The sequence below is a fragment of the Rutidosis leptorrhynchoides genome, chromosome 8 (assembly GCF_046630445.1).
Source record: "Rutidosis leptorrhynchoides isolate AG116_Rl617_1_P2 chromosome 8, CSIRO_AGI_Rlap_v1, whole genome shotgun sequence".
Classification (NCBI taxonomy): Eukaryota; Viridiplantae; Streptophyta; class Magnoliopsida; order Asterales; family Asteraceae; genus Rutidosis; species Rutidosis leptorrhynchoides.
Genome location: NC_092340.1, coordinates 92,695,626 through 92,767,714, shown reverse-complemented (window position 1 = coordinate 92,767,714; position 72,089 = coordinate 92,695,626).

Here is a 72,089-nt window from a genome sequence, read left to right as displayed (position 1 = left end):
ACTTCCGGTAGGTTTATCCACAAAACCTAAGGTAGTAATGATGTTCATAACATCATTCGATTCATATATATAAAACTACCTTATTCGAACGTTTAAACTTGTAATCACTAGAACATAGTTTAGTTAATTCTAAACTTGTTCGCAAACAAAAGTTAATCCTTCTAACTTGGCTTTTAAAAACAACTAAACACATGTTATATATCTATAGGATATGCTAACTTAATGATTTAAAACCTGAAAACACGAAAACACCGTAAGACTGGATATACTCCGTCGTAGTAACACCGCGGGCTGTTTTGGGTTAGTTAATTAAAAACTATAATAACTTTGATTTAAAAGTTGTTCTTCTGGGAAAATTATTTTTCTTATGAACATGAAACTATATCCAAAAATCATGATTAAACTCAAAGTGGAAGTATGTTTTCCAAAATGGTCATCTAGACGTCGTTCTTTCGACTGAAATGACTACCTTTACAAAAATGACTTGTAACCTGTATTTCCGACTATAAACTTATACTTTTTCTGTATAGATTCATAAACTTAAGTTTAATATGAAACCATAGCAATTAGATTCACTCAAAACGGATTTAAAACGAATAAGTTATGGGTAAAACAAGATTGGATATTTTTACTTGTTGTAGCTACGTGAAAATTGGTAACAAATCTATACAAATCATATCCTAGCTAACTTATATTGTATTATACATGTATTCTAATATATTATGTAATCTTGAGATACCATAGACACGTATGCAAATGTTTTGACATATCATATCGACCCATATATATATATATATATATATATATATATATATATATATATATATATATATATATATATATATATATATATATATATATATATATATATATATATATATATATATATATATATTATTTGGAATAACCATAGACACTCTATATGCAGTAATGTTGGAGTTAGCTATACAGGGTTGAGGTTGATTCCAAAAAATATATATACTTTGAGTTGTGATCTAGCCTGAGACGTGTATACACTGGGTCGTGGATTGGGTCAAGATAATATATATCAGTTTGTTTCTGTACATCTAACTATGGACAACTAGTTGTAGGTTACTAACGAGGACAGCTAACTGAAAATATTTAAAACATTAAAACGTATTAAAAAAAAAAGTTGTAAATATATTTTGAACATACTTTGATATATATGTACATATTTGTTATAGGTTCATGAATCGACCAGTGGCCAAGTCTTACTTCCCGACGAAGTAAAAATCTGTGAAAGTGAGTTATAGTCCCACCTTTAAAGTCTAATATTTTGGGATGAGAATACATGCAGCTTTATAAATGTTTTACAAAATAGACACAAGTACGCAAAAAGTACATTCTATGGTTGGATTATTAAACCGAATATCGCCCTTCAAGTCTGGTAGCCTAAGAATTAGGGAAATGGCCCCTAATTGACGCGAATCCTAAAGATAGATCTATTGGGCTTAACAACCCCCATTCAGGTTATGGATGGTTTAGTACTTCGAGATTATTATACAGACGGGAGGTTCTGTTTTGGGGATATTCTATGCATTAAGTTAACGTCGGTTACCAGGTGTTCAACATATGAATGATTTTATCTCTATGCAGTTTGCGAAATGCCTGATAAGAGATGTGTTATAAAAATAAAATCTTGTGGTCTATTATTATGATTTAATAATATGTAAGTTAAACCTATAACTCACCAACAATTTTGTTGACGTTTTAAGCATGTTTATTCTCAGCTGATTATTAAGAGCTTCCGCTGTTGCATACTAAATTAAGGACAAGATTTGAAGTCCATGCTTGTATAATATTGTTTAAAAACTGCATTCGAAGACTTATGTTGAGGTGTAATATTATTGTAAACCATTATGTAATGATCGTGTGAAAAATGCTATATTTTAGATTATCATTATTTGATAATCGTCGTAATATTTTAAAGGTTATGGTTTGTTTTAAAATCGAATGCAGTCTTTGAAAAACGTCTCATATAGAGGTCAAAACCTTGCGATGAAATCAATTAATATGGAACGTTTATAATCAATATGAACGGGACATTTCAGTTGGTATCCGAGCGTTGGTCTTAGAGAACCAGAAATTTGCATTAGTGTATCTTTTCGAGTGTTTTAGGATACATTAGTAAGTCTGAACTTCGACCGTTTTTTCTTTAAAAACGATTGCTTAACACTTTTGTTAGAAACTATATATTATTAACATGTAAATATTATGTGATATATTAACCTCTTAATGTGTTTGATATTGTGTGATAGATGTCTACCACTTGTACAAATCCCATCGACTCACCTAATAATAATGAAGAGTCGAATATAATTTGGGAAGATTCACAAATTCCCGAAGAGGAACTGGAAGAACAGGAATCAGAAGAGGAGGAACCAGAAGAAGAAGAGGTTCCGGAAGAAGAAATATTGATACCTATAGTAAATCGATTAAATAAAAGAAAATTCTCAACCAACGGACCAAAGTTAATAATGGTCAATGGTGTTTCCGCCGAGGAAGCAAAATATTGGGAAGATTATCAATTTTCCGATGAATCGGATCTCGATGAGGATTCCGATGATGTTATAGAAATTACCTCGACCCAATTTAATAAAGTGAAAGAAAATAATAAGGGAAAAGGTATAAAAATAGAGAAACCCGATTCCAACCCCGATGAACTTTATATGTATCGGCAACATCTGTATTTCCTAAAATGTAACAATGACCTGAGAACCTCTAAACCACCAGGTTTTTCTAAACCATTTTGGAAAACAACAGCTCGTATTAGGGGAGCATCATATATCCCTAGGAAATTAGCAAAACGAACCAAGTCCGAAGAAGAAGAAACGAGTGAGTCGAATTAAAGAGTTGTAATCATGTTGTGTAATATATGTAATATAGTGTGCTTGTACTTTTATGTTCTATGTAAAAATTGCTTGTATTGATTTTTAATTATCTTTTACGAATCTAATCCTTGTCTATTTTAGAGTATAAAAACAAAATGGACGTTAAGGGTAGACAACCGAATATTTTAGAAGACCTACCAGAGGATATGATTGAGGAAATCTTGTCTAGAGTCGGTCAGAATTCATCAGCACATTTAGTTATGGTGAAATTAACTTGTCAAACATTTGAAAGACTTTCCAGAAATACCTTAGTTTATAAAAGGCTTTTCTTTGATAGGTGGGGTATATCACATTGGGGAGACCGTAAGTTACGCCGTGTTTTCTTTAAAGCGTTAAATGCGGGGAACCCAAATGCAATTTTACGCTACGGGTTAAGAACCTATTTTGACTCAACATATCCCAACATAGGATTTCGTGAGTTAGAAAGAGCTTCTAACATACAACATAAAGAAGCATGTTATGCTTACGGGTTAATAATGTTCGCTTCTCATCAAATTGAGAAAAAGAACATTTGGTTGCAACTTTTAAATAAAACATTCCCACAAGTGATGGACTCGATAGTTGAGATGAGAAACAAGGTTTTAAGATTATTACGGGGCTGTTGGACATTACGAAACCCTCGTCCTTTTGATGACATTACAACTTGCTGTCTTGTCAACGGTCACAACGGTTATGTTCCACAAGACCAAGGATGGGAAGTAGTCATAGTAAAACCAGAATGCATGACTTGTTTCTGGACGTATGAATTACGTGTCTTTATTGCCTTTGTTGAACGACTTGCGTATTAACTAGAATTGTCTTCGCAACTGTTTTGTATCAGAGTTTTTATGTGCTATATTTCATGCAATATATAAAATAGCGGTATTGTAAGTTTGCAAAATATTGTATAAAAGTTTGAATGTGAAATATTATTATAATTAGTTTTCATATAGAATTGTAGTAGTTAAATTGTATGTTAGCTACTAAGTATGAACTTAACGGGTAGGTATTACCCGAATTAAAATTTATAAAACGCTAATATGAATAAAAAGCTTTTATAAATGAGTTCATATTATGCTACAGAATACTATTGACTACTCTTAATATTCTATATGATTAACTTAATTCTTTTGGCTATTTTTGAAAGAAATGGCACCGACTACTCGTCAAAACTTGAACATGAGTGAGGAAGACTTCCGTGCTTTCCTTGCAGCAAATATAGCCGCAGTACAGGCTGCAATGCAAAACAACAATAACTCAGGGTCTAGCAGTGGAGTTAACTCCACAGGAAACCGTGTAAGATGCTCCTACAAGGCTTTCACTGCCTGTAAACCTCTGGAATTCGATGGAACTGAAGGACCAGTCGGACTGAAACGATGGACCGAAAAGGTCGAATCTGTGTTTACTATAAGCAAATGTGCTGAGGAAGATAAGGTAAAGTACGCCACGCATACCTTCACAGGTACTGCGTTAACATGGTGGAATACCTATCTCGAACAAGTGGGACAAGATGCTGCTTACGCACTACCGTGGTCAGCATTCAAACACTTAATGATCGAGCAGTACCGTCCCAGAAACGAGGTCAATAAGCTCAAGGTAGAGCTTAGAGGGTTACGAACACAAGGGTTTGATATTACCACGTACGAACGACGATTCACAGAGTTGTGCCTATTGTGTCCGGGAGCGTTCGAAGATGAAGAAGAGAAAATCGACGCATTTGTAAAAGGGTTACCGGAAATAATCCAAGAGGATATAAGTTCACACGAGCCCACCTCCATACAAAAGGCAAGTCGAATGGCTCATAAACTTATAAATCAAATTGAGGAAAGGATTAAAGAACAGGCGGCCGAAGAAGCCAATACGAAACAAGTCAAGAGGAAATGGGAAGAAACCAGTGACAAGGGTCACAATTTCAATAATCAACCCAACAATCATAACTACAATCGCACCAATTTTCGCAACAACAAACGCAACAACAACAACCACCCCAGCAACAACTACAACAACCGTTTCAACAACAATAACAACTGCAACAACAACAATCCCAACAATAACAACAAGAGGCAGAAATTCTGCCAGAGATGTGAAGGATACCATCCAACTGGGCTCTGTACAGCAGTGTGTACTAAGTGTAATAGAAAGGGCCATGGTGTGACAAAGTGCGAAATCTACGGATCAATAGCTAAGGGAATAAATAATGCCGGAACAAGTTATGCAGACATTACCTGTTTTGGATGCGGGAAGAAGGGCCATTACAAAAATATGTGTCCAAATCAGGGGGATAATAATGGGCAAGGCCGAGGAAGAGTCTTCAACATTAATGCAGTTGAAGCGCTGATAATGCTAAAAACGAACATATATTTCATAGCATTATTCCTCAAGAAAGACAAGCTTTTAGTTGCAATTGTTCTATTTACAAGTGATATTCGTTTAAATAATAAAAGGTGAAGACAAAAGACAGATTCGACGAATTGAAGACGCAAACGACCAAAAAGCTCAAAAGTACAAAAGACAATAAAAAAGGTTCCAATTATTGATAAGAAACGTCTCGAAATTACAAGAGTACAAGATTCAAAACGCAAAGTACAAGATATTAAATTGTACGCAAGGACGTTCGAAAATCCGGAACCGGGACCAGAGTCAACTCTTAACGCTCGACGCAACGGACTAAAAATTACAAGTTAACTATGTATATAAATATAATATAATATATAATTAATTATATTAATTATATATATATTATATTTATAAATAAAAACCGGCGGCAGAGAAAGACTCCAAGGACTGAGCTGTAAATTCATTCTCCGCGACTCGCGGAGTTTGAAGAGGATTTCACCGCGAGTCGCGGAGCCCCAAATTTCGACTTTTCCTATAAAAGCAACCGAATTCTGATCGCAATTCATATCTTTTTCTTCCTCATTCATACGTAAATTATATATATATATAATTTATATTTTAATTTTAATTATAATTCTAATAATAAGGGTATGTTAGCAAATGTTGTAAGGGTGTAAGTCGAAATTCTGTCCGTGTAACGCTACGCTATTTTTAATCATTGTAAGTTATGTTCAACCTTTTTATATTAATGTCTCGTAGCTAAGTTATTATTATGCTTATTTAAAACGAAGTAATCATGATGTTGGGCTAATTACTAAAATTGGGTAATTGGGCTTTGTACCATAATTGGGGTTTGGACAAAAGAACGACACTTGTGGAAATTAGACTATGGGCTATTAATGGGCTTTATATTTGTTTAACTAAATGATAGTTTGTTAATGTTAATATAAAAATTTACAATTGGGCGTCCCTATAAATTACCATATACACTCGATCGGACACGATGGGCGGGGTATTTATATGTACGAATAATCGTTCATTTAACCGGACACGGGAATGGATTAATAGCCACTAGAATAATTAAAACAGGGGTGAAATTACATTCAAGGGTAATTGGTGTAATTGCTAACAAAGTAGTAAAACCTTGGTTTACACGCAGTCGATAACCTGGTGTATTCATTAAACAAAGTATTAAAACCTTGTTACAATTCGAATCCCCAATTAGTTGGAATATTTAACTTCGGGTATAAGGATAATTTGACGAGGACACTCGCACTTTATATTTATGACTGATGGACTGTTATGGACAAAAACCAGACGGACATATTAAATAATCCAGTACAAAGGACAATTAACCCATGGGCATAAAACTAAAATCAACACGTCAAACATCATGATTACGGAAGTTTAAATAAGCATAATTCTTTTATTTCATATTTAATTTCCTTTATTTTATATTTAATTGCACTTCTAATTATCGCACTTTTATTTATTGTTATTTAATCGCACTTTTAATTATCGTACTTTTTAATTATCGCAATTCTATTTTATCGCACTTTTATTGCAATTTCATTATCGTTATTTATTTTACGCTTTAAATTAAGTCTTTTATTTATTTAATATTTTACATTAGGTTTTAACTGCGACTAAAGTTTTAAAATCGACAAACCGGTCATTAAACGGTAAAAATCCCCTTTTATAATAATAATATTACTTATATATATGTTTGTATTTTTATAAAAGTAAATTAATATAGCGTTGAGCTTTGTTTAAAAAAAAAGATTCCCTGTGGAACGAACCGGACTTACTAAAAACTACACTACTGTACGATTAGGTATACTGCCTATAAGTGTTGTAGCAAGGTTTAAGTATATCCATTCTATAAATAAATAAATATCTTGTGTAAAATTGTATCGTATTTAATAGTATTTCCTAGTAAAATATAAACTATTTCGTATACCTTAGCTTTGACATCAAGTATTTTTGGCGCCGCTGCCGGGGAACACTCTTAAACGCCGGAAGCGCAACGCTAATATAAAAAAAAAAAAGTATTTTTAACTTTTATTAAAATAAGTTTTTGTAAAAATACATTTTAATTATTCAAAAATATAAAAAGAAAAACAAAAATATAAGTATTTTTAAGATTTTGTTAAATATTTAAGTTTTATAAGTTTCTTTATTTTTATTTTAGTTTATAAAAATATAAGTTTTATTTAAATATCTTTTATTTATTTAAAAACAGAAAACAGAAAATAAAAAAAAATAAATAAAGAAAAACGAGTCGAATTTAATAAGCTGTCATCTGAATTTCTGAACCCCGCGACTCGCGGGGTTTTATGCATTAATTACCGCGACTCGCGGAGTTTCTCTGACACCGACAGAAACCCTAAACTGCATTTATTACGGATTATTATTAATTATTATTATTATTAACCCTAATTATTATTATTATTATAATTAATTTTATTTTAACACTTACTTTTTATTTAATTTATGTATTTATTATTAATTAGTTTTATTAAATTGTAAAATTAGTAGTTTTATTAAATAAATAATATAAAAATAATATTTTTATAAAAATTGTACTTTTTACAACTTTTTGTATATTTTTATATTTTGTCCCTTTTTAATCGTTTTAGCGTAATATTTGTATTTTTAGCTCATATTTAGTTTTAAACTTAGTTTTTGCTATAGTCATTTTTACTCCTAGATTTTTAGGCTTTGCCGTAGAATTTCTTAAGTGCTTTTTCTTTAGACTAAGATTTAGGTACTTTAGAATTTTGCGACGCCTTTTTAAGTTTTAGTTTCTTTTTAAGTTATTTCCATTTGGGATTTAGTTTTTCCTGTAAGCTTTAATATTTTTAGACACCTTTTAATATGTATCAATTATCATTCCAATTAGTAATTTCAATTTGCGATTATAATTTTAAGTTAGTTGTAGTAATAAGGTTAGGTTAGTCAAGTATTTTTAAGTTTTTATAAGTTTCTTTTATTTTTCCGTCACCTTTTATTTTTTTTCAACCATTTTTCTTTTTCGACGAACTCTTTTTCTCTCTTATTTCTCGCCATTCTAGTTTTTAGGACTTAGAATTTTTTCTACTTCTTATCTAAATTTTCTTAAAATTACGAAAATTTATTTTAAGTGGTTAAATTGATAGACATCAAAATTTTCTAGTTCGTAGTAATAGTTGGATTTGTACGTGGACCGGGTTATTGGAGCCAAACAGTCCTCAATTATATTGAGACCAAACGAATCCTGCCCCTCTGCTGCATCTTTTGGCTATTTGAAACGTGGGCAAAATCAGAAAAGTCTATTAATTGGATAACTTATTATAATTTTTCTTTCCTTTTTAAAACTAATAGGATATTCAGTGAATGCACCGAGCAAGACGTTCACCACCTTTTGTACATTCACCACCTGTAACTCGATCAAGACATTTAGCAAATATAACCGCCGTTGATTTTTCTTTAGAATCGTCATCCAGTCGACCAAGTACTTCAGTTCAAATTTTCGATAATCCATTTTTTGAACCCGACCTCACAATTGAGAATCCGGAAAATATTCCGGAACGGTTCGTAGATCCTGAACCACTAAACTTTCCTCCGGAACCACCAATCATTCAAACAGAGATTGTTGAGGAACGAACCATTAAATCAGAATCATCTAGTGATACCGATTCAACAAATTCAATTATGGAGAATCTGGAACCTTTAAGTATGGAAGACCGAATGAGAGCTAAACGCACTGGCCAAGGTCACGCAATTACTCATCCAGACATTAATGCGCCAGATTATGAAATCAAAGGACAAATTCTACACATGGTGACTAATCAATGCCAATTTAGTGGTGCGCCGAAGGAAGATCCAAATGAACATCTACGTACCTTTAATAGAATCTGCACACTATTTAAAATCCGAGAAGTGGAGGATGAACAGATATATCTCATGTTATTTCCCTGGACTTTAAAGGGAGAAGCCAAAGATTGGTTGGAATCGTTACCTGAAGGGGCGATCGATACATGGGATGTTTTAGTTGACAAATTTCTTAAACAATTCTTTCCTGCATCTAAAGCCGTAAGACATCAAGCAGAAATTGTTACGTTTACACAGAAGCCAAATGAAACTCTATATGAGGCGTGGACAAGATATGGAAAGTTATTAAGAGGATGTCCGCAACATGGTTTAGACACCTGTCAAATAGTACAAATATTCTACCAAGGATGCGACATCACTACAAGAAAAGACATAGATATAGCAGCTGGTGGTTCTATTATGAAGAAAACTGAAACTGATGCTTACAAAATTATTGATAACACTGCTTCCCACTCACATGAGTGGCACCAAGAAAAAGACATCATTAGATCATCTAAAGCAGCTAGAGCCGATTCTAGCCATGACTTAGATTCCATTTCCGCAAAGATAGATGCTGTGGAAAGACGAATGGAAAAGATGACCAAGGATATTCACTCAATACGAATTAGTTGTGAGCAGTGTGGAGGACCACATTTGACAAAAGATTGTCTCAATATTGAATTAACAATGGAACAAAGAGAGAATATTTCATACATAAACCAAAGGCCTGGAAATAATTATCAGAATAATTATCAACCACCAAGACCAATTTACAATCAAAACCAGAATTATAACCGAAATATTCCATACAACAACCAACAAGGTCCTACCAATCAACAAGTATCTAATAACAATTACAATCAGCAAAGACCGAATTTTCAAAACAAACCACCACAACAAACCGATGATAAAAAGCCGAATTTAGAAGATATGATGACGAAGCTAGTTGAAACTCAAACGCAGTTTTTCACCTCTCAGAAACAAACCAATGAACAAAATGCTCAAGCATTTAGAAATCAACAAGCTTCTATTCAAAATCTGGAACAAGAAGTAAGTAACCTAGCAAGGTTAATAGGTGAAAGAAAACCGGGAAGTCTACCTAGTGATACTAATGCTAACCCCCGAAATGAAACAGCTAAAGCTATTATCACAAGAAGTGGTACAACACTTAAACCACCTGAAATACCTGTAACTTCTGATGAAGCTATTCCTACTCCACAAGAACCACAACCTGATCAAGATAAGGAAAAAGAACCGGTAGTTGAAAAGGTTAATGAAGATAACACAGTTAAGGATAAACCTTATGTTAAACCATACCAACCACCACTTCCTTACCCGAGTAAAATGAAGAAAGAAAAACTTGAAGCCGAGCAATCTAAATTCTTGGATATGTTTAAACAGATAAATGTAAATCTTCCTTTCATTGATGTGATTTCAGGAATGCCTAGATATGCTAAATTCTTGAAAGATCTAATCTCAAATAGAAAGAAAATGGAAGAACTCTCGGCTGTTACTATGAATGCTAATTGTTCAGCAGTGCTGTTGAATAAAATACCAGAAAAACTATCTGATCCAGGAAGTTTCACAATTCCATGTTTTCTGGGTAGTCTTAGTTCAATAGAAGCATTGGCAGACTTAGGTGCTAGTATAAATCTAATGCCGTATTCACTATACACTAAACTAGACCTTGGAGAATTGAAACCAACCAGAATAAGCATACAACTAGCCGATAGATCAATAAAATATCCTAGAGGGATAATGGAGAACATGCTAGTTAAAGTTGGTACTTTAGTATTTCCAGTAGATTTTGTTGTTTTGGACATGGAAGAAGATTCTCAAGTTCCTCTCATATTAGGAAGACCATTCTTAAACACAGCTAAAGCAATGATAGACGTGTTCGGTAAGAAACTGACCCTAAGTATAGAGGATGAGAGTGTTACCTTTTCAGTTGATAGAGAAATGCAACAACCACAATCTGCAGATGATACATGTTATTATATTCAAACTATAGATGCACATGCAGAATTATTAGAAGAATTTCCAGAATTACAAGGAACAGGAGAATGTTCTTTAGGAGAAGGTAATGAACCAATTGATGAAGCTGAAATGTTAGCTACACTTATAGCTAATGGATATGAACCAACAACAGAAGAAATTCAAATGCTAAAAGAAGAAGACAGATATCGATACAAATCATCGATAGAAGAACCTCCGAAATTAGAGTTAAAGCCACTTCCAAACCATTTGGAATACGCTTATTTACATGGTGAATCTGAATTACCTGTAATAATATCGTCTTCTCTTACTGAAAATGAGAAATCACAACTCATTTCTGTGTTGAAAGCTCATAAACCAGTCATTGCATGGAAGATTCATGATATTAAAGGAATAAGTCCTTCGTATTGCACACATAAAATTCTTATGGAAGAAGGTCATAAAACGTATGTGCAACGCCAACGAAGACTAAATCCTAATATGCAAGATGTAGTTAAGAAAGAAATTATTAAACTGCTTGATGCAGGTTTAATTTATCCAATTTCTGATAGTCCATGGGTAAGCCCAGTTCAATGCGTACCTAAGAAGGGTGGCATGACTGTCATTACAAATGAGAAAAATGAGCTTATTCCTACTAGGACTGTAACAGGATGGCGTGTATGTATTGATTATAGAAAATTAAATGACGCCACCAGAAAAGATCACTTTCCCTTACCTTTCATTGATCAAATGTTGGAAAGATTAGCCGGAAATAGCTACTATTGTTTTCTAGATGGATTTTCCGGATATTTTCAAATGCCAATAGCACCCGAGGACCAAGAGAAAACCACATTCACGTGCCCTTATGGTACTTTTGCTTACAAACGCATGCCATTTGGACTTTGTAACGCCCCTGCAACCTTTCAAAGGTGTATGATGGCGATTTTTCACGACATGATAGAAGAATGCATGGAAGTATTCATGGATGACTTTTCAGTCTTCGGTGATACATTTAAATCATGTCTAGTTAATCTGGAACGAATGCTAATTAGATGCGAAAAATCAAATCTAGTACTTAATTGGGAGAAATGCCATTTCATGGTTAAAGAAGGCATCGTTCTTGGACATAAAATTTCAAAAGAAGGAATTGAAGTGGATAGAGCTAAAGTAGATGTAATTGCTAAACTTCCACATCCCACCAATGTTAGAGGAGTTAGGAGTTTTCTAGGGCATGCCGGTTTTTACCGACGTTTCATAAAAGATTTTTCTAAAATTGCCACTCCTATGAATAAACTCCTAGAAAAGGATGCTCCATTCATCTTTTCAGATGAGTGTATCAAATCTTTTAATATTCTTAAAGAAAAACTCACTAATGCGCCGATCATGATAACACCAAATTGGAATCTACCATTTGAACTAATGTGCGATGCAAGTGATTTTGCAATGGGAGCCGTTTTAGGACAAAGGATTGAAAAACGATTTCAACCTATATATTATGCTAGTAAGACGTTACAAGGAGCACAAACGAACTATACAACTACTGAAAAAGAACTCCTTGCTATTGTGTTTGCTTTTGACAAATTTCATTCATATCTCGTTCTATCCAAAATGATAGTCTATACCGACCATTCTGCTCTTAGATACCTATTTTCAAAACAAGATGCTAAACCAAGATTAATCCGTTGGATCTTACTCTTACAAGAGTTTGATATTGAAATCCGAGATAAAAGAGGAGCAGAAAATCTCGCCGCTGATCATCTTTCTCGTCTTGAAAATCCCGAATTAGAAGTTCTAAATGAATCGGCCATACAAGACAACTTTCCTGATGAATATCTATTGAAGATAGATTATAAAGAAATACCATGGTTTGCAGACTATGCAAACTACTTAGTTTGTGGATTCCTTGAAAAAGGATTATCGTACCAAAGACGAAAGAAATTCTTCAGTGATATAAAACACTATTTTTGGGAAGATCCACATCTCTTTAAAAGTTGTCCCGATGGAATAATACGCCGATGTGTATTTGGAGATGAAGCTAGTAAAATTTTAAACCATTGTCACACAGGACCAACAGGAGGGCATTATGGGCCTCAACTAACAGCAAGAAAAGTTTATGAAGCTGGATTCTATTGGCCTACAATTTACAAAGACGCACACCTTCTTTGCAAATCCTGTGATGCTTGTCAAAGGGCCGGAAAAATAAGTCAACGTGATGAAATGCCACAAAATGTCATCCAAGTATGTGAAGTATTTGACATTTGGGGTATTGACTTTATGGGTCCATTTCCAAAATCTCATAATAATCTATATATACTCGTAGCCATTGATTATGTATCTAAATGGGCGGAAGCACAAGCTCTCCCAACTAACGATGCACGAGTTGTAGTCAACTTTTTAAAACGTCTTTTTGCAAGGTTTGGAACACCGAAAGCTTTAATAAGTGATCGGGGTACTCATTTCTGTAATAATCAACTTGAGAAAGTTCTTAAAAGATATGGAGTAACTCATAAAATCTCCACCGCATATCATCCACAAACAAGTGGACAAGTTGAAAATACCAACCGAGCTTTAAAACGTATTCTAGAGAAAACCGTAGGATCAAATCCGAAGGAATGGTCCATTAAATTGGAGGATGCACTCTGGGCTTTTAGAACAGCCTACAAAACTCCAATTGGAACCACACCTTTTAGACTTGTTTATGGAAAAGCATGTCATCTTCCAGTAGAAATTGAACACAAAGCATTTTGGGCTTTGAAGACATGTAATCTTGATTTACATGAAGCCGGACGTCTACGATTAAGTCAACTAAACGAATTAGAAGAATTAAGACATGAAGCATACGAAAATTCGTTAATCTATAAAGAAAGAACGAAGAAATGGCATGATAAAAGAATCAGAAGTTCAAAAGAATTTAAAGAAGGAGACAGAGTTCTTCTTTTCAATTCACGATTCAAGCTATTTCCTGGAAAATTGAAATCAAGATGGTCTGGACCATTCATAGTCAAAAGAGTTTTCCCATACGGAATGATAGAATTGATAAATTCAAATGGGATTGAATTTAAAGTTAATGGTCACAGAGTTAAACATTACATACATGGTCCGATGGAAGTCGACAACGAAGTTAATCACAATTTCGACACCACAGCTAACTAAGTGTGGGGAGAATCAAGTCTTTAAAGGATAATATGTATTTCTGTTAGAGTTAGATTGTCTGTTTTCGTGTAGTTCTCGAAAATGGAACACGTATGGTCTTTCCCTAGCAGACCCTAAAGAACTAGTCTTCTCCTCCCATTCTGAATTTTTATTTTTTTAGGTTTTTACGAAATGAAGACTGCCTGTGAACTAAACCATGGTCTAATTCTACACGCTTTGATCATTAAAAGAAATAATGACATACTACCGAGTGAACTAGTATCAGTAATCAGAGAAAGAATGGACGGAGTTAGAAAAGAATCCAGATGCGAAGATAATAAGTTACAATTTGGTAAAGGAAAATCAAAATCCGCAGCGAAAAGAAGAGCACGACACCTAGAAAGATGTCACAAATGCGGAAAATGGTCACATGGAGGTAAATGTTCAAATAATCAAACCTATTCAAATACCGAATTTGTTACTTTATGCAGAGACGGACCGTTCATATGTTTAGAAGAAAAGACACTGAATGCTCGAGGTTACGCCTATGTAGCCATGGAAAACCAATTAAACCGACTATCTTATGAATGGGATAGATCATATAACTAAGAAATCTATTTCACAGGTATGTCTGTACAGTTTTTATTTTTATTTTTATTTTTAACCTTTTGATAATAAACGCTAATTTGTTCGCTAAAAAGTATTAAATTGGTATTGAATAAAATTAGGTTTGGCGACCGAAATTATTGATATCATTCAAAAATTTATTACATCACTGCGAAATTTAACGTTTATTCTTAAGGTATAAATATCTTTAATCAATCAACCCAAAATATTTCAAAAATTCGTCATGAGTTAAATTAGGTCTTGGAACCGAAATTACTTTACCGAAAAGAGAGGCGCATATTTTTGATAATATTTGATTGATTAAAGTGGGATAAAAAGACAAAAAGATTTTTAATTTTATTTTTACCATGTTTTTAAAATTAATATTTAAATCTTAAATTAATATTGTAAACTTTGTAAAAACAATATATTTAAAATTGTAAATATTTGAAAAATTAATATAAGTTTGATATGAATTTATAAATTTTTAAATTAAATTTGGTGTGAATTTTTAATTTTTAAAATATAAATTTTTAATTTTATGCATTTCAAATTTTAAGTTTGGTGTGAATTTTTAATATTAATTTTGAATTTTATATTTAAGTTGTGTGAATTTAAAAACAAAAATTTACTTTATCTCATTAAGTTAAGAATATGAAATTTTAAAATTCGTCGTAAGTTGAAGACTAGGTCTTTGAACCGAAATTGCTTTACCCAAGGGAGGGACGAGAACTTTTATTATCATTATTTTTAATCTTATTGATTTAAAGTATGCCAAAAACATTAAAAAACCCAAAAATCTTAGCTTTTAAAACAATCGCTACAAAAAGACAAATTTTAAAATTTTGTCGAGGGACGGACTAGGACATCGATCCGAAACGACCTCGTCCTAAATAACAAGGGAAACAAAATTTTAAAATTAATTACTTAGATTTTAATAATTTTTGAATGTGGGGTAATATACCAAACTTCAAAAATATGTATATATGTTTGCAGTTTATCTTATGTACACAACAGGGTAAAACAACGCATTTTCAAAGACTGTCATTAAGTTCAGCAAAAGCAACTAATTTTAACGACAAGATGCAAAATATATGTGAAATAACAACAAGACGGAATGAACAAATGATGTGCACCATTTATCATTCAGCAAACAAATGCCAATATATTTGGAAACTTTGGTAAAATTTAATCATTTTCACACAAATCACCCTCAATAATTTAAATTGTTACTGATTTCTTGCAAATGAGGGCATTGCAAGATCTTAAGTGTGGGAAGGGATTAAATTCTTTCGGATTTTAAAAATTTTTACTTTATAAACTTGGTTACCATTAAAAATACTAGTAAAGCAGTAGTTGTATTAGAATCTAGTGCTCTCTGATAATAAAGAACAGCCCTGGTCTTATATACTGACTACCCAATTCTAGTAAAATTTTTCAAAATTTTCAATTAAATGAACTAAAAATCATGTTTATACATATTTATGAACGATAAAACTAGGTTTTAACACCGAAATTATTGTTACCTCAAAAAGGACATAAATTGAGAAACAAACCAAAATGTTAAAATTCATTTAAAATGGAATAGAGGACGATAAAAAGAAAAATAAAAGCCAAGTGTGGGAAAATTTACCAAGTTATCTTAAACATATGTCACATATATCTGTAACAAATAACTGAAAATACTTTTGCTTTGGACTAAACTAAACTGTTTTTATCCGATGAAAGAAAAGAAGAGATGGATCTACACGATGAATCAATTCCATCATTAAAAGGAAGTAAAGTCTTCCGAAAAAGACACGCGCTTCTTGATTTAGGTCATGAAGTTGTCGTCCAGACCAGCTGTAGGTTGACGAAAAATCTAGAAAAGTCATCTCTAAAATCAGCAGGAAATCCACGGACCTCAGCATCAAACAGGGTCGCCAAGTGGTCAGATTTATCCTAACCATGAGAAGGATTTATCTTGTAAAATGGGGGGGGGCACCATGCAAATTAGCTGGATAAGACTAATGAATCAGATCCCCAGAAAGGATAATCTCCTTAAAGATTAAAAATCAGCTTTTAAGACTGATATTACTCAATCCTAGAGATTGACCTTAAAGATTGAGAATTCAAACTCATGGAATTCAATGATATCTAAACTCGAGCTTGAACAAGAAAATATTTTGATCAAAATTATAAACCGATTTGTTTTCTGAAAACCCATTTTCAATGCGTTCATTACCATTGAAGGTAAAATCCTAGGAATTCACCTGGAATTCATTAGGTCACCTGAACTAAATCGGGTGTCAACCGTAAGAACGGTGGTTGCATAGTGGTCAAAGACAGGACCTTGTGCCATACCGAAAAATCATAAGGGTGAGCTTTACTATTGCTCCTACCAAGGATAGTAATTGCGTCCGACACGTTACAAACCATAATTAAAAGCATGTCAGGGGACATTGCCTTAATAGTTGCTTGTTCAACGCTTTCCTTTACAACCGGACGGTAGTTTACCGAAAGGTAATATACGGGACAATTAAACTGGACGTGTTGCTTTCCAAATACAAGGTTAGCAAGTGGGTGACACAAAACCGCAAGTTTTGAGCTAAAATTTTCAAATCTGAAACCCACCAAACCCACAAAAATATTTTGCAAACACCGGTAAAGGGTTATCCCGGAAAACTTATCTAGGGTAAAAACTAGATTTAATTTTCAAAAGATCAAATGTTTTCATAAAGATCCAATTTCCTTAATGGATCTAAATTTTTATAGTCATGTGGGACTGTAAACCATATCGTTACTACCATTGTTTATACCGCCGTATAGAAATCACTGATGTACAAAGTGTGAAGAATAAAGAAGTGATTCTAGTATTTCAAGACGATATTGCTTGAGGACAAGCAACGTTCAAGTGTGGGAATATTTGATAATGCTAAAAACGAACATATATTTCATAGCATTATTCCTCAAGAAAGACAAGCTTTTAGTTGCAATTGTTCTATTTACAAGTGATATTCGTTTAAATAATAAAAGGTGAAGACAAAAGACAGATTCGACGAATTGAAGACGCAAACGACCAAAAAGCTCAAAAGTACAAAAGACAATCAAAAAGGTTCCAATTATTGAAAAGAAACGTCTCGAAATTACAAGAGTACAAGATTCAAAACGCAAAGTACAAGATATTAAATTGTACGCAAGGACGTTCGAAAATCCGGAACCGGGACCAGAGTCAACTCTTAACGCTCGACGCAACGGACTAAAAATTACAAGTTAACTATGTATATAAATATAATATAATATATAATTAATTATATTAATTATATATATATTATATTTATAAATAAAAACCGTCGGCAGAGAAAGACTCCAAGGACTGAGCTGTAAATTCATTCTCCGCGACTCGCGGAGTTTGAAGAGGATTTCACCGCGAGTCGCGGAGCCCCAAATTTCGACTTTTCCTATAAAAGCAACCGAATTCTGATCGCAATTCATATCTTTTTCTTCCTCATTCATACGTAAATTATATATATATATAATTTATATTTTAATTTTAATTATAATTCTAATAATAAGGGTATGTTAGCAAATGTTGTAAGGGTGTAAGTCGAAATTCTGTCCGTGTAACGCTACGCTATTTTTAATCATTGTAAGTTATGTTCAACCTTTTTATATTAATGTCTCGTAGCTAAGTTATTATTATGCTTATTTAAAACGAAGTAATCATGATGTTGGGCTAATTACTAAAATTGGGTAATTGGGCTTTGTACCATAATTGGGGTTTGGACAAAAGAACGACACTTGTGGAAATTAGACTATGGGCTATTAATGGGCTTTATATTTGTTTAACTAAATGATAGTTTGTTAATGTTAATATAAAGATTTACAATTGGGCTTCCCTATAAATTACCATATACACTCGATCGGACACGATGGGCGGGGTATTTATATGTACGAATAATCGTTCATTTAACCGGACACGGGAATGGATTAATAGCCACTAGAATAATTAAAACAGGGGTGAAATTACATTCAAGGGTAATTGGTGTAATTGCTAACAAAGTAGTAAAACCTTGGTTTACACGCAGTCGATAACCTGGTGTATTCATTAAACAAAGTATTAAAACCTTGTTACAATTCAAATCCCCAATTAGTTGGAATATTTAACTTTGGGTATAAGGATAATTTGACGAGGACACTCGCACTTTATATTTATGACTGATGGACTGTTATGGACAAAAACCAGACGGACATATTAAATAATCCAGGACAAAGGACAATTAACCCATGGGCATAAAACTAAAATCAACACGTCAAACATCATGATTACGGAAGTTTAAATAAGCATAATTCTTTTATTTCATATTTAATTTCCTTTATTTTATATTTAATTGCACTTCTAATTATCGCACTTTTATTTATTGTTATTTAATCGCACTTTTAATTATCGTACTTTTTAATTATCGTAATTCTATTTTATCGCACTTTTATTGCAATTTCATTATCGTTATTTATTTTACGCTTTAAATTAAGTCTTTTATTTATTTAATATTTTACATTAGGTTTTAACTGCGACTAAAGTTTTAAAATCGACAAACCGGTCATTAAACGGTAAAAACCCCCTTTTATAATAATAATAATATTACTTATATATATGTTTGTATTTTTATAAAAGTAAATTAATATAGCGTTGAGCTTTGTTTAAAAAAAAAAAGTTTCCCTGTGGAACGAACCGGACTTACTAAAAACTACACTACTGTACGATTAGGTACACTGCCTATAAGTGTTGTAGCAAGGTTTAAGTATATCCATTCTATAAATAAATAAATATCTTGTGTAAAATTGTATCGTATTTAATAGTATTTCCTAGTAAAATATAAACTATTTCGTATACCTTAGCTTTGACATCAAGCGCAGGAAGACCCGAAGCTTGTTACGGGTACGTTTCTTATTGACAATACATCTGCTTATGTTTTATTTGATTTGGGTGCGGATAGAAGCTATATGAGTAAAGATTTCTGTGCTAAATTAAGTTGTCCATTGACACCTTTGGATAATAAGTTTAAACTAGAATTAGCAAACGGTAAATTAATTGCAGCAGATAATATATGTCGGAATCGAGAAATTAAACTGGTTAGCGAAACATTTAAGATTGATTTGATACCAGTAGAGTTAGGGAGTTTTGATGTGATAATCGGCATGGACTGGTTAAAAGAGGTGAAAACAGAGATCGTATGTTACAAAAATGCAATTCGCATTGTACGAGAAGAAGGAAAACCCTTAATGGTGTACGGAGAAAAGAGCAACGCGAAGCTAAATCTTATTAGTAATTTGAAGGCGCAAAAGCTAATAAGAAAGGGTTGCTATGCTGTTCTAGCACACGTCGAGAAAGTACAAACTAAAGAAAAGAGCATCAATGATGTTCCCGTCGCAAAAGAATTTCCCGATGTATTTCCGAAAGAATTACTGGGATTACCTCCACACCGATCCGTTGAATTTCAAATAGATCTTGTACCAGGAGCTGCACCAATAGCTCGTGCTCCATACAGACTCGCATCCAGTGAAAAGAAGGAACTTCAAAGCCAATTACAAGAACTTCTAGAGCGTGGTTTCATACGACCAAGTACATCACCATGGGGAGCTCCTGTTTTGTTTGTCAAAAAGAAGGATGGTACATTCAGGTTGTGTATCGACTACCGAGAGTTGAAAAAACTTACCATCAAGAACCGTTACCCACTACCGAGAATCGGCGACTTATTTGATCAATTACAAAGCTCGTCAGTTTATTCGAAGATTGATTTTCGTTCTGGGTATCATCAAATGCGGGTGAAGGAGGACGATATTCCGAAGACTGCTTTCAGAACGCGTTACGGTCATTACGAGTTTATGGTTATGCCATTTGGATTGACTAAGGCACCAGCTGTGTTCATGAACCTCATGAACCGTGTGTGTGGGCCATATCTCGACAAGTTTGTCATTATTTTCATTGATGACATACTTATCTACTCAAAGAATGATCAAGAGCACGAAGAACATTTGAGAAAAGTGCTAGAGTTGTTGAGGAAAGAAAAACTGTACGCTAAGTTTTCAAAGTGTACATTTTGGTTGGAAGAAGTTCAATTCCTCGGTCACATATTGAACAAAGAAGGTATTCAGGTGGATCCGGCAAAGATTGAGACCATTGAAAAGTGGGAAACCCCTAAAACTCCAAAGCATATACGCTAATTTTTAGGACTGGCTGGTTACTACAAAAGATTCATCCAAGATTTTTCCAAAATAGAAAAACCCTTTACTGCATTAACGCATAAAGGGAAGAAATTTGAATGGAAGGATGAACAAGAAAAAGCGTTTCAATTGTTAAAGAAAAAGTTAACTACGGCATCTATATTGTCATTGCCTGAAGGGAATGATGATTTTGTGATATATTGTGACACCTCAAAGCAAGGCCTCGGTTGTGTATTAATGCAACGAATGAAGGTAATTGCTTATGCGTCTAGACAATTGAAGATTCACGAGCAAAATTATACGACACACGATTTGGAATTAGGCACTGTTGTTTTTGCATTAAAGACTTGGAGGCACTACTTATATGGGGTCAAAAGTATTATATATACCGACCACAAAAGTCTTCAACATATATTTAATTAGAAACAACTGAACATGAGGCAGCGCAGGTGGATTGAATTGTTGAATGATTACGACTTTGAGATTCGTTACCACCCGGGGAAGGCGAATGTGGTAGCCGACACTTTGAGTAGAAAGGACAGAGAACCCATTCGAGTAAAAGCTATGAATATAATGATTCACAATAACCTTACTACTCAAATAAAGGAGGCGCAACAAGGAGTTTTAAAAGAGGGAAAGTTAAAGGATGAAATACCCAAAGGATCGGAGAAGCATCTTAATATTCGGGAAGACGGAACCCGGGATAGGGCTGAAAGAATTTGGGTACCAAAATTTGGAGATATGAGAGAAATGGTACTTATAGAAGCTCATAAAACCAGATACTCGATACATCCTGGAACGGGGAAGATGTACAAAGATCTCAAGAAACATTTTTGGTGGCCAGGTATGAAAGCCGATGTTGCTAAGTACGTAGGGGAATGTTTGACGTGTTCTAAGGTCAAAGCTGAGCATCAGAAACCATCAGGTCTACTTCAATAACCCGAAATCCCAAAATGGAAATGGGAAAACATTACCATGGATTTCATCACTAAATTGCCAAGGACTGCAAGTGGTTTTGATACTATTTGGGTAATAGTTGATCGTCTCACCAAATCAGCACACTTCCTGCCAATAAGAGAAGATGACAAGATGGATAAGTTAGCACGACTGTATTTGAAGGAAGTCGTCTCCAGAAATGGAATACTAATCTCTATTATCTCTGATAGGGATTGCAGATTTGTTTCAAGGTTTTGGCAGACATTACAACAAGCATTGGGAACTCGTTTAGACATGAGTACTGCCTATCATCCACAAACCGATGGGCAGAGCAAAAGGACGATACAGACTCTTGAAGACATGCTACGAGCATGTGTTATTTATTTTGGAAACGGTTGGGATCGACATCTACCATTAGCAGAATTTTCCTACAACAACAGTTACCACTCGAGTATCGAAATGGCACCGTTCGAAGCACTTTATGGTAGAAAGTGCAGATCTCCAATTTTTTGAAATGAATTGGGGGATAGACAGATTACGGGTCCGGAGATAATCCAAGAAACTACAGAGAAAATCATCCAAATTCAACAACGGTTCAAAACCGCTTAGAGTCGACAAAAGAGCTACGCGGACCTTAAAAGGAAAGATATAGAATTTGAAATTGGGGAGATGGTCATGCTTAAGGTTTCGCCTTGGAAAGGCGTTGTTCGATTTGGTAAACGGGGGAAACTAAATCCAAGATACATTGGACCATTCAAGATTTTAGATCGTGTCGGACCAGTAGCCTACCGACTTGAATTACCTTAACAACTCGCCAATGTACATAATACCTTTCACGTCTCGAATATGAAGAAGTTCTTAGCTAAATAAGATCTCACTATTCCTTTAGACGAAATTAAAATCAATGAAAAACTACAATTCATTGAAGAACCTGTCGAGATAATGGATCATGAGGTTAAAAGGCTCAAGTAAAATAAGATACCAATTGTTAAGGTTTGATGGAATGCTAGTAGAGGACCCGAGTTCACCTGGGAACGAGAAGATCTAATGAAGAAGAAATACCCGCACTTATTTCCAGAGGATACGTCAACACCTCCAACTGCTTAAAATTTCGGGACAAAATTTATTTAACGGGTAGGTACTGTAGTGACCTGAACTTTTACATGTTTATATATATTAAATAAAATTAATATTTATATGATTAAGTGTTTCCAACATGTTAAGCAATCAAACTTATTAAGACTTAATTAATTGAAATAGGTTTTATATAGACAATTGACCACCCAAGTTGACCGGTGATTCACGAACGTTAAAACTTGTAAAAACTATATGATGTCACATATATGGATATATATATATATATATATATATATATATATATATATATATATATATATATATATATATATATATATATATATATATATATAGTTAACATGGTATTATGATTAGTAAACATATCATTAAATATATTAACAATGAACTACATATGTAAAAACAAGACTACTAACTTAATGATTTCGAAACGAGACATATATGTAACGATTATCGTTGTAACGACATTTAATTGTATATATATCATATTAAGATATATTAATATATCATAATATCACGATAATGTAATAATTTAACAACTCATTTGATATAATAAACAATGGGTTAACAACACTTAACAGGATCATTAACCTAAAGGCTTCAAAACAACATTTACATGTAACGACTAACGATGACTTAACGACTCAGTTAAAGTGTATATACATGTAGTGTTTTAATATGTATTTATACACTTTTGAAAGACTTCAAGACACTTATCAAAATACTTCTACTTAACAAAAATGCTTACAATTACATCCTCGTTCAGTTTCATCAACAATTCTACTCGTATGCACCCGTATTCGTACTCGTACAATACACAACTTTTAGATGTATGTACTATTGGTATATACACTCCAATGATTAGCTCTTAGCAGCCCATGTGAGTCACCTAACATATGTGGGAACCATCATTTGGCAACTAGCATGAAATATCTCATAAAATTACAAAAATATTAGTAATCATTCATGACTTATTTACATGTAAACAAAATTACAAATCCTTTATATGTAATCCATATACCATTGACCAAAAACACCTACAAACACTTTCATTCATCAATTTTCTTCATCAAATTGATCTCTCTCAAGTTCTATATTCAAGTTCTAAGTGTTCTTCATAAATTCTATAAGTTCTAGTTTCATAAAATCAAGAATACTTCCAAGTTTGCTAGCTTACTTTCAATCTTGTAAAGTGATCATCCAACCTCAAGAAATCTTTCTTATTTACTGTAAGATATCTTTCTAATACAAGGTAATACTCATATTCAAACTTTAATTCAATTTCTATAACTATAACAATCTTATTTCGAGTGGAAATCTTACTTGAACTTGTTTTCGTGTCATGATTCTGCTTCAAGAACTTTCAAGCCATCCAAGGATCCTTTGAAGCTAGATATATTTTTCTCATTTCCAGTAGGTTTATCCTCAAAACCTAAGGTAGTAATGATGTTCATAACATCATTCGATTCATATATATAAAACTACCTTATTCGAAGGTTTAAACTTGTAATCACTAGAACATAGTTTAGTTAATTCTAAACTTGTTCGCAAACAAAAGTTAATCCTTCTAACTTGACTTTTAAAATCAACTAAACACATGTTATATATCTATATGATATGCTAACTTAATGATTTAAAACCTGAAAACACAAAAAACACCGTAAGACTGGATATACTCCGTCGTAGTAACACAGCGGGCTGTTTTGGGTTAGTTAATTAAAAACTATAATAAACTTTGATTTAAAAGTTTTTCTTCTGGAAAAATGATTTTTCTTATGAACATGAAACTATATCCAAAAATCATGATTAAACTCAAAGTGGAAGTATGTTTTCCAAAATGGTCATCTAAACGGCGTTCTTTCGACTGAAATGACTACCTTTACAAAAACGACTTGTAACCTATATTTCTGACTATAAACTTATACTTTTTCTGTATATATTCATAAACTTAAGTTCAATATGAAACCATAGCAATTGGATTCACTCAAAACGGATTTAAAACGAAGAAGTTATGGGTAAAACAAGATTGGATATTTTTACTTGTTGTAGCTACGTGAAAATTGGTAACAAATCTATACAAATCATATCCTAGCTAACTTATATTATATTATACATGTATTCTAATATATTATGTAATCTTGAGATACCATAGACACGTATGTAAATGATTTGACATATCATATCGACCCATCTATATATATTATTTGGAACAACCATAGACACTCTATATGCAGTAATGTTGGAGTTAGCTATACAGGGTTGAGGTTGATTCCAAAAAATATATATACTTTGAGTTATGATCTAGCCTGAGACGTGTATACACAGGGTCGTGGATTGGGTCAAGATAATATATATCAGTTTATTTCTGTACATCTAACTATGGACAACTAGTTGTAGGTTACTAACGAGGACAGCTGACTGAAAATATTTAAAACATTAAAACGTATTAAAAAAAAGTTGTAAATATATTTTGAACATACTTTCATATATATGTACATATTTGTTATAGGTTCGTGAATCGACCAGTGGCCAAGTCTTACTTCCCGACGAAGTAAAAATCTGTGAAAGTGAGTTATAGTCCCACCTTTAAAATCTAATATTTTGGGATGAGAATACATGCAGCTTTATAAATGTTTTACAAAATAGACACAAGTACGCAAAAAGTACATTCTATGGTTAGATTATTAAACCGAATATCGCCCTTCAAGTCTGGTAGCCTAAGAATTAGGGAAATGGCCCCTAATTGACGTGAATCCTAAAGATAGATCTATTGGGCTTAACAACCCCCATTCAGGTTATGGATGGTTTAGTACTTCGAGATTATTATACTGACGAGAGGTTCTGTTTTGGGGATATTCTATGCATTAAGTTAACGTCGGTTACCAGGTGTTCAACATATGAATGATTTTTATCTCTATGCAGTTTGCGAAATGCCTGATAACAGATGTGTTATAAAAATAAAATCTTGTGGTCTATTATTATGATTTAATAATATGTAGGTTAAACCTATAACTCACCAACAATTTTGTTGACGTTTTAAGCATGTTTATTCTCAGCTGATTATTAAGAGCTTCCGCTGTTGCATACTAAATTAAGGACAAGATTTGAAGTCCATGCTTGTATAATATTGTTTAAAAACTGTATTCGAAGACTTATGTTGATGTGTAATATTATTGTAAACCATTATGTAATGGTCGTGTGAAAAACGCTATATTTTAGATTATCATTATTTGATAATCGTCGTAATATTTTAAAGGTTATGGTTTGTTTTAAAATCGAATGCAGTCTTTGAAAAACGTCTCATATAGAGGTCAAAACCTCGCGACAAAATCAATTAATATGGAACGTTTATAATCAATATGAACAGGACATTTCAGTATCAATATTTCTTCCTCCGGAACCTCTTCTTCTTCCGGTTCTTCCTTTTCTGATTCCTCCTCTTCTGGTTCCTCTTCTTCCGGTTCCTCTTCTTCTGGTTCCTCCTCTTCCGGTTCCTCTTCGGGAATTTGTGAATCTTCCCAATATATATTCGACTCTTCATTAATATTAGGTGAGTCAATGGGATTCGTGCTAGAGGTAGACATCTATCACACAATATCAAACACGTTAAGAGATTAATATATCACATAATATTTACATGTTAATAATATATAGTTTCCAACAAAAATGTTAAGCAATCATTTTTAAAGAAAACACGGTCGAAGTCCAGACTCACTAATGCATCCTAACAAACTCGATAAGACACACTAATGCAAATTTTCTGGTTCTCTAAGACCAACGCTCGGATACCAACTGAAATGTCCCGTTCATATTTATTATAAACGTTCCATATTAATTGATTTCGTTGTAAGGTTTTGACCTCTATATGAGACGTTTTCAAAGACTGCATTCGATTTTAGAACAAACCATAACCTTTAAAATATTACGACGATTATCAAATAATGATAATCTAAAATATAGCGTTTTTCACACGACCATTACATAATGGTTTACGATAATATTACACATCAACATAAGTCTTCGAATGCAGTTTTTAAACAATATTATACAAGTATGGACTCCAAATCTTGTCCTTAATTTAGTATGCAACAGCGGAAGCTCTTAATAATCACCTGAGAATAAACATGCTTAAAACGTCAACAAAATTGTTGGTGAGTTATAGGTTTAACCTACATATTATCAAATCATAATAATAGACCACAAGATTTCATTTTTATAACACATCTCATATCAGGCATTTCGCAAACTGCATAGAGATAAAAATAATTCATATGTTGAACACCTGGTAACCGACGTTAACTTAATGCATAGAATATCCCCAAAACAGAACCTTTCGTCTGTATAATAATCTCGAAGTACTAAACCATTCATAACCTGAATGGGGGTTGTTAAGCCCAATAGATCTATCTTTAGGATTCACGTCAATTAGGGGCCATTTTCCTAATTCTTAGGCTACCAGACTTGGAGGGCGATATTCGGTTTAATAATCCAACCATAGAATATAGTTTCACATACTTGTGTCTATTTTGTAAAACATCTATAAAACTGCATGTATTCTCATCCCAAAAATATTAGATTTTAAAAATGGGACTATAACTCACTTTCACAGATTTTTACTTCGTCGGGAAGTAAGACTTGGCCACTGGTCGATTCACGAACCTATAACAAATATGTACGTATATATCAAAGTATGATCGAAATATATTCACAACACTTTTTATTACGTTTTAATGATTTAAGTGTATTAAGTCAGCTGTCCTCGTTAGTAACCTACAACTAGTTATCCATAGTTTGATGTACAGAAATAAATTGATATATATTATCTTGAATCAATCTACGACCCAGTGTATACACATCTCAGGCTAGATCACAACTCAAAGTATATATATTTTTGGAATCAAACTCAACCATGTATAGCTAACTCCAACATTACTGCATATAGAGTATCTATGATTGTTCCAAATAATATATATACATGGGTCGATATGATATATCAAAACATTTGCATACGTGTCTATTGTATCCCAAGATTACATAATATATTAGAATACATGTAATACAATATGAGTTAGCTAGGATATGATTAATATAGATTTGTTACCAATTTTCACGTAGCTACAACAAGAAAATTTATCCAATCTTGTTTTACCCATAACTTCTTCGTTTTAAATCCATTTTGAGTGAATCAAATTGCTATGGTTTAATATTGAACTCTATTTTATGAATATAAACAGAAAAAGTATAGGTTTATAGTCCGAAATATAAGTTACAAGTCATTTTAGTAAGAGGTAGTCATTTCAGTCGAAAGAACGACGTCTAGATGACCATTTTGGAAAAATACTTCCACTTTGAGTTTAACCATGATTTTTGGATATAGTTTCATGTTCATAAGAAAAATCATTTTCCCAGAAGAAAAACTTTTAAATCAAAGTTTATCATAGTTTTTAATTAACTAATCCAAAACAGCCCGCGGTGTTACTAAGACGGCGTATATCCGGTTTTACGGTGTTTTTCGTGTTTTCTGGTTTTAAATCATTAAGTTAGCATATCATTTAGATATAGAACATGTGTTTAGTTGATTTTAAAAGTTAAGTTAGAAGGATTAACTTTTGTTTGCGAACAAGTTTAGAATTAACTAAACTATGTTCTAGTGATTTCAAGTTTAAACCTTCGAATAAGGTAGTTTTATATATATGAATCGAATGATGTTATGAACCTCATTACTACCTCAAGTTTAGTAGGTAAACCTACTGGAAGTGACAAGAAATGATCTAGCTTCAAAGGATCTTGGATGGCTTGAAAGTTCTTGAAGTAGAATCATGACACGAAAACAAGTTCAAGTAAGATTATCACTCGAATTAAGATAGTTATAGTTATAGGAATTGAATCAAAGTTTGTATATGAGTATTACCTTGATTTAGAATGATATCTTGCTGTAAACAAAAAGGATTTCTTGAGATTGGATGATCACTTTACAAGATTGGAAGTGAGCTAGTAAACTTGGAAGTATTCTTGATTTTACGAAACTAGAACTTGTAGAATTTATGAAGAACACTTAGAACTTGAAGATAGAAATTGAGAGAGATCAATTAGATGAAAAAAATTGAAGAATGAAAGTGTTTGTAGGTATTTTTGGTCGTTGGTATATGGATTAGATATAAAGGATGTGTAATTTTGTTTACATGTAAATAAGTCATGAATGATTACTAATATTTTTGTAATTTTATGAGATATTTCATGTTAGTTGCCAAATGATGGTTCCCACATGTGTTAGGTGACTCAAATGGTCTGCTAAGAGCTAATCATTGGAGTGTATATACCAATAGTACATACATCTAAAAGCTGTGTATTGTACGAGTACGAATGCGGGTGCATACGAGTAGAATTGTTGATGAAACTGAACGAGGATGTAATTGTAAGCATTTTTGTTAAGTATAAGTATTTTGATAAGTGTCTTGAAGTCTTTCAAAAGTGTATGAATACATATTAAAACACTACATGTATATACATTTTAACTGAGTCTTTAAATCATCGTTAGTCGTTACACGTAAATGTTGTTTTGAAACCTTTAGGTTAACGATCTTGTTAAATGTTGTTAACCCATTGTTTATCATATCTAAAGAGATGTTAAATTATTACATTATCATGATATTATGATATATTAATATATCTTAGTATGATATATATAAAGTTAAATGTTGTTACAACGATAATCGTTACATATATGTCTCATTTCGAAATCATTAAGTTAGTAGTCTTGTTTTTACATATGTAGTTCATTGTTAATACACTTAATGACATGTTTACTTATCATTTATCATGATTAAACATAGTGTATCTATATCTGAATATGATTCATATGTATTTAGTAAGACGTTGTTATAACGATAATCGTTATATATATCGTTTCGAGTTTCTTAATTCAATAAACTCAATTTTATGTATATAACTCATTGTTAAAATACCTAATGAGATACTTACTTATCATAATATCATGTTAACTATATATATAATCATATATATGTCATCATATAGTTTTTACAAGTTTTAACGTTCGTGAATCATCAGTCAACTTGGGTGGTCAATTGTCTATATGAAACCTATTTCAATTAATCAAGTCTTAACAAGTTTGATTACTTAACATGTTGGAAACACTTAATCATGTAAATAACAATTTTATTTAATATATATAAACATGGAAAAGTTCGGGTCACTACAGGGTTGTCCTCGGATTCACGAACCTATATCAAGTATATATATTAACACATATACTCGTAATCGAATAAGTTTACATATATATTTCGATTGTTATATATTTCTATATATATACTTTTATATATATATTCTATATATAAGTATTTATTTGATAAAATAATATTAATAATGATAATGAATAAAGAGTTGTATTATTTTGTACTAACAATAATAATACTATTAATTAGATTTAATAATGAAGTTGAAAATAATTATCATTAGTCACTTTGTTAGTAAAACTGATAATAGTAATATTAATAATAATAATAATAAAAATGTTAATTTTAATAAAATGAAAATTTTAAGATTTATAGATTTTTAATAAAACTGCTAATGGTAATTTCTAGTAATAATGATACTTCTTATAAAAATACTAATTATTAATGAAAATTTTGATAACAACAATAATCTTTATAATAATACCAAAATAATAATTTTTCTGCTAGTGATAATTATGAACATAATATTAGTAATAACAATAACAATAACAATAACAATAACAATAACAATAATAATCTTACTTGTAATTATAATCATGATAATAATAATAATTCTAATCATAATCATAATAATGATAATAATATTTAAAATGATAATAATAATAATGATAGTTTTAATAATAATATTAATAATTATAATGATAATACTAATGATTATAATAATAATACTAGTGATAAGAATAATACTTTTAATACTAGTAACAATAATAATTAATAACAATAATAATATTAATGATTAACAATAATAATAATAGTAATAATAATAATAATTAAAAATTGAAAACTACCTCAAAAGTCCTTCTAAAAAGAAAATGCCCCGAACCGGGCTCGAACCCGAGACCTCTCGGTTAACACAAATAAACTTAACCATTCCTCCATATCAGCTTTCTTGTTTTAAAACACAACAGAAATATATATAAACTGTTTTAAATCTATTTTAGTTTCATCTTCATCATCAATTTGGCCAAAACACGATCGACTAGTCTTTTAATTATTCATAACCGATCCTTGTAGTTTTTATTTAAAACATATAATTGAACATCTTTTCATTAATAAACATAAAACAAACAAAAAGAAAAAAGAATAATAGAAACAAAATAGCTGGTACTCGACAAAAATATATGAACTCAATAATTGCTTTTGATTTTTGGACAGTTTTATACAAAGATTACAACACGAATTGTGTTGCAAATGATCCACGGAATCTTTATGAACCATTAATTGAACCGGAAACAATAACAAGACTTCGAATTTGATCAAAGAAAAATGTTTGACTTTTTGAATTCGAAACTTTGACTCACGAATTCACACTCGTTTTAAAGAATTGGAAGCTCAAACTTTTCAGATAGTTTGAGTAAATGATTTCTAACAAGACTGCAATTAAGGATTTTGAAATGGGATTCGTTTTTGAGCTTTTGAATAATGATAGCAGGAACAGAGGTATATCGAGCATATAAAAAAATTATTAATTGATAATTGATACTGTGTGATCGACTGGTTTTACATGATACTGAATTTATAATGAAATTGTGGGTATTGATATGAATATCACGATCAATAAAAAAACAAAACAGATACAATCAATTAAAAAAATAAAAAGCAGAAAAAATGTCGATGGGAATAAAATTTAGGCCAGTAGGAGATTAAAGAAATATATCACTGATAAAAATAATAATAAGCTGGAGGATCTCGATCAAACAGACAGATATATAAAAATATATAAACAAATCACGATGAAATAAAGAATAAAACAGATACCTAAAAAATATAAAGCAGATATCTCGTTCTTAATAAAGAAATAAAAGCAGATCAAAAGGAAAATAAAAAAGTTGAAAAGTGGATTACCTAATTTAGGTATTAATCTGTTTTAATTTATTTTTATTATTTTTTTATTTTTTTATTTTTTTATTATTAATTAATAAATACATTAATAATAATACTAATAATAATTATATTAAAAATAATATTAATAATAATAATAATACTCTTAATATTATTGATAAAAATAATAATAATGTGAATAGCAAGAATAATGATATTTTATAATATTATTATTAATAATAATATCATTAACAATAATAATAATAGATAAAAATAATAATAATGATAATTATAATTATAATTATAAAAATGATAATAATATTAATAATAATAATAATAATAATATTGTTTAAAAATGATATTAATAATAATAATGTTAACATATCAAATCAATGCGTAATAATTTTCAAATAATTGTTCGTGAATCGTTGAAATTACATAAAAGTTAGGTTTAAATTTTGTCGGAAATTTCCGGGTTGTTATAGTACCTACCCGTTAAAAGAAATTCCGTCCCGAAATTTTAGTTGTTGCCATCAATTGGCGTTGTTCGTACGTAGACGAGGATATTTATATTTTATTTGGTCTTCACGTTCTCAGGTATGCTCGGGGCCTTTCGTGAATTCCAACGGACATAATATTGTTCTGTTTCAAGCGTTTGAACCATGATTTCTACAGGTTCTTCTATAAAGTGCACTTTATTATTAATGCAGAGGTAATTCAAAGGAATTACAAGAGTGTCATTTGACTAGGTTATCCTCAAAGGGATGATGGTGCTATACAAGCATTTCAGTAAACTGAACACATGAAATGTGTTATGAATAATATTGAGCTCAATTAAAACCTTGAGCGTTTATGTCACAATATTAGGGCAGACAAATAGATAGGAGTTCGTTAAAATCACAATCATGAAATTTGATAGAGATCGTCGTTGTTTACAACAAGAATATTGTAATGATGAATATAAGTTGAAAAATAAAGTTTTATCACTATTGAATAATATGGATAAAACGATTCGATTATAGGAAGCGTATAAACGAAGCTATCGTAAAGGAGTGAATGAGAAAATTAAATGTTCGCCTTAACTTTTGACGTAGTCACGATTGATTTTCGGAATTCAAGGGATTAAAGGAAATCTTCGTAATCTATAAGATTTGATTCTCCGGTAATTAAGGAATTTTGAGATTTCTTTGATTAAATGCGGTGAATTACCTCGATTGTTGTGTTTGGAATTTTGCTATAAATTAGCTTCTTCTGTTTCATTATCTTTATCACTTCTATACTTTCTTCCTCAATTCAAACTTCCAAAAGATTAAGGAAATGCTTAATCCAGTTCTGATCCTTGTTATTATATTGACCATATATACAGTCATTCTTCTTTTTCATTTACCACCAGAGGAATCTGTTTACTTCTACTATGCTCTTGGTTTTATAGTGTTTTTAGTTCTCCCGTGTCTTTATATTGCTATACGCATTGATATACACGGTTTGTAATTTCAGTATCGTTATCGGGCTTTATATTTTCCCTTATATGTCGAAGCTTCATGCTTTTGTAAAGTAAGTAATGGTCCAGAATTCGTAGGTATGGAGTTTCGAATGATCATAATATACAAAGCAGAAGGAAAGCTAATAGCACGATTTGATTTGTCAAATTACCAGAATATCCGAAAAAGACCGAATCATCAAGAAAAATATTTTCTTGATATGTTTAGAGGTTAAATAGAATGTAAGAGTCGTGTAACATGGCAAATGATGATTATAAAGTCTATGAATCATCATCTTCCATTAAAAATTTAGCATGACTTACTGTAATATAATCACGTTGGCCTGACGTCATTATATTATACTAACTCATGCTTCAATTCCCAACACTTCTTCAAAACATTTATAATTTAAACTTGTACGTTACAGAATATAGAAACTAAGCAGTTTCCTTTATGATATCGCAAATAGATAATTAACTGCTGACAAGAATAGTTATGAAGATATCTTCAGAAATATAGAGGATATTTATAACGAAAGATACAATGATATCTTAGAATTTCTAAGATCGAATGATAATGAGAAAAATTCTTCCGTAAAGATTTAGAATGCGTAAAAAGATCTTCTGTGGTTTTCATTAGAAATCGAATCATCTAGATTCTTTGATTATAAGTTTAGTCCTTGTGATTTGTCCACAACTTCCTTCATGGCTTGCTCAATCCGTTTTCCAGTTCCAAATATGAGCTTTTTCAATGCGTCATTCTTTATCATCAAACTTTTGATCATTAAGACCATCTACAATTTTGCTGTTTCCTCTGCATTTAATGCAGCCATATTTGAATCATCGGTTATCAATCCGAGATGGTTTCAAGAAATTTCATTTTTAGATGATTAAACGCTGGTTGTAATTGTCAACGGATCTAATGGTTGATGAATAGGCGTTGTTGATTTCAAAAGTAATGAATGATAATTTCAGTGGTTTAATGTGATAATTCATCATAGAATACGAATGAATATAATTCATGAATGTAGTGATCTTTAGGAAGATAACATCTCCTAAAGCTTTACTTGAATTCTGATATGTCAAAATCAGAATATGTAATTGAATTTGTATGAAAATGATTGTTCTTTGGTGAACGGATACATATATCTTGTGAATGTAAGTAGGATAGTTACTGATTATTGAATCAGAATTGAAGAATGTATAATGTAACATATTAAAAATATTTCTCGGGTATTACCTACCCGTTAAAATATTTTCACAATTAACAGTTTGTACAATAGAATTACAATCTTTATGAAGATATACGTTCATATATGTATTCTTCAGATATAATATAGATTTTAATGAGTTAATATAATATTAAGCTCATTTGATTCGCGGTGAAACGAGAATAAATAATCTCCAAAACCTTAGAGATTTCATAATTGTCGCGAAATATTTCGCTAATGAAGTTATAAATCAATGCTTCATTGTTCATTATTATTGATATACCTTGGTATATGATGTTGGTGCTCGTGAAATCCTTGTGAAATTCACAAGACAAGAATAATGTTTTCTAGAAAGTTTCAAGTACATCGAAAATAGAAGTGTAAAATCAAACATGTATTTGAATAATACACTTAGTTTATTATGAAATGGAGTTTATTGTGTTGAAGCAGTGATTAATGACTGTTAAGTCATTAACGAAGGATGTACATCATAGCATATTAGTGATATAAATTAACCAAGTAGTACATACTAGTTAAGATTCACACGTAATAGCTTAGTACAAAAAGATTTATTATTTTTTCAATCCATATATATAAAGTATACATTTATAATTCTTCAGGAAGAATGAGTCAATACATCTTAACTCATTATTACTAATATTCCTTGGTATCTATGGGGCGTATGATGTTGATATCCAAGGTACTGAGTGTGATGTTGAGGCGGATGTTGTTGTTGGTGATGCTGATGCTGTTGGTGGTACTGCTGGTGCTGCTGATGCTTGTAGAATTCGCATCATATTCTCTAGAGCCACCACTCGAGCGCGAAGCTCGTTGACTTCTTCTATTATTCCGGGATGATTGGTGGTTCAGACAAGTGGATGAATAAGATCTAGAATTTTAGATATTATATATTCGTGACTGAATATCCTGGAAATGAGGGTGAAAATAGTGTTCCGAACGGGTTCGCCGGTAAGTGCTTCAGGTTCTTCACCAAGAGGTGAATTCGGTTGGTGGACGGGATCACCTTCTTCTTGTCTCCATTGATTAAGTTTACTACGAACCCATCCCCAATTCATCTAAAATAGATGATGGCTGATTGGTTCGTTTGTTTCGATTACGCTGTCTGTGGAGCTCGAGGAATCAAGTGAGAAATCCATGTTATGTGTTTGGAATTAGGGTTTTTGATACGAGTGGGTGTTGAATACTGAATGATATATTCGTTTCCTCGAATAGTATATATGGCAAAAGGATTTCCGTAATTTACGGAGGAAATTTAGGAAAAGTGTTAGACAAAATCTATTGAGATAGATATGATAAGATATAATAAGATATGATGTGTCTATACTCCAATAATGGCAGTATGACGTGTCGAGATCATAAAATAATAAATATGTAATCTGATAATCTTTCGATTAAAGACTTTCAATTTGTATACTGTGATAACCCAATGACATTTTCTGGTTCGCAAACCGATGCATAAGGGCATAAGGCATATAGGTACGTGATATAACAAGGAGTTATATACGTTTGAGTATGAATAGTAACAAATATAAGAGTTTCAAAATTCATGGATAATATTTCATGTAATACATATGTAATTCACAAACCATGATAGATGACTTAAGAATGTCAAGAATTTCAGAAATCATAGTGTCACATTTAGATGCGGTGGCGTAATTGGATAATACTAAGTGAAATTAGCAGAGTTCTTAGATTGGCTCGACATTCTAAGATAAGTAAAGTTTATAAAGTATAGTGTAGCATTTAACAATTAAAAGCAACAATTAAAGGCACTATAGTCAAGGAAAGTTGTAGTCCTACATTGCTAAGGTACCTAATTGTATAAGGCACACTTAAAATGCAATCCTGGTTCTCTACAACAGTACTGCTCTGAAACCAATCTGTCACACCCCCAAATAGGGCCTGGGGTATTTGTGACTAATTATATCAAAACACAGTTGTATAAACGAGAACGACTCTATATGGGACGTTTTATTGAGTTTTGTAGCGAAAGATAAATAGATTACATTGTATTTAATAAACAATGCATTAAATGTCTTTAATTGATATGATATGTAATGAAGACTCCAAGCATAGCAAGCAATCATCATCAAATTAGCAAATGCATGTTCTTCAAATTATCCATGAATGACTCGTTGAAATGTTGCTTTCAATTAGCAAATACATAGCGGAAGCATTATGTAGAACCTGAGAATAAACATGCTAAATAGTGTCAACCAAAAGGTTAGTGAGTTCATAGGTTTATCATAAATAATGATTTTAATAATAGTGTTAGACCACAAGATTTAATAAAGTTGATATAGAAATATCAATATAAAGTGTTGATTGATATAGAAATACCAATCTAAAAGTAATGCTGAGTTTGTAATATCGCGACTAAACAAAAGTTACCCCTAGACATTTGTTATTCGTGTCGTTGAATCATTATTATGTAGTCAAAGACCAACGATCAACTGACTAGAGACGTCACTCTCAGTAGCGCTACTCACAATAACTAAGCTTGCATCTTATACCTCAGCAATTAACGATATTACGGCAGGGATTTAGCATGACAAAGCATGTATATAGCATAAAAGTTTGAGTACTTGTGTCTAAACGTAAAAAAGTTATAAAAGTTGTGCATGTATTCTCAGCCAAAAAATATATATAAAAAGGGAGCTATGAAAACTCACGATACGATACAACAAGTTGTAGTAATTATGCATATGATGGCACTGAACAAGTGTAGGGTTGTCCTCGAATTCACGAACCTATATCAAGTATATATATTAACACATATACTCGTAATCGAATAAGTTTACATATATATTTCGATTGTTATATATTTCTATATATATACTTTTATATATATATTCTATATATAAGTATTTATTTGATAAAATAATATTAATAATGATAATGAATAAAGAGTTGTATTATTTTGTACTAACAATAATAATACTATTAATTAGATTTAATAATGAAGTTGAAAATAATTATCATTAGTCACTTTGTTAGTAAAACTGATAATAGTAATGTTGATAATAATAATAAAAATGTTAATTTTAATAAAATGAAAATTTTAAGATTTATAGATTTTTAATAAAACTGCTAATGGTAATTTCTGGTAATAATGATACTTCCCATAATAATACTAATTATTAATGAAAATTTTGATAACAACAATAATCTTGATAATAATACCAAAATAATAATTTTTCTGCTAGTGATAATTATGAACATAATATTAGTAATAATAATAACAATAACAATAATAATCTTACTTGTAATTATAATCATGATAATAATAATAATTCTAATCATAATCATAATAATGATAATAATATTTAAAATGATAATAATAATGATAGTTTTAATAATAATATTAATAATTATAATGATAATACTAATGATTATAATAATAATACTAGTAATAAGAATAATACTTTTAATACTAGTAATAATAATAATAATAATAATTAATAACAATAATAATATTAACAATTAACAATAATAATAATAATAATAATAATAGTAGTAATAATAATAATAATTAAAAATTGAAAACTACCTCAAAAGTCCTTCTAAAAAGAAAATGCCCCGAACCGGGCTCGAACCCGAGACCTCTCGGTTAACACAAACAAACTTAACCATTCCTCCATATCAGCTTTCTTGTTTTAAAACACAACAGAAATATATATAAACTGTTTTAAATCTATTTTAGTTTCATCTTCATCATCAATTTGGCCAAAACACGATCGACTGGTCTTTTAATTATTCATAACCGATCCTTGTAGGTTTTATTTAAAACATATAATTGAACATCTTTTCATTAACAAACATAAAACAAATGAAAAGAAAAAAAATAATAGAAACAGAATAGCTGGTACTCGACAAAAATATATGAACTCAATAATTGCTTTTGATTTTTGGACGGTTTTATACAAAGATTACAACACGAATTCTGTTGCAAATGATCCACGAAATCTTTATGAACCATTAATTGAATCGGAAACAATAACAAGACTTCGAATTTGATCAAAGAAAAATGTTTGACTTTTTGAATTCGAAACTTTGACTCACGAATTCACACTCGTTTTAAAGAATTGGAAGCTCAAACTTTTCAAATAGTTTGAGTAAAAGATTTCTAACAAGACTGCAATTAAGGATTTTGAAATGGGATTCGTTTTTGAGCTTTTGAATAATGATAGCAGGAACAGAGGTATATCGAGCATATAAAAAAAAATTATTAATTGATAATTGATACTGTGTAATCGACTGGTTTTACATGATACTGAATTTATAATGAAATTGTGGGTATTGATATGAATATCACGATCAAGAAAAAAAAACAAACAAAATAGATACAATCAATTAAAAAAATAAAAAGCAGAAAAAATGTCGATGGGAACAAAATTTGGGCCAGTAGGAGATTAAAGAAATATATCACTAGATAAAAATATTAATAAGCTGGAGGATCTCGATCAAACAGACAGATATATAAAAATATATAAACAGAACACAATGAAATAAAGAATAAAATAGATACCTAAAAAATATAAAGCAGATATCTCGTTCTTAATGAAGAAATAAAAGCAGATCAAAAGAACAATAAAAAAAATTGAAAAGTGGATTACCTAATTTAGGTATTAATCTGTTTTACTTTATTTTTATTTATTTATTATTAATTAATAAATACATTAATAATAATAATACTAATAATAATTATATTAATAATAATATTAATAATAATAATAATACTCTTAATATTATTGATAAAAATAATAAAAATGTGAATAGCAAGAATAATGATATTTTATAATATTATTATTAATAATAATATCATTAACAATAATAATAGATAAAAATAATAATAATGATAATGATAATTATAAAAATGATAATAATATTAATAATAATAATAATAATAATATTGTTTAAAAAGGATATTAATAATAATAATGTTAACATATCAAATCAATGCGTAATTATTTTCAAATAATTGTTCGTGAATCGTTGAAATTACATAATAAAAGTTAGGTTTAAATTTTGTCGGAAATTTCCGGGTTGTTATACAAGTGCGGGATGGTTGGTCACATCAAGAAATATTGTCGTTCTAAAGTCACAAAAGCAAACGTGGCTTGTTCAAATAACGATGATGATGAAGTCAAATGGGAGCAATGTTTTACCGTTGATACGGTTGTTAAGAAGAATCAATGGATTATTGATTCGGGTTTCTCTCATCATGTAACCGGTGATGGAACTCTTCTTCATGACGTTAGAGATCACAATCAAAATCGAGTTGTAATCACGGCCAACAACTCAACTCATCCGGTTAAAAAGAAAGGTAATGTTATTATTGATGTTAATAATAATACTTTTACTTTGAAGGATGTTTATCTTGTTCCTAAATTGACCAAGAATCTAGTTTCGGTACCTCAAATTACCGAATCTGGGAAATATGTTCTTTTTGGTCCAATAGATATGAAAGTCCTTGAGAATGTCAAGGAGATTGTGGGTGATGTTCTTTTCACGGAAGAAAAGAAAGGTTCTTTGTTTGTGTTGTCCGCGGGTGAGGCTTATGTGAAGAAAACAAGTCAAACCGACAACGGGGCTATTTGGCATGCTAGACTAGGCCATGTCGGATATCAGATGTTGCAAAAGATATTCTCACATAAACTAGTTGATGGAATTCCTCAATTAAAGAATGTTCGTGAGGAAGTAATATGCCAAGGATGTCAATATGAAAAGTCACACCGACTTCCATATAAGAAGTCAACAAATTGAAAACAAGGTTTGCTTGACTTGATTCATACGGACTTGATGGGGCCAACAAAAACACCAAGTTATAGCGGTCATTGCTATGTCATGGTGTTAATTGATGACTATTCTCGGTTTACTTGGGTGAAATTCCTAAAGGAGAAAAGCGACGCCTTATCAAAGTTCATAGAATTCAAAGAAGCGGTAGAATCAGAATTTGGGAGAAAGGTAAAAGCTCTTAGGAGTGATAATGGTGGAGAATTCATGTCAAATGATTTCTTTACTTATTGTAAAACAAATGGTATTTCTTGCCAAATGACTTGCCGGATACTCCACAACAAAATGGGGTTTCAGAAAGAAAGATTGCTTACCTTGTTTCAATATGCTTATCTTGGTTACATGACAAGGGGTTGCCTAGGGAGCTATGGGCGGAAGCACTTCAATGTGCTTGTTGTAACACCCGATAATTGGGCCTAGATGAAATGACCATTTTGCTCTTGTGTGCGTTTATATTGTTATTTTATTAGTTGAATGTTTATAGTCATTTGACTATTTGGTTGAGACCAGTTCGTGAAAAGGGTCACAAAACAGGTTTGTTTATTTAATTTGAACTTCGTTTGGATTACCAAATGATGTACGAAAGATATGAGATAACTGATAAATACCCGTATGTTGCACAGTGTGGAAATTATCCACAATTAAGTGTCTAGAGCTGGCCATTTCTCTCACTTTCTAGATTATTCCCAAACACACACCCGTACCTTCATCTTCATCTAATCAAAACCCTAAAATCTAATCTTTGATCTAGAGCTTAAATTATTCATATCTTCTTGTTCTGTGTGATTTTGTGATCATTTTAAGGTAAGCATCTCTTAGATTCATGTAGTGATTCTTGCTCAAATTGGGTTTTTTGTGTTCTTGAGTAAAAGTTAGGTTTTGATGCTTGATTCTTGATCTAAAGTGTTTGATATGTTCTATTGTTGTTAGAAATATGTTTTATATAGTTTATATGATGTTTTGGGAGTGGTTTTGGTGTTAGATCTTGCAAAAATTGAGTTTTTGGGCCAAAATGGCAAAAATCAGCGAGCTGGAATGTTCTAACAGCTCCCACACTTCTGACAGGTCACCCGTCCGCGCGAGTGAGCACTGGTCAGTTTTTGGTAAACTTGAAAAGGCTGTAACTTTCTAACCGTAACTCCATTTTTGATGAATAAACTATCGTTGGACTTGTATTGAAATATACTATCCAATGATAAGGTTTTAAGAAACTAAATCAAACTTTATTTTGGTCAGAAAAAGAGATTTTATTGTGTATGTCTTGTTCTGTACTCGTTTGGTGTCGTTATTGACTGAATTTATGTTGTAGACTTATAATATGATGAATATATGATAATATGACCTAGTTTATAGTATTTATCAATTATATTATTGATTAGAACACTATACTGACTTTGTTTCTGATGTTTCCAGGTGATCAGGAGAAGCGAACACTCAGAAATATAAGACCTCTGAGTACTTCTTGTACTGGTTTTCGGTGAGTGGGTTAATCTAGCCGTTAAGGCATATAGTGACATGACCTAGACCGTTGACCTAGTTGCTATACTTAAAACCATTGTTGTTGTGTGATGTGGACTATGACCTTGCACGTTTATTGAACTGACCTTGCTTCTGATCAGGTCGGGAGAGATCAACCTTGCTTCTGATCAGGTTGGGCTCATTGATGTTGTATGATTAATATAAGTCGAAATCACGCGTCTGTTGCGTGTGGAATACTTATACTAGTGATACAAAGTTATGAGTTTTCGGTAGACTCTAGACTGATCAACTGGGGTCGTTGGCCCGGCCAGGCCGCCGAGTCTCTCAATGGGTTACTTCGGATTACCCAGATGGTTACTTCTAATTGACCATTGCTTGTAGTTATCACGGTTGCTTTGGATTGACCGTTGCTGAAGATGTGTTTATGCCTTAGTGGTCTTTGGATTTAATTGATTGTTAGATATTGTATTTGTATTGCTTTTATGTTGTATGTTAATGGTAGATTGCTATGTTTCTGCATGTTCTAGTAGTTATGTGATTAACTGTCTGATTAATTTGTTGCTGCATGTTCTAGTGATTGTTGATAATGCTAAAAACGAGCATATATTTCATAGCATTATCCCTCAAGAAAGACAAGCTTTTGGTTGCAATTATTCTATTTACAAGTGATATTCGTTTAAATAATAAAAGGTGAAGACAAAAGACAGATTCGACGAATTGAAGACGCAAACGACCAAAAAGCTCAAAAGTACAAAGTACAATTAAAGTGGTTCAATTTATTGATGAGAAATGTCTAAAAATTACAAGAGTACGAGCCGCAAAACGCAAAGTACAAGATATTAAATAGTACGAAAGGATGTTCGAAAATCCGGAACCGGGACCAGAGTCAACTCTCAACGCGCGACGCAACGGACTAAAAATTACAAGTTAACTATGCACATAAATATAATATAATATATAAATAATTCTTAAAATTATATATATATTATATTTATTTATTAAAACCGTCGGCAAATAAAAAACAAAAGCATGTGAGCTGTAAAAGAAGGCCATGCGATCGCATGGCCAGGAAGACCAAAAACCATGCGATCGTATGGTGAACAGTATCAGCTCAGGTCCTATAAAGTTCGCGTGTTTTGGCCGAAAAATTCACATCTTTTTCTATCCTCTCTATCTCTCACGTAATATATATATATATATATATATATATATATATATATATATATATATATATATATATATATATATATATATATATATATATATATATATATATATATATATATATATATATATATATATATATATATATATATATATATATATATATATATATATATATATATATATATATATATATTATAATTTTAATTTTAATTTTAATTTAATAATAATAAGGGTATGTTAGCAAATGTTGTAAGTGTGTAAGTCGAAATTCTGTCCGTGTAACGCTACGCTATTATTAATCATTGTAAGTTATGTTCAACCTTTTTAAATTAATGTCTCGTAGCTAAGTTATTATTATTCTTATTTAAGCCGAAGTAATCGTGATGTTGGGCTAAATATTAAAATTGAGTAATTGGGCTTTGTACCATAATTGGGGTTTGGACAAAAGAACGACACTTGTAGAAATTAGACTATGGGCTATTAATGGGCTTTATATTTGTTTAATTGAATGATAGTTCGTTAATTTAATATAAAGATTTACAATTGGACGTAATTATAAATAACCACATACACTCGATCGGACACGATGGGCGGGATATTTATAAGTACTAATAATCGTTCATTTAACCGGACACGGGAATGGATTAATAGTCAATGGACTTATTAAAACAGGGGTGAATTACATACAAGGAAAATTTGTGTAATTATAGTTTAAGTCCCCAATTAGTTGGAATATTTGACTTCGGATATAAGGATAATTTGATGAGGACACTCGCATTTTATATTTATGACTGATGGACTGTTATGGACAAAAATCAGATGGATATATTGAATAATCCAGGACAAAGGACAATTAACCCATGGTAATAAACTAAAATCAACCCGTCAAACATCATGATTATGGAAGTTTAAATAAGCATAATTCCTTTATTTCATATTTCATCGCACTTTTATTTACTGTCATTTTATTTAATTGCACTTTTAATTATCGTACTTTTTAATTTTATTTATTGTCATTTTATTTATCGCACTTTAATTTATCGCACTTTAATTATTGTCATTTACTTTATGCTTTAAATTAAGTTATTTTTTATTTTTAATATTTTACATTAGGTTTTAACTGCGACTAAAGTTTTAAAATCGACAAACCGGTCATTAAACGGTAAAATCCCCCTTTTATAATAATAATACTACTTATATTTATATACAAATTTAGTTTTAAATATAGCGTTAAACTTGGCTAGATCCATGTGGAACGAATCGGACTTACTAAAAACTACACTATTGTACGATTAGGTACACTGCCTATAAGTGCTGTAGCAAGGTTTAGGTATATCCACTTTATAAATAAATAAATAATTTGTGTAAAATTGTATCGTATTTAATAATATTTCCTAGTAAAAATATAGCTATTTCGTATACACATCTGCACACATCAAGTATTTTTGGCGCCGCTGCTGAGGAAAAACAACGCCGAAAGCGAAACGCTATATAAAAAAAAGGTTCATTTATTAAGTTTTAATTTATTTTTATAAAAATACGTTTTAAGTATTAAAAATACAAAAATATAAAAAAGAAAAACAAAATATATATATTTTTAAGAGTTTGTTTAAAATATATAAAATTATAAAGTTTTTCTATTTTTATTTTTTAGAAAAATTAAGTTTTTATTTATATATAAATAGATTAGTAAAAAAACATTTTCTATAAATTAAAAACAGTAAAAGTAAATTAAAACATAAAAAAAAATTAATAAATAGAATTCGGGCCTGGTACTGTAGCAGCCCATAATCTGGTCTGGAACCCTACTTCATGCGATCGCATGGCCTGGTAACGTATATCTCATGCGGTCGCATGACCTAAAAAGACAGGTCTGGTACCTAGTACGTACGAAATTAGGGTTAAGTTAATTATAATTATTATTATTATAAACCCTAATTAGGGTTAATTATAATATTAATTAGTTTAGTTTTTAGTTTTAATTTGTAATTTAAGTTATAATTAGTTTTAATAATTAATAAATTAATACTTTTATAAAATAAATAATATAAAAATAATATTTTTATAAAAAATTGTATTTTTTTATAACTTTAGTTTTATTTTTATATTTTCGTATCTTTTTATTAGTTTTTATTCGTACTATTTGTATTTTTATCGCTCGTAACTAGTTTTAAGATATAGTTTTTGCCGTAGTAATTTTTATTTCTAGATTTTTAGACTTTGCCGTAAAATCCCTTAAGTGCTTTTTTCTTTAGATTAAGATTTAGATGCTTTAGAATTTTGCGACGCCGTTTTTAAGATTTTAGTACTTTTTAAGTTATTGCCGTTTTGGATATAGAATTCCTTTTAAGCTTTAATACCTTTAGACGTAACTTTTAATTCTTAGTTTTTAGACTTTTAAGTTTCGACGCGCTACGTTCTTTTTATTATTTTTCGAACTTTTTTTTCGACGTTTGTCGACGCACTCTTTTTCTTTCTTATTTCTCGACGCTCTAGTTTTTAGGACATAGAATTTTCTATTTCTTCTCTAAAATTTCTTTAAAATTTCGACGAAAAATTATTTTAAGTGGTTAAATTGATAGACATCTAAAATTTTCTAGTTCGTAGTAATAGTTGGATTTGTTAGTGGCGAGTTGTGGGCTTCCGATTTAAAGGGTCCGGGCTACCTGCTGCATCTATTGGCTATTCAAAACGTGGGCAAAATCAGAAAAGTCTATTAATTTGATAGCTTATATAATTTTTATCTTTTATAACTAATAGGATATTCAGTGAATGCACCGAGCAAAACGTTCACCACCTTTTATACGTTCACCACCTGTAACTCGATCAAGACATCTAGCCAACATTGTCGCCGTTGATTTTTCTTTAGAATCGTCATCCAGTCGACCAAGTACTCCAATTCAAATTTCCGATAATCCATTTTTTGAACCCGACCTCACAATTGAGAATCCGGAGGATATTCAGGGACAATTCAGAGATCCTGAACCATTAATCTTTCCTCCGGAACCACCAATCATTCAAACAGAGATTGTCGAGGAACAAACCATTAAATCAGAATCCTCTATTGATTCAGATTCAACAAATTCAATCATGGAAAATTTGGAACCTCTAAGTATGAAAGACCGAATGAGAGCTAAACGCACTGGCCAAGGTCATGCAATTACTCAACCAGACATTAATGCGCCGGATTATGAAATCAAAGGACAAATCCTACACATGGTGACTAATCAATGCCAATTTAGTGGTGCGCCGAAGAAAGATCCAAACGAACATCTTCGAACTTTTAATAGGATCTGTACTCTATTTAAAATAAGAGAAGTGGAGGATGAACAGATCTATCTCATGTTATTTCCCTGGACTTTAAAGGGAGAAGCCAAAGATTGGTTAGAATCGTTACCTGAAGGGGCGATTGATACATGGGATGTTTTAGTTGAAAATTTTCTTAAACAATTCTTTCCGGCATCTAAAGCCGTGAGACTTCAAGGAGAAATAGTTACATTCACACAAAAGCCAAATGAAACTCTATATGAAGCATGGACAAGATTTGAAAAGTTATTGAGAGGATGTCTGCAACATGGTTTAGACACTTATCAAATAGTACAAATATTCTACCAAGGATGCGACATCACTACAAGAAAAGACATCGATATAGCACCTGGTGGTTCCATTATGAAGAAAACCGCAACTGAAGCTTACAAAATTATTGATAACACTGCTTTTCACTCACATGAGTGGCATCAAGAAAAAGATATCGTTAGATCATCTAAAGCAGCTAGAGCCGATTCTAGCCATGACTTTGATTCCATTTCCGCAAAGATAGATGCTGTCGAGAGACGAATGGAAAAGATGACTAAAGATATTCACTCAATACGAATTAGTTGTGAGCAGTGTGGAGGACCACATTTGAAAAATGATTGTCTCAGTATTGAACAAACAATGGAACAAAGAGAGAATGTTTCATACATGAACCAAAGGCCTGGAAATAATTATCAGAATAATTATCAACCGCCAAGACCAATCTACAATCAAAACCAGAATTATAACCAAAATGTTCCATACAACAACCAACAAGGTCCTAGTAATCAACAAGTATCCAATAATACTTACAATCAGTAATGACCTATTTTTCAAAACAAACCACCACAAACCGATGATAACAAGCCAAATCTAGAAGACATGATGTCAAAGCTAGTTGAATCTCAAACTCAATTTTTCACATCTCAGAAACAAACGAATGAACAAAATGCTCAAGCATTTAGAAATCAACAAGCTTCAATCCAAAATCTGGAACAAGAAGTAAGCAACCTAGCAAGGTTAATAGGTGAAAGAAAACCAGGTAGTCTACCTAGTGATACAAATGTTAACCCCCGGAATGAAACAGCTAAAGCCATTACCACAAGAAGTGGTATTACACTTAAACCACCTGAAATACCTGTAATTTCTGAGGACTCTATTCCTACTCCACAAGAACCACAACCTGAGAAAGATAAAGAAACAGAACCGGTAGTTGAAAAGGTTAATGAAGATAACACAGTTAAGGCTAAACCTTATGTTAAACCATACCAACCACCACTTCCTTACCCGAGTAAAATGAGAAAAGAAAGACTTGAAGCCGAGCAATCCAAATTCTTAGATATGTTTAAACAAATAAATGTTAATCTTCCTTTCAGTGATGTGATCTCAGGAATGCCTAGATATGCTAAATTTCTGAAAGATCTAATCACAAATAGAAAGAAAATGGAAGAACTCTCGGCTGTTACAATGAATGCTAATTATTCTGCAGTGCTGTTGAATAAGATACCAGAAAAATTATCTGATCTAGGAAGTTTCACAATTCCATATTTTCTGGGTAGTCTTAGTTCAATAGAAGTATTGGCAGATTTAGGTGCTAGTATAAATTTAATGCCGTATTCACTATACGCTAAACTAGACCTTGGAGAATTGAAACCAACACGAATAAGTATACAACTAGTCGATCGATCAGTAAAATATCCTAGAGGGATAATGGAGAACATGCTAGTGAAAGTTGGTACTTTAGTATTTCCAGTAGATTTTGTTATTCTGGATACGGAAGAAGATTCTCGAGTTCCTCTCATATTAGGAAGACCATTCTTAAACACGGCTAAAGCAATAATAGATGTGTTTGGTAAGAAATTAACCTTAAGTATAGAGGACGAGAGTGTTACTTTTTCTATTGATAGAGCCATGCAACAACCGCAATTTGCAGATGATACATGTTATTATATTCAAACTATAGATTCACATGCAGAATTGTTAGAAGAATTTCCAGAATTACAAGGAACAGGAGAATGTTCTTTAGGAGAAGGAACTGAACCAATTAATGAAGCTGAAATGTTAGCTACACTCATGGCTAATGGATATGAACCAACAACAGAAGAAATTCAAATGCTAAAAGAAGAAGACAGATATTGATACAAATCATCGATAGAAGAACCACCGACATTAGAGTTAAAGCCACTTCCAAACCATTTGGAATATGCTTATTTACATGGTGAATCTGAATTACCTGTAATAATATCGTCTTCTCTTACTGAAAATGAAAAATCTCAACTCATTTCTGTGCTAAAAGCTCATAAACCAGCTATTGCATGGAAGATTCATGATATTAAAGGAATAAGTCCTTCGTATTGCACACATAAAATCCTTATGGAAGAAGGTCATAAAATGTATATGCAACGCCAACGAAGACTAAATCCTAATATGCAAGATGTTGTTAAGAAAGAAATTATTAAACTGATTGATGCAGGTTTAATTTATCCAATCTCTGATAGTCCATGGGTAAGCCCAGTTCAATGCGTACCTAAGAAGGGTGGCATGACTGTCATCACAAATGAAAAAAATGATCTTATTCCTACTAGGACTGTAACACGATGGCGTGTTTGTATTGATTATAGAAAATTAAATGACGCCACTAGAAAAGATCACTTTCCCTTACCTTTCATTGATCAAATGTTGGAAAGATTAGCCGGAAATAGTTACTATTGTTTTCTTAACGGTTTTTCCGGATATTTTCAAATTCCAATAGCACCCGAGGACCAAGAGAAAACCACATTCACGTGCCCTTATGGTACTTTTGATTATAAACGCATGCCATTTGGACTTTGCAACGCCCATGCAACCTTTCAAAGATGCATGATGGCGATTTTTCACGACATGATAGAAGAATGCATGTAAGTTTTCATGGATGACTTTTCAGTCTTGGGTGATACTTTTGAAACATGTCTAGTTAATCTTGAACGAATGCTTATTAGATGCGAACAATCAAATCTATTACTTAATTGGGAGAAATGTCATTTCATGGTTAAAGAAGGTATCGTTCTTGGTCATAAAATTTCAAAGGAAGGAATTGAAGTGGATAGAGCTAAAGTAGATGTAATTGCTAAACTTTAACATCCCACCAATGTTAGAGGAGTTAGGAGTTTTCTAGGGCATGCCGGTTTTTACCGACGTTTCATAAAAGATTTTTCTAAAATTGCCACTCCTATGAATAAACTCCTAGAAAAGGATGCTACATTCATCTTTTCAGATGAATGCATCAAATCTTTTAATATTCTTAAAGAAAAACTCACGAATGCGCCGATCATGATCACTCCAAATTGGAATCTACCGTTTGAACTTATGTGCGATGCAAGTGATTTTGCAATGGGAGCCATTTTAGGACAAAGGATTGAAAAACGATTTCAACCTATTTATTATGCTAGTAAGACGTTACAAGGAGCACAAACGAATTACACAACTACTAAAAAAGAACTCCTTGCTATTGTATTTGCTTTTGACAAATTTCGTTCATATCTCGTTCCAGCAAAAACGGTGGTCTATACTGACCATTCTGCTCTTAGATACCTATTTTCAAAACAAGATGCTAAACCACGATTAATCCATTGGATCTTACTCTTTTAAGAGTTCGATATTGAAATTCGATACAAAAAGGGAGCAGAAAATCTCGCCGCTGATCATCTTTCTCGTCTTGAAAATCCCGAATTAGAAGTTCTAAATGAATCGGCCATACAAGATAACTTTCCTGATGAATATCTATTGAAGATAGATTACAATGAAATTCCATGGTTTGCAGACTATGCAAACTACTTAGTATGTGGATTCCTTGAAAAAGGGTTGTCGTACCAAAAACGAAAGAAATTCTTTAGTGATATAAAACACTATTTCTGGGAAGATCCACATTTGTTTAAAAGTTATCCCGATGGAATAATACACCGATGTGTATTCGGAGATGAAGCTAGTCAAATCTTAAACCATTGTCACACAGGACCAACACGAGGGCATTATGGGCCTCAACTCACAGCAAGAAAAGTCTACGACACTGGATTCTATTGGCCTACAATTTTCAAAGACGCACACCTTCTTTGCAAATCCTGTGATGCATGTCAAAGGGCCGGAAAAATAAGTCAACGTGATGAAATGCCACAAAATGTCATTCAAGTATGTGAAGTATTTGACGTTTGGGGTATTGACTTTATGGGTCCATTTTCAAAATCTCATAATAATCTCTACATTCTCGTTGCTATTGATTATGTATCGAAATGGGCGGAAGCACAAGCTCTCCCAACTAACGATGCACGAGTTGTAGTTAACTTCTTAAAACATCTTTTTGCAAGGTTCGGAACACCGAAAGCTTTAATAAGTGATCGGGGTACTCATTTCTGTAATAATCAACGTGAGAAAGTTTTCAAAAGATATGGAGTAACTCATAAAATCTCAACCGCTTATCATCCACAAACAAGTGGACAAGTTGAAAATACCAATCGAGCATTGAAACGTATTCTAGAGAAAACCATAGGATCAAATCTGAAAGAATGGTCCATGAAATTGGAGGATGCACTATGGGCTTTTAGAACAGCCTACAAAACTCCAATTGGAACCACACCTTTTAGACTCGTTTACGGAAAAGCATGTTACCTTCCAGTAGAAATTGAACACAAAGCATTTTGGGCTTTGAAGACATGTAATCTTGATTTACATGAAGTCGAACGTCTACGGTTAAGTCAATTAAACGAATTAGAAGAATTAAGACATGAAGCATATGAAAATTCGTTAATCTATAAGGAAAGAACGAAGAAATGGCATGATAAAAGAATCAGAAGTTCAAAAGAATTTAAAGAAGGAGACAGAGTTCTTCTTTTCAATTCACGATTTACGCTATTTCCTGGAAAATTGAAATCAAGATGGTCTGGACCATTCATAGTCAAAAGAGTTTTTCCCATACGGAACAATAGAGTTAATAAATTCAAATGGGATTGAATTTAAAGTAAATGGTCACAGAGTTAAACATTACATAGATAATCCAATGGAAGTTGAAGATGAAGTTAATCACAATTTCGACACCACAGCTAACTAAGTGTGGGAAGAATCAAGTCTTTTAAGGATAATAGTTATTTCTGTTAGAGTTAGATATTCTGTTTTCGAGTAGTTTCCAAGAAGGGAATCCGAATGGTCTTTCCCTAGCAGACCCTAAAGAACTAGTCTTCTCCCTCCATTCTGAATTTTGATTTTTTTTAGGTTTTACGAGATGAAGAATTCCTTTGATCTGAACCATGGTCTAATGCTACACGCTATGATTACTAAACGTAATAATGACACCCTTCCGAGTGAATTGGTATCATTCATAAGAGGAAAAATGGACGGAGTAAGAAAAGAACTCAGGAAAGATCATCATAAGATACATTTTGGTAAAGGAAAATCAAAATCTGCAACAAAAAGAAGACCACGACACCTTGAAAGGTGTTATAAATGCGAAAAATGGTCACACAAAGGTAAATGTTCAAATAATCAAACATATTCAAATACCGAATTTGTTACTCTATGCAGAGAAGGACCGTTCATATGTTTAGAAGAAAAGATATTGAAGAATCGAGGTTACGCTTACGTAGCTATGGAGAACCAAATCACACGACTCTCCTATGAGTCAGCTAAAGCAGGTCTCTGAGAATTCTTTCTCATAGGTAAGTATGTACAGTTTTTATTTTTATTTTTATTTTTATTGCTTTTAACCTTTTGATAATAAACGCTGAATTGTTCGCTATAAAGTATTAAATTGGTATTCAATAAAATTAGGTATGCGTAACCGAAATTATTGATATCATACAAAAAATTTATTACATCACTGCGAAATTTACCGTTTATTCTTAAGGTATAAATATCTTTAATCAATCAACCCAAAATATTTCAAAAATTCGTCAGGAGTAAAACTAGGTTATGGAACTGAAATTACTTTACCGAAAAGAGGGGCGTATATTTTTGATAATATTTGATTGATTAAAGTGGGATAAAAAGACCAAAAAGATTTTTAATTTTAATTTTTACCTTGTTTTTAATATATAAATATTAAATTAATATTATAAACTTTTTAAAATCAATATATTTAAGTTTGTAAATATTTGAAAAATTAATATTTTTTTAATAATATGAATTTTTAATTTTATGCATTTTAAATTTAAGTTTGGCGTGAATTTAAAAAAAATTACTTTATTTCATTAAGTTAAAAATATGATTTCTAAAATTCGTCGTGAGTTGAAAACTAGGTCGTTGAACCGAAATTGCTTTACCCAAGGGAGGGACGAGAACTTTTATTATCATTATTTTTAATCTTATTGAATTAAAGTATGCTAAAAATATTAAAAAACCCAAAAAAAATTTCTTTTAAAACAACGCTTTGAAATGACAAATTTTTAAAATTTTGTCGAGGGACGGACTAGGACATCGTTCCGAAACGCCCTCATCCTAAAAAACAAAATTTAAAAATTAATTTTTTTATTGTTTTATTAGTTAAAGGTTTTAAAAAAAATAACCCCATGCAATCGAATGGGGTTTGTGCTTTAAAATCATGCGGTCGCATGGGGACCGAATTCTGGTCAGAACCAAATACCCAGCGAGCTGTTCTGTTTCTTCATAAACACACACACATACATACGAACACACTTCAAAAATACCCCTAAAATCTTCATTTTTTCACCAAAATTCATCAAATTCCTTGCTATAATCCGCTATAATCATGAATTTGTTAAGAAGTTTCTCAAGAAAGGTAACAATTACATCCCCTAAACTCTTTAAATTTGAATTTTAGTATTCTTGAGCTATTTTTTTTACCTAATTTGATTTTGTTAATTTCTAGTGTAATTAGAGTTAAATTGTTAGTATATTATGCATGTATAACCTAGATTGATGCTATTTAACATGATTTGAAGCCAAAAACTTCAAAATTTTTAGAAATCTAGGGTTTGTGTTCTTGAGCAATTTGGGGCTTTTTGATATAAACGGGTTATGGCCGATTTTTGTCATGAATTATTGCTAAATTAAGTAGTGTAACATGTTTAGGTAGCTAAATGATCCAAACTTTGATCCTAAACATGATTTTTGAGAATTAAAGTGGACTTTTTAGGTCTAAAATTCATGAACTTGATTAAATTGATGTAAATGCCGTTTGAAACTTGTTTAATTGCTAGTAATGGTTATTTTAACATGTTATTTGAGTTGAATGCTTATGAACTTTGTAAACATTTTTATATATGCTTATTTGAAAAAGTGTAGAATTGTTAAAATTGTGAAAATGTGTATAAGTTTAATTTTGATTAAACATGTTATTGTAATTGTTTCAAGTTGTTATTTTGCTAACACTAATGCATATTTGGATGCACAAATTTTGTGTTTAATGTATTTTGCAGAGATTTACCGATAGTGATGGTGCATCATCATCATCTAGGCAACCTGCTCCAGATTCTGAACCAGAAATGCAATATGAACCGGAGCAACAACAGGAACAACAACAACCTGATCAACACGTACCATATTATGATCCGCAACAAGAATATGTTAATGTCTACGTACAATTTCCGATTCATCCGATAATAGAACACCCAACGATTCATAAAGAACAGTTGCATCCTAATTTGAGATTTGATCGAAGCTGGAGAAATTACCCGACGTATCAAAGTAACAAATTCAAACTTGTAACGAAAAATATAGAAGTACTGAGGGTAATTGATTGGGAGCCTTTGGAAAGGGTCCAACTAGTTAACTCAGTTAGACAGCATCTGATCCAAAGGTATGCCAGCTCTTCTTTTCCCGATTGGGAACGTTTATTTACAATTCGTAGGTCTGTATATAAGGAATGGTGTGTTGAACTTATGAGTACTATATCACTTAATGCGGATGTAGTTAGGTTAGATGATAGAAGTTTTCTTAGATTTTTACTTGGCCGTAGGATGTACAGGATGTCCATGCTGGACATGGCCAGGGCTTTATAGATTTACACTCCTGGTTAATTACTACTACCCGATTGTACAAATTTGATTTATCATGGGGAGCGGGTAGATAGGAATTTTGACGCGAACGCCATCTGGAGGCGTATGTCAAATTATAATATTTTTTCGCTGGGAGGAAGACACTCCTATTTAGATATTAACAAACCAGAGCTTCGTGTTATACATAGATTTTTAGCTAATTCGATTACACAAAGAGGTAAAAACAAGGAGAAGATGACCTTACATGATTTATTTTACCTTAAGTGTATTCGAAACCCTAGAAGCTTTGTTAATATCCCCTATTGTGTTGGTTTTTATCTATCCAAAATAGTGGCAGGAATACAAGACGGGGGAATAATAGGAGGAGGTATTTTTGTTACTCTCATTGGCGAGTATTTGGGTGTAGATAGGGATCAAGGGGGTCCACTGATGGTGTGTAGGGAACAGGTTGACACTTTAGGATTGAAGGTCTATCAGGGTGCTAAGGTATTAAAGAGCAGACGCAATCAGGCAGTACCATATGATGGTCGTCATCCACAGGTAGAGAGAGGTTCAGATGAAGAAATGGAGGAACCGGATGACATTAGGGATGTCATTAGGGAGGCTATGACTGACGTCTACCAGCGTATAGATGAGGTAGAAATGACAAACGAGGCTAGACATAGTCAGTACGAGCAGTGGTAAGCGGAGAATGTGTACGAGCATTCCAGGAAACGACAGTATGATAGATGGCACTATCATCAGCATCAGATCATGAGCCAGCTATCACCTCAGGTACCAAATAACTACGTACCGACCCGAACTGCTTATTATCCTCCGCATCAGCCCGATATGCGACCACCATTTACTCTCTATGACCCTAACCAGGTCTATCAGTACACCTATAACCAACCGTGGAACCCGACCGATGACATGAACTGGAACCCCTATCCAGATTGATACAGTTCCCGTTGGTGATTTCTATGATTTTTATCTTTTTATTATTTTTATTTATTTATGTTTAAACATATAATATTGTGATACTTTTATGTAAGTTTTAACATTTTTATTATGTTGTACTAATATTTCATATTTGATTTGAAAGTGGGATGTTAAGTCCCATTTCAAATTACCATGCATATTATTATTTGTATGTATGTATATTGTCCATTGTACACAACAGGGTAAAACAACGCATTTTCAAATACTGGCATTAAGTTCAGCAAAAGCTACTAATTTTGATGACAAAACGAAAAATAAATGTGATGTAACAACAAGACGGAATGAATAAATGATGTGCACCATTTATCATTCAACAAACAAACGCCAATATGTTTGGAAACTTTGATAAAATTTAATCATTTTTCTACGCTAATCACCCTCAATAATTTAAATTGTTACTGATTTCTTGCAAATGAGGGCATTGCAAGATCTTAAGTGTGGGAAGAGGTTAAATTCTTTCGGATTTTTAAAATTTTTGACTTATACACTTGGTTACCATTAAAAATACTAGTAACGCAGTAGTTGTATTAGAATCTAGTGCTCTCTGATAATAAAGAACAGCCCTAGTCTTATATACTGACTACCCAATTCTAGTAAAAATTTTCAAAATTTTCAATTAAATGAACTCAAAATCATGTTTATACAAATTTATGAACGATAAAACTAGGTGTTAACACCGAAATTATTGTTACCTCGAAAAGGACATAAATTGAGAAATAACCTAAAATGTTAGAATTCATTTAAAATGGAATAGAGGAAAATAAAAAGGCAAAGAAAGGAAAATAAAAGCCAAGTGTGAGAAAAATTTACCAAGTTATTTAAAACATATATCACATATTTTTGTACAAATAATTGAAGATACTTTTGTTTTGGACAAAATTAACTGTTTTACCCGGTAAATTGTAATATATTTGAAAGAAAGATGGATCTACACGATGAATCAATTCCATCATTAAAAGGAAGTAAAGTCTTCTGAAAAAGACACGCGCTTCTTGATTTAGGTCAGGAAGTTGTCGTCCAGACCAGTTGTAGAGTCTACGAAAAACCTTGAAAAGTTTTCTCAAAAATCAGCTGGAAATCCACGGACCTCAGCATCAAACCGGGTCGCCAAGTGGTCAGACTTATCTTAACCATGAGAGGATCGGTCTCGTACAATGGGGGCACCATGCAAATTAGCTTATAAGACTAATGAATCAGATCCCCAGAAAGAATAATCTCCTTAAAGATCAAAAATCAGCTTTTAAGACTGATATTACTCAATCCTTGAAATTGACCTTAAAGATTGAGAATTACAAACTCATGGAATTCGATGATATCTAAACTCGAGCTTGAACGAGAAAATATTTTGATCAAATTACAAACTGATTTGTTTTCTTAAAACCCTATTTTCAATGCGTTCATTACCATTGAACGTAAAATCCTAGGAATTAACCTGGAATTCATTAGGTCACCTGAACTAAATCGGGTGTCAACCGTAAGAACGGTGGTTGCATAGCATGGTCGAAGACAGGACCTTGTGCCAGACCGAAAAACTATAGGGTGATCTTTACTATTGCTCTTACAAAGGATAGTAATTGCATCCGACACGTTATAGACCATAATCAAAAGCATGTCACGGGACATTGCCTTAACAGTTGCTTGTTCAACGCTTTCCTTTACAACCGGACGGTAGTTTACCGAAAGGTAATATACGGAGCAATTATACTGGACGTGTTGCTTTCCCAATACAAGGTTAGCAAGTGGGTGACACAAAACCACAAGTTTTAAGCTAAAAGTTTAAAATCTAAAACCCACAAAACCCATAAAAACATTTTGCAAACACCGGTGAAGGGTTATTTCGAAAAACTTATCTAGGGTAAAAGCTAGATTGAATTTTCAAAAGATCAAATGTTTTCATAAAGATCCAATTTCCTTAAAGGATCTAAATTTTCATAGTTATGTGGGACTGTAAACCACAATGTTACTACCATTGTTCATACCGCCGTATAGAAATCACTGATGTACAAAGTGTGAAGAATAAAGAAGTGATTCTAGTATTTTTATTTCAAGACTATATTGCTTGAGGACAAGCAACGCTCAAGTGTGGGAATATTTGATAATGCTAAAAATGAACATATATTTCATAGCATTATCCCTCAAGAAAGACAAGCTTTTGGTTGCAATTATTCTATTTACAAGTGATATTCGTTTAAATAATAAAAGGTGAAGACAAAAGACAGATTCGACGAATTGAAGACGCAAATGACCAAAAAGCTCAAAAGTAGAAAGTACAATCAAAGTGGTTCAATTTATTGATGAGAAACGTCTAAAAATTACAAGAGTACGAGCCGCAAAACGTAAAGTACAAGATATTAAATAGTACGAATGGACGTTCGAAAATTCGGGACCAAAGTCAACTCTCAACGCGCGACACAATGGACTAAAAATTACAAGTTAACTATGCACATAAATATAATATAATATATAAATAATTCTTAAAATTATATATATATTATATTTATATATTAAAACCGTCAACAAATAAAAAACAAAAGCATGTGAGCTGTAAAAGAAGGCCATGCGATCGCATGGCCAGGAAGATCGAAAACCATGCGATCGCATGGTGAACAGTATCAGCTCAGGTCCTATAAAGTTCGCGTGTTTTGACCAAAAAATTCACATCTTTTTCTATCCTCTCTATCTCTCACGTAATATATATATATATATATATATATATATATATATATATATATATATATATATATATATATATATATATATATATATATATATATATATATATATATATTATAATTTTAATTTAATAATAATAAGGGTATGTTAGCAAATGTTGTAAGTGTGTAAGTCAAAATTCTGTCCGTGTAACGCTACGCTATTATTAATCATTGTAAGTTATGTTCAACCTTTTTAATTTAATGTCTCGTAGCTAAGTTATTATTATGCTTATTTAAGCCGAAGTAATCGTGATGTTGGGCTAAATATTAAAATTGGGTAATTGGGCTTTGTACCATAATTGGGGTTTGGACAAAAGAACGACACTTGTGGAAATTAGACTATGGGCTATTAATGGGCTTTATATTTGTTTAATTGAATGATAGTTCGTTAATTTAATATAAAGATTTACAATTGGACGTAATTATAAATAACCACATACACTAGATCGGACACGATGGGTGGGATATTTATAAGTACTAATAATCGTTCATTTAACCGGACACGGGAATGGATTAATAGTCAATGGACTTATTAAAACAGGGGTGAATTACATACAAGGAAAATTGGTGTAATTATAGTTTAAGTCCCCAATTAGTTGGAATATTTGACTTCGGATATAAGGATAATTTGACGAGGACACTCGCATTTTATATTTATGACTGATGGACTGTTATGGACAAAAACCAGATGGACATATTGAATAATCCAGGACAAAGGACAATTAACCCATGGTAATAAACTAAAATCAACCCGTCAAACATCATGATTACGGAAGTTTAAATAAGCATAATTCCTTTATTTCATATTTCATCGCACTTTTATTTACTGTCATTTTATTTAATTGCACTTTTAATTATCGTACTTTTTAATTTATTTATTGTCATTTTATTTATCGCACTTTAATTTATCGCACTTTAACTATTGTCATTTACTTTATGCTTTAAATTAAGTTATTTTTTATTTTTAATATTTTACATTAGGTTTTAACTGCGACTAAAGTTTTAAAATCGACAAACCGGTCATTAAACGGTAAAATCCCCCTTTTATAATAATAATACTACTTATATTTATATATATATATATATATATATTTATATACAAATTTAGTTTTAAATATAGCGTTAAACTTGGCTAGATCCCTGTGGAACGAACCGGACTTACTAAAAACTACACTACTGTACGATTAGGTACACTGCCTATAAGTGTTGTAGTAAGGTTTAGGTATATCCACTTTATAAATAAATAAATAATTTGTGTAAAATTGTATCGTAGTTAATAATATTTCCTAGTAAAAATATAGCTATTTCGTATACACCTCTGCACACATCAATTGTACCTATGAGTTTTAGCTGTTAGATTAGTCCATTCACTTAGCTTTGTGCTAACCCCTCCACCTTTCCCCTTGCAGATTGTAGGTCTTTTGCTTTTATGGACATGGGAGAAGATGGACGTGTTGAGTTGTGTTCGACAAGTCTAGAATTCTGATGTTGTCTATATGAAATCGAATATTAACGTAACACCGGTTTTTGATAACAATGTATTTATGTATGAAGTGTAATAATTATGTTTATGTTTGTACGTAAGGGCACGTTTTGTAAATAAGACTACCACTGTGTTATATAAAAAAAAGTACGGTATTACAATTTGGTATCAGAGCATAGGTTTGGCCGCATCGACATTGTACTTGAATGTCATGTTCCCAAACCTTGAGAGGATCTTGTCGAACATAACACAAAGGGGAGGGGTTAAGTGAATGTAGGAGCTTTTATGTGTTAGCTGATAGGCACTAACCGGTTATCTACTAAGCGTTTGTGTAAGATGTTGTGGTAGTGTAGATATATCAGGTAATCAAGAAGCTGCCCCCAATGCCTCCGGAACCTTCAGAGCTCCTGATGAAGACGGTCATGTATTAGAAGAAGAAGTATCAGAAGAAGTGTTAGAGCTTCAGAGTCAGTTGAAAGATGCTCAAGATAGGATCAAAGAGCTTACACAACAAGTGATATCGCATTCTAACACCACAGCAATAAATCAAAGCTTTCCTCCAAGTGTTTACCCACAGTTTGGAAACATTTCTCAACAACAGTATGTGCCACCTCAGTACCAGATACCATCTCAGTTCAATCCACTACTTCCGAATCAAGTGATGTACCCGTTTCAGACACCATTATTCCAACCACCGATGTTTGAAAAGAAGAAGTGCTCGTATAAGGACTTTCTTAATTGTCAACCTTCAGAGTATACTGGTAAAACTGACCCGACTGAGACTCTAAATTGGCTCAGGGAAGTGGAAAGAGCATTAGATCCTTATCAGTGCGAGCCAGAGTTGAGAGTGTTATATGACAGTCGATTGTTCAAGGGGCGAGCTATGGAGTGGTGGGACTCTATCACAGGTCATTTATCAAAGGAACAACTAAGTCAAGTGTCATGGGAGCACTTTTATGCCAAGCTTCGTGAGCAGTATTGTTCAGAATATGATCTGAAGAAATTGAAAACTGAGTTTTTGGGGATGAGAATGACTGATGATATGACGATTGATGATGTTCTTTTGGACTTTACCTCTAAGTTAAGGTTTTGTCAACAGTGGGTACCGCATGAGAAAGATAAAATTCAGCATTTTATTAGAGTTATTAAGCCGGAGTATCGGTCAATGGTTAGATTTGCTTCTTCTTTATCGCAAGCTTTTGAGATGGCTAACGCGATAGAGGGTGATGTTAAAGCCGCAAGGAATACGGGAGTGGGGAGTGGTTCTTATGGGAAGAGGTCGGAAGGTCAATCCAGTTATCAGTCCAGTCTGAAATCAAGAAAGTCAACCGGGTCCAGTACGAGGGAAGTTTCGAGTACGAGTGGGTCAGGTTCCGTACAGAAAGAGTGGTGTAACTCGTGCAGATCTTACCACAGTGGACAGTGTTCTCCAGGTACGAAAATGTAAGACCCAAATATTTCACCGTACATATGTGTAAATATGATCTTTGAAGTGTGGGTGTTAGTTTCATAATTTAAAAAAAAGGCAGAATCTGGTCTGGGAGTTTGGCGCGCCGCGCGGCCTTTTGGCGCGCCACGCCATTGGTCTGTGACAGATTCCCTCTTTTTAAAATTAGATATTTTGGGGGTAAATTGGTAAAATCACATGGGGTCTGACTTTAAGGCCCTAAACCAGTTGTTGGGGCCTCATTAACTCCATTTCCATCTACTTCAACCTCATCCATTCAATTCTAGAGAGAGAGTGATAACCTAGTGTGAGAAAACTCATTTTGGAGAAGAAGAGAGAGGATTCTTGCTTAAGCTCAAGTTCTAAAGTTGTTCATCTACTTCCTAGCTACGCTTTGGTGGTAGTGGTATGCTCTAATCTTGATTTCTTTATTCAATTTTATGTAAGGGTTAGAGTTAGGGTTTATGGTGAACTTAAAACCCACTTTGTTAGTAAATTGGGTGTTTTGGGTGAATTTGGGTTATGTTGACTCAAAGAGGACTAACTAGGGTTTTTCAAGTATTAATTATTGTTAATGAAACTTAAGTAGTTAGTAAATTGCTAGCACACCTATATATATGTAAGTGGGCGTTGTGTGGGTTAATGGGTGACCCGAAATGGGTGTGTTGACCTTAAATTGGTCAAACGGGTCAAAATGGACCTAGGTTGGTTAATGTTTGTGATTAATGCATAAACTTAGTGTTAAAAGGTGTTTTAAGACCTAACTTGGCTAATGTTAGGGTTTTGGCGAATGATGACCCAATTTTAGCGTTAAGTGTTCAAATGAGTCAAAATGACCTAGTAGTAGTGAGTGTCGTGGGTTTGACCAACTTGAATGGTTGATTGATTATGTGTATATTATAATAGGTGCGTTACCTTGAAGATTCAAGCTTGGTTTATTGATTCACCAAAGGCGTAAGGTGAGTGGAATGACTATATGCGTAGGTATATAATGTATTTATTTGTTGTAGCGTAAGATGTGAAGTGTCGATGTGCTAAGACACCACATTTCCCGTGACGAGTGAAGTGTCGATGTGCTAAGACACCACTCAAAGTAATATGACGGGTGAAGTATCGATGTGTTAAGACGCCACCCAGGGTGAAGTGTCGATGTGTTAAGACGCCACCCAGGGTGAAGTGTCGATGTGTTAAGATACCACCCAGAGTGAAGTATCGATGTGCTAAGATGCCACTCCAAGTAAGTTGAAGGGTGAAGTGCCGATGTGTTAAGGCGCCACTCGAGGTGAAGTATCGACGTGTTAAGATGCCACTCGTGGGGTTAGTGTACGAAGTGTTAAGTGCACTAATGGTAGTTATGAACTCCGATGGTCTTTAAACACCGTTCCTTGTTCGATTGGTTAACCATGGTTATTGTGTTGTAGAGTAAGCATATTATACTTGTTCAAGTTAAATATGCTATTGTTATGCTAGTTGGTTATTGGAGGTTATAGCTTGTATTTATGACGATAAGCTAATTGTGTTTGCTAGCATGTATACGGTATGCATGTAAGTGTTTGCAAATAGATATATTATATATGTATGTTTGTAATTATTGCATTCACTAAGCGTTAGCTTACCCTCTCGTTGTTTACCATTTTATAGGTTCCGGCGTGAATAAGGGTAAGGGCATACGGTTGGATTAGAGATCCCGCTTGTTAGGGGACGCCTTTTGGATGTGTTAGCTTTTGGAGTTTGACCATGACTTAGGTAGTTTAATTAAAAACACCATGCTCATTGCGTCGTTTGGTACTTAAACTTTTTGGTGGTCGAAACTCACGTTATGTATTAAACTCGTAAAACGGCCAAAGTGGGCCTCGCTTTGTAAAACTTATTTTATGTTTGAATTGTGTTAGTTTTACATGTTTGAATATGTTGTTAAAAGTGTTTTGTCTAATTATGTCGGGAAGTGGCCGATCTTTTTCGCGTTTCATGACTTTTGGGACAGACCAGTTTGGCGCGCTGCGCGGCCATATGGCGCGCCGCGCCATATGCTGTTCCAGCAATTTTTTTTATTTGTTATTTTTACGCGGGTTGTTCGTGGTTTGGTTTGGGGTGTTACAAGTGGTATCAGAGCATGGTCTAAGGGATTTAGGCGACTTGAGATAGGTGCCTAGACTTAGACTTTATTGTGTGTACGCTTTATGCAGGACTTGTAGGACTTTGGGTCTAATCGGGAATTGTTAGTGCTTTGATTTATGTGAACTAACATTGTGCAAATTGATTTGTGTTGTGTTTAGCAATCATCAAGCGAGATGGACGTTGTACTAGCGAGTTAATGCGACGTGTTCGCGTAACAATGATTAGCTACCATTGTTACGGGTTCAAATCGTGTCAAACAAGCGATGTACGACGATTGTTGAGCAAGATGGGGTAGTGTGGTGTATATGTATATACCAGATACATATGTGTTACGTCCCTTCGTTTCGTTGTTTAATCTTTTCCGTTTTATAGAATGAAGATGAGAAATGGACACGACACCAATGATGGAAGTACGAGTGAGGACGTTGAGTTCACGACCAAAGTTGAGGCCATCTTTAAACGTCAAAAGGCAGAGTTCCTCGAGGATGTTAAGAAAATGTTTCTAGATACGATTGACGAGCAATTAGTCAATGTAGTCAAGGAGCAAGTGAAGGCCGTTCTTCACGAAGATAATGTGGGAAGACGGGACTTTCTCTATAAGAACTTCAAGGATTCTCAACCTCCCACCTTTGAAGGTGAACGAGACCCTCTAAAGAGTGCCCGTTGGATCTCCGATATGGAGGGGGCCTTCCGTACTTGTGAATGTCCTCACGAAAAGAATACAAGGTACGGGTGTGGTATGTTGAGGGGTGATGCTAAGTTGTGGTGGGACGCAAAGCTCCAAGTTTATGGTGAAGGGCAATGCATGGAATTCACGTGGGATGAATTCAAGTCCGAATTTTTCAAGGAATACCGAACTTCGGTCGATCTTACTAGGCTTAAGGACGAGTTACGTTCCTTGAGGTAAGGGTCAATGGATTTGAACACTCTCAAATCCGTGTTTTTATCCAAGACCCAATTTTGCCCGGAGTATGTCGGGAATGATAAGATGTTGAAGGAAGACTTTTACTGAACGTTGACTGATTGTTATCAAGATAAGATTAGTGTAATGATGGTGAAAACTTTTGATGAGTTATTTGATATGGCCAAGGGTTTTGAGGCGCTCGTATTGAGGAAGAGCGGCTTTACTTTTGGCAAGAGAAAGAGTGAAGGTTCGAACCATTCGAACTTTTCGAGCAAAAAGAACAAAAAGGGTTTCGGTAATGCTAGTGGTGGAAAGAAAGGTGCTTCTGGGGATTTTTCTTATTCATGTTACAATTGTGGACAAAAGGGCCACATGGCTCGTGAATGTCCAAGTTTATCCTCCGCAACCAAAATCACTTGTTTCAATTGAAGTAAGGAGGGGCACAAAAGGCCCGAGTGTCCCGAGTTACGCAATGATAATGTTAAGTGGTTAGATAAGGCGGCAGGTACGGCTAGGGGTCACAATTATTTGATGACCAATGATGAAGCCAAGCAATCCAACGAAGTTGTCTCAGGTACTTTCATGGTTAATTCTCATCCGGCAAGGATACTTTTCGATAGTGGTGCTAACTTGTCGTTCGTGTCACCAAAATTTGTGCCTAAACTTAATAAACCATTAGCTAAGTTAAGTCGTTCGGTAGAAGTCGAAATAGCGGACGGCAAGACAATGCTAGTGGTTGATGTGTGTAAAAATTGTGATGTTGTATTTGGTGCCGAAAGTTTTAAAATCGATCTCATACCGATGACTTTGGGCGATTTTGATATCGTTGTGGGTATGGATTGGCTCGATCGAAATAGAGCCGACATTGCATGCCATGGTAAGTTTATTCGGGTAAAGACCCCAAGTGGGGGAGAGTTAATTATTCATGGTGATAAGCGAAGAAGACTTGTACCGATATGTTCTTTTGCACGGGCACGTCGTTTCCTTGTTAGTGGTGGCATGGCTTTTCTTGCCCATGTTGTTGATACTCGTGATGAGCCACCACCCATTCATGAAATTCCGGTGGTTAGTGAATTCAAAGACGTTTTTCGAGACGAATTACCGGGTGTTCCGGCGAAAGGAAAGTTGAATTTCGCATTGAGTTGGTTCCGGGGGCTACCCCCATTGCTAAAACTCCTTATCGTTTAGCACCGACGGAAATGCAAGAGTTGTTAAATCAAACCCAAGAGTTACTTGAGAAGGGTTTTATTCAACCGAGTGCTTCGCCATGGGGCGCTCCGGTTTTATTCGTGAAAAAGAAGGATGGTAATATGACCGGGAGTTGAATAAAGTGACGATCAAGAATCGTTATCCTTTGCCTAGGATTGACGATTTGTTTGACCAACTCCAACGTGCAACGTATTTCTCTAAAATCGACCTACAGTCCGGCTATCACCAAATGCGGGTCCGTGAGGAAGATATCGAGAAAACGGCTTTTCGAACGCTTTATGGGCATTTTGAGTTTGTGGTTATGCCTTTTGGTCTTACGAATGCACCGGCGGCATTCATGGACCTTATGAACCGAGTGTGCCAACCTATGTTGGACAAGTCGGTAATTGTGTTCATCGACGATATACTTGTTTATTCAAAAAGTATGAACGAACATGAACGCCATTTGCGCGAAGTATTGAAGATGCTACGAAAGGAGAAGTTGTATGCTAAGTTCTCCAAATGTGAATTTTGGCTAAGGGAGGTTCAATTCCTTGGCCACATTATAAACAAAGACGGCATTCAAGTAGATCCGGGGAAGATAGAGACGGTGAAGAGTTGGAGACAACCGACTACGCCTACAAAAGTCCGAAGTTTTGTCAGATTGGCCGGTTATTATCGTCGGTTTATCCAAGACTTTTCTAAGATCGCTTCTTCATTGACGAAGTTGACGAGGAAGAACGCGAGATTTAATTGGGAGAACGAGCAAGAAATTGCTTTTCAATTGCTAAAAGAGAAGTTGTGTCAAGCTCCGGTGTTAGTGTTGCCGGAAGGAGTGGAAGACATGACGGTTTATTGTGATGCTTCGTTAAATGGGCTCGGGTGTGTTCTAATGCAAAGAGGTAAAGTCATCGCTTATGCTTCTCGACAACTAAAGGAACACGAAATGAGATATCCGACTCATGATCTTGAGTTGGCGGCGGTTGTACATGCGTTGAAAATTTGGCGCCATTACTTGTATGGTGTTAAGAGTACGATTTATTCGGATCATAAGAGCTTGAAACATCTCTTTAATCAACGAGATTTGAATTATCGTCAACGTAGGTGGATGGATGTGGTAAAAGATTATGATTGTGAAATACTTTATCATCCTGGCAAGGCGAATGTAGTCGCGGATGTGTTAAGTGGAAAGAGTCATCACCCGGCGTTACGATTGGGATTGTTACGTATGATTATTACTAACGATTTTCTTGAAAAACTTGGTGTGACTCAAATAGAGGCTTACGTTCACAACAAGCATGCGGAACAAATTGTGGGGCAATCGGAATTCATTACTATGGGGTTGCGTGGGTTGTTGTCTTTTCAAGGAAGGGTGTGGGTGCCTAAGGTGGGTGATTACCTGCGGGTGCTACTTGATGAGGCACATAAGTCAAAGTATTCCATTCATCCGGGTGCGACGAAAATGTATCATGATTTGAGGAAGGATTATTGGTGGCCGGGCATGAAACGTGATGTTGTGAAGTATGTCGAGCAATGCGTCACGTGTTTGCAAGTTAAGGCCGATCACCAAAAGCCGTATGGTAAGTTACAACTGTTAGAAATCCCGAAGTGGAAATGGGAGCACATTACCATGGATTTCATTACAAAGTTACCTAAGACGGCGAGAACCCAATTTGATTCGATTTGGGTAATAGTTGATCGATTGACGAAAAGTGCCTTGTTTCTTCCCATTAAAGAAGCAATATCGTCGGAGGCCTTGGCCAAGTTGTTTGTCAAGGAAGTAGTATCGAGACACGGGGTTCCTATATCTATTGTTTCGGATAGAGATACTTGTTTCACATCTCGGTTTTGGGAAAAGTTTCACGAAGATATGGGTACACAATTAAAATTAAGCACGTCGTATCATCCTCAAACGGACGGTCAAACCGAACGTACAAATCAAACTTTGGAAGATATGTTACGAGCGTGCATTATTGATTTCGTTGGTAGTTGGGATGAGCATTTGGCTTTAGTGGAATTCTTGTACAATAATAGTTATCACACTAGTATCGGGATGCCACCTTATGAGATGCTATATGGGCGAAGATGTCGAACTCCAATTTGTTGGGGTGAAGTAGGTCAAAGAGAAATCGGGAGTACCGATTTGGTTTTGGAGACGAATAACAAGATTGATATTATTCGGGATCATTTGAAAAAGGCTCAAGATAGACAAAAGTCGTATGCCGACAAACGTAGATGAACGATCGAATTTCAAGAAGGTGACATGGTGATGCTTAAAGTTTCGCCATGGAAAGGCATTATTCGGTTTAGAAAATGGGGGAAGTTAGCTCCTCGGTTTATTGGGCCATTTAAGGTTTTAGATCGTGTTGGCGAAGTTGCTTATCGTTTGAAATTACCAGAAGAGCTTGCGGGGATCCATAATACATTTCATGTTTCCCATCTCCGTAAGTGTCTTGCGGATGATTCTTCGTGGGTGCCATTAGACGAGATCGAGTTAAACAATAAGTTAGAGTATATTGAGGAGCCGATTGCTATACTCGATGAGAAGGTCAAAAAGTTGAGACATAAAGAGGTTAGGACTTTTAAAGTCCAATGGCGTCATAGTAAAGGTTCCGAGTTTACTTGGGAGCCCAAAGAATTTGTGTTAGTTTATCTTCCCTCTTGTCATGCGGCTTGGATCGCGAGGACGCGCTCCGATTCAAGTGGGGAAGAGTTGTAAGACCCAAATATTTCACCGTACATATGTGTAAATATGATCTTTGAAGTGTGGGTGTTCGTTTAATAATTTGAAAAGAAGGCAGAATCTGGTCTGGGCGTTTGGCGCGCCGCGCGGCCTTTTGGCGCGCCGCGCCATTAGTCTGTGACAGATTCCCTCTTTTTAAAATTAGATATTTTGGGGGTAAATTGGTAAAATCACATGGGGTCTGACTTTAAGGCCCTAAACCAGTTGTTGGGGCCTCATTAACTTCATTTCCATCTACTTCAACCTCATCCATTCAATTCTAGAGAGAGAGTGATAACCTAGTGTGAGAAAACTCATTTTGGAGAAGAAGAAAGAGGATTCTTGCTTAAGCTCAAGTTCTAAAGTTGTTCATCTACTTCCTAGCTACATTTTGGTGGTAGTGGTATGTTCTAATCTTGATTTCTTGATTCAATTTTGTGTAAGGGTTAGAGTTAGGGTTTATGGTGAACTTAAAACCCACTTTGTTAGTAAATTGGGTGTTTTGGGTGAATTTGGGTTATGTTGACTCAAAGAGGACTAACTAGGGTTTTTCAAGTATTAATTGTTGTTAATGAACCTTAAGTAGTTAGTAAATTGCTAGCACACCTATATATATGTAAGTGGGCATTGTGTGGGTTAATGGGTGACCCGAGATGGGTGTGTTGACCTTAAATTGGTTAAAAGGGTCAAAATGGACCTAGGTTGGTTAATGTTTGTGATTAATGCATAAACTTAGTGTTAAAAGGTGTTTTAAGACCTAACTTGGCTAGTGTTAGGGTTTTGGCGAAAGATGACCCAATTTTAGGGTTAAGTGTTCAAATGGGTCAAAATGACCTAGTAGTAGTGAGTGTTGTGGGTTTTACCAACTTGAATGGTTGATTGATTATGTGTATATTATAATAGGTGCGTTACCTTGAAGATTCAAGCTTGGTTTATTGATTCACCGAAGGCGTAAGGTGAGTGGAATGATTATATGCGTAGGTATATAATGTATTTATTTGTTGTAGCGTGAGATGTGAAGTGTCGATGTGCTAAGACACCACATTTCACGTGACGAGTGAAGTGTCGATGTGCTAAGACACCACTCAAAGTAATATGACGGGTGAAGTATCGATGTGTTAAGACGCCACCCGGGGTGAAGTGTCGATGTGTTAAGACACCACCCGGAGTGATGTATCGATGTGCTAAGATGCCACTCCAAGTAATTTGAAGGGCGAAGTGCCGATGTGTTAAGGCGCCACTCGAGGTGAAGTATCGACGTGTTAAGATGCCACTCGTGGGGTTAGTGTACGAAGTGTTAAGTGCACTAATGGTAGTTATGAACTCCGACGGTCTTTAAACACCGTTCCTTGTTCGATTGGTTAACCATGGTTATTGTAGTGACCCGAACTTTTCCATGTTTATATATATTAATTGAGATTGATATTTACATGATTAAATGTTTCCAACATGTTAAGCAATCAAACTTGTTAAGACTTGATTAATTGAAATATGTTTCATATAGACAATTGACCACCCAAGTTGATCGGTGATTCACGAACGTTAAAACTTGTAAAAACTATATGATGACATATATATGGATATATATATAGTTAACATGATACTATGATAAGAAAACATATCATAAACTATATTAACAATGAACTACATATGTAAAAACAAGACTACTAACTTAATGATTTTTAAACGAGACATATATGTAACGATTATCGTTGTAAAGACATTTAATGTATATATATCATATTAAGAGATATTCATACATGATAATATCATGATAATATAATAATTTAAAATCTCATTTGATATTATAAACATTGGGTTAACAACATTTAACAAGATCGTTAACCTAAAGGTTTCAAAACAACACTTACATGTAACGACTAACGATGACTTAACGACTCAGTTAAAATGTATATACATGTAGTGTTTTAATATGTATTTATACACTTTTGAAAGACTTCAATACACTTATCAAAATACTTCTACTTAACAAAAATTCTTACAATTACATCCTCGTTCAGTTTCATCAACAATTCTACTCGTATGCACCCGTATTCGTACTCGTACAATACACAGCTTTTAGATGTATGTACTATTGGTATATACACTCCAATGATCAGCTCTTAGCAGCCCATGTGAGTCACCTAACACATGTGGGAACCATCATTTGGCAACTAGCATGAAATATCTCATAAAATTACAAAAATATGAGTAATCATTCATGACTTATTTACATGAAAACAAAATTACATATCCTTTATATCTAATCCATACACCAACGACCAAAAACACCTACAAACACTTTCATTCTTCAATTTTCTTCATCTAATTGATCTCTCTCAAGTTCTATCTTCAAGTTCTAAGTGTTCTTTATATATTCTACAAGTTCTAGTTACATAAAATCAAGAATACTTTCAAGTTTGCTAGCTCACTTCCAATCTTGTAAGGTGATCATCCAACCTCAAGAAATCTTTGTTTCTTACAGTAGGTTATCATTCTAATACAAGGTAATAATCATATTCAAACTTTGGTTCAATTTCTATAACTATAACAATCTTATTTCAAGTGATGATCTTACTTGAACTTGTTTTCGTGTCATGATTCTGCTTCAAGAACTTCGAGCCATCCAAGGATCCGTTGAAGCTAGATCCATTTTTATCTTTTCCAGTAGGTTTATCCAAGGAAATTAAGGTAGTAATGATGTTCATAACATCATTCGATTCATACATATAAAGCTATCTTATTCGAAGGTTTAAACTTGTAATCACTAGAACATAGTTTAGTTAATTCTAAACTTGTTCGCAAACAAAAGTTAATCCTTCTAACTTGACTTTTAAAATCAACTAAACACATATTTTATATCTATATGATATGCTAACTTAATGATTTAAAACCTGGAGACACGAAAAACACCGTAAAACCGGATTTACGCCGTCGTAGTAACACCGCGGGCTGTTTTGGGTTAGTTAATTAAAAACTATGATAAACTTTGATTTAAAAGTTGTTATTCTGATAAAATAATTTTTATTATGAACATGAAACTATATCCAAAAATTATGGTTAAACTCAAAGTGGAAGTATGTTTTCTAAAATGGTCATCTAGACGTCGTTCTTTCGACTGAAATGACTACCTTTACAAAAATGACTTGTAACTTATTTTTCCGACTATAAACCTATACTTTTTCTGTTTAGATTCATAAAATAGAGTTCAATATGAAACCATAGCAATTTGATTCACTCAAAACGGATTTAAAATGAAGAAGTTATGGGTAAAACAAGATTGGATAATTTTTCTCATTTTAGCTACGTGAAAATTGGTAATAAATCTATTCCAACCATAACTTAATCAACTTGTATTGTATATTATGTAATCTTGAGATACCATAGACACGTATACAATGTTTCGACCTATCATGTCGACACATCTATATATATTTCGGAACAACCATAGACACTCTATATGTGAATGTTGGAGTTAGCTATACAGGGTTGAGGGTGATTCCAAAATATATATAGTTTGAGTTGTGATCAATACTAAGATACGTATACACTGGTTCGTGGATTGATTCAAGATAATATTTATCGATTTATTTCTGTACATCTAACTATGGACAACTAGTTGTAGGTTACTAACGAGGACAGCTGACTTAATAAACTTAAAACATCAAAATATATTAAAAGTGTTGTAAATATATTTTGAACATACTTTGATATATATGTATATATTGTTATAGGTTCGTGAATCAACCAGTGGCCAAGTCTTACTTCCCGACGAAGTAAAAATCTGTGAAAGTGAGTTATAGTCCCACTTTTAAAATCTAATATTTTTGGGATGAGAATACATGCAGGTTTTATAAATGATTTACAAAATAGACACAAGTACGTGAAACTACATTCTATGGTTGAATTATCGAAATCGAATATGCCCCTTTTTATTAAGTCTGGTAATCTAAGAATTAGGGAACAGACACCCTAATTGACGCGAATCCTAAAGATAGATC